Source organism: Loxodonta africana, chromosome 3, assembly GCF_030014295.1.
Source record: "Loxodonta africana isolate mLoxAfr1 chromosome 3, mLoxAfr1.hap2, whole genome shotgun sequence".
In the NCBI taxonomy this organism is placed as follows: Eukaryota; Metazoa; Chordata; class Mammalia; order Proboscidea; family Elephantidae; genus Loxodonta; species Loxodonta africana.
Window position 1 is genome coordinate 134,876,785 of NC_087344.1, and position 72,089 is coordinate 134,948,873.

A 72,089-nucleotide genomic window follows, 5' to 3' on the forward strand; every position below is an offset into this window, starting at 1 on the left:
ATGGGGCAGTTCTACTCTGTCCTATAGGGTCACTATGCATCGGAACCAACTTGACAGCAATGGGTTTGGTTTTTTGGTTTTGCTGCTGTTCTTATTATCACTGATTTTTGGCAGCTCCTAATAGTCTAAAGAAATTATCTCCATGTATGTGATATAAACTACATTTTCTTCATCTTTCCACTTGTGGTTTTGCTTTGCCTGTATCTTTTCTATGAACAATTTCATTATCTTCAACTTGTTTCCCATTTCTTAATTAATTAAATCAAAACTTAGTTTGAGGAACACAACCTTTGGTAATTGTCTTAGTCATCTAGTGCTGCTATAACAGAAATACCCCAAGTGGATGGTTTTAACAAGGAAAAGTTTATTCTCTCACAGTTGAGATGGCAACAAATCCAAATTCAGGACATCAGCTCCAGGGGAAGGCTTTCTCTCTTTGTCCTCTCTGGAAGAAAGTCATTGTGATGCATCAGTCTTTCCTTGGTCTGGGAGCATCTCCCCGCCGCAGGAACCTCAGGTCCAAAGGGTGTGCTCCGCTTCTGGCACAGCTTTATTGGTGGTATGAGGTCCCCAACTCTCTACTTGCTTCTCTTTCCTTTTATCTCTGGAGAGATAAAAGGTGCTACAGGCCACACTTCAGGGAAACTCCCTTTACATTGGATCAGGGATGTGACCTGCTAAGGGTGTTACAATCCCACCCTAATCTTCTTTAACATAACATTATAATCACAAAATGGAGGACAACCACAGAATAGTGGGAATCGTGGCCTAACCAAGTTAATACACACATTTTTGGGGGACACAATTCAATCCATGACAGTAATCTTTACTTTTAAACTTTTCTTGAATAAAACTAGGATGACATATTTTTTAAAAATGAGCCACTGGTATTAAGCTATTAAATCAAAAGAAACCTCATTTTATAATTTGTCTAACATGAATTCCAACCTATTTAATGTGTGAGCTGAGAAGCTTCACCCTTGCCCCACGTAGTTTACTAACATCAGGTAGTTCTACCGATACCATATTGCCAGCGTCATAAAGGAACTGTGAAAATCCTGAGCGTTTCTTTTTAGTCTTTTCAATCTCTTCTTTTAGCCGATTTATCTCTTCCTTTAGCCAATTTATCTCTTCTTTTAATTTCTCAGATTTCTTTTCAAATCCTTCTCTAAGCAGTTCTTCTTGGACCTATAAAGGCAAAAGAGGGTATCTTTTAAAAAAGACAATTATCAAGAATCACGGTTTTGCATTTAACAATTTCTCCAGCTGTGAGCATGTATATTTCTCCACCACCTTACAGAGCTCTTGGATGAGTTTTTCCAGTGTCTTCACATGTTTCCATGGTTGCAACATTCCTAAAATTCCATCACCACCAACTCACTGAGAGTGGGGAGCACTGTGGCTAGGTCACAATGCTTTCCAGCTGAAAGGATGCCCTTTGGAGGGAATGTACATTTGGTGCAAATTAATTCTCAGTTCCAACTGAGGGAGCATGGCCACACACATCTAACAAGTAATGGGAACTGCTGACCCTGTATAGGAAACTGCTTATCAAGATCCAGGTCAGGACAATGAATGCATTTCACTCCAGGATGCGTAGGTTGACTCCAGCAGATTTGGAAACAAATGCAGCGAGTATCAGAGATTTTGCACCCTTTATTTCATACCAGGCCAAGTCTAATCTTTCAAGGCCCGATGGATCTATTTCAGGTCTCTTCAATGTTGTACCAGGAAGCCTAAGACTATAGGTCTAAGGCCATATTCAACAAGGGCATAATGATACTACTGTATAATCACAACAAATGGCAGCCCATGCTCTGGGGGAATTTATTTGTCCTGTCCAGAGCCTAGCACTAAAGAAGGTACTGGAGTCTTGGAGATTTTAGGACTTCAGCAGGGTTCAGATGGATTTCAGATTTTAGTAAACCAAATGTTTCATGTGTTTCCTGCCAAGACCATGTTTTTGTTTCAAATTTTGACCCTTCCCTTCTTTAGGTACCATGGCATTCTCCCTCAGACACTGAGGACTCCCAGGGCACACTTACCTTCAGTTTATGCTCAAACATCATTTCCTGCTCTCTCAGAAGGTTTTCTCTTTCTCTGTCCATCTTCTCTTTTAATCGCTCCATGTTTTTCTTGAAGCTCCTCTCTTGAGCCTCCATCTTTTGTTGCTGCTCCTCCTGTTTCTGTTTCAGCAGCTCCTTTTCCTTCTCAGCTGCCTCCATCTTGGCCCGCTCCACTGTCCCACAAAGGTTGTAGAGAGGGAAGAAAACAACAGGTCAAGCCTGAGCTGTATCCTCTTGTGCCCGGAGATTAAAATGACTTTAAAAAAGGGAGAGTGCAACTCTCTGAATTATCCTTGTATCGACACCTTCAAAGATACTCTTCAGAATGCGATGGGATAGGCCCTAATTATCTAGTTGGACATACAACCACAACTCCCTCTGGTTCTTTTCAGACTCAACAGAGTGTGTGTTCCATAGAAGACAGGAAGCTCATTATTTCAGAAGATCTTCATCTTAGGTCCTCAGAGGGCTTTGCAGGAGCCTCTCTACCCCACTGTGGGCTGAGCCCTGCCCCTGTACCTGCTATGGCCTTCTCTCCATCTGTGAGTGCTCTGTCTGACTGCAGGATGGATTTCTCTATTGCCATCTGTAATTGCAGGAAGTTCTTGAGGACCTCAGTTGCCTGAGGAAACAAGAAGGATCAAAGACATGGCAGGCAGCAGAGATCTAGTCTCTTACTGGAGAATTACTGTTTCATAAAACCCCAAATCTGACCCTGAATAATTTAAAACCTGCTTAGGATTCCCCCAGAGCTTCCTTTCTTCTGTGACTACAGCATAAATTCCAAGCCCCTTTGGGGGACATGAAAACCTTCCATCACAGCTGTTTCCTTTGGTAACAGCCAACCAGCCTTGTGTGCAGTTCTACAAACACATATGTTGTTTCACATATTTGCACATTCTTTTTTTTTTCTACCTGGATGTTGTTCTATACTTTCTTAACTAGGATAACATCGATCAATACTTCAACTTTTATTGCCTATCATCTCTTGCAGGAAGATTTCCTTGAATGCATTCCTGGTTTGGAATAGATGCTAAGTACTCTGAGCTGCCCTACTAGCTCTACCACTCGCTTTCTGTGTGACACTGAGCAACTTATAAACCTCTCTGTGTATCATATTTCTCAACTGTATAATGTGGATAACAGTAGTAATGCTATAATAGCATTGTTGTTGTTGTTGTTAGGTGTCATTGAATTGATTCTGACTCATAGTGAGCCCATGTGACAGAGTAGAACTGCCCCACCATAATGTTTTATAGGCTGTAATCTTTACGGAAGCAGATCACCAAATCTTTATATATATAAAATGAGAATAATATTATTCTGAGGATTAAGTTATAATCCAACAAAAGTCTTAAGACCATGCCTGGTATAAGAAATAAGTGCTCAATATGTGCTAGCCACTATAATTATCATAGTCATCATCCTCATTACTATCTGTGCATAACATTATGATGACCCTTATCACACCATATCCAACTGACTATTTCTCTGTCTCAAAATGATCATGACCTTCCTAAGAACAAAGATTATTTCTTTAATATTGTATTTCCTGTACTTAGCATGGAGTCCCTGCATGGTGCAAACATTAAGTGCTCAACTACTAACCAAAAGGTTGGTGGTTTGAACCCACCCAGAGGTGCCTCAGGAGAAAGGCCTGGTGATCTAATTCTGAAAGATCACAGCCATTGAAAATCCTATGGAGCAGTTCTCCTCTGACACACATGGGATCACTATGAGTTGGAGTTGACTTGATGGCAGCTAGTTTGGCTTTTGGCATTAGCACAAAATGATCACATTGTTTGAAAAATGAAAGAAATGTTTTTTGTCATATGGATTTCTGATTCTAATTCCTTGCTTTGAAATAAATATTTGTGATTTCTTCAAGAGTTTCTAACCGTGGATATAAAACTAAAAATGTTGAGAACTCAGCATGCTATACTTTTTCCCCACTACTGGTGCTGTCGTCTTAGATTTTCAGTAGGACAAAGGCTCCCTGCCTCTACTCTGCTGACCTTCCCTCCTCTTCCCTTATTCCTCACCTTAACTCCTTTCCTGGGCACTTGCTCATAGCCCTGTTCAACTTTTTTCTTTGCTTCTAAGTAGAGACTGTGTCCTCCAGGAACAGAGAAAGTTCCTCTTGAAATACTTTCCATCAGGGGCTTTGAAAGTTGGTTAAGCTCAGTCTGGCAGTATTTCACAGATTCCTCTTCATTCTGCAGCATAAAGTCTTCCTTCTTTTTCTCTATGGTGCACTGCAGGGAAATGTCGAGAAATACAATAGAGAGAAGCTTTTAGAAAGGATGGTCCTCTTGGAAGAAGCCGGTTGATAGCCTCGGATTGGAGTCAGAAGACTTGTGTTAAACACTGGTCAAGTACAATGATATATATAATATATGAGTGGTAGGGGTGGACGACATGAACTCTATGGTTTCCCTAGCTGTACAGCATAATTAACAGTGATCCAACAATCGCAACGAGTAATAGAAAAGTGAATTTGGCTGGAAGGAGAGTTTCCTCAGAGAACCTGGGTTGCTATGGATGAAAATGTAAACATGAAAAAGCAACCAACACAGTAATGACTTAAATGCACTCTGAGAAGACTTTGGAACCCTTCATGAATTCTCTCAAATAGGATTTGAGTGTGAGTAAGAGTTTGGCTGCTAACCAAAAAGTCAGCAGTTCAAATCCACTCGCTGCTCCTTAGAAACCGTTTCCACCAGTTCTACTCTGTCCTTCAGGGTCCTTATGTGCCATAATCGATTCGATGGCAATGGTTCTTGATTTTTAAAAGTAGTGATTCCCAGCTGTTGGCAGAAGAGGAAGTCAGAGAGATTAAAGAGAAGGATTTGATGAATCCATTGTTGGCATGAAGATAAAGTGGTGTTCCCCAGAGCCTCCAGTTGAGAATAAAGCCCAGAAGACACCTCAATTTTAATTTGTGATACCCTGAGCAGACAACCCATACATGCTGTGCTGAACTTCTGAAATAAAAAACCATGAGCTGATAAGTGTGTGAATGCTAAGTTCATAATAATCTGTTGTACAGAAATAAAAAATGAAGTACACATCTTTTAGAAAAAACGTGAATGGCAACCCTGTAGATCCCTGTCACTCCCTACAATCCAAGCTCCTTCTACTACATGAAAGACATAAAGCATGGAGTCAAAAAGATGGACAGGAATCAGGAATGATAAGTGCTAAGACAAGTACCACGAGCTGTTTGTGGAACTCCCTCTTGTCGTCCTTGAAGGAGTGCTCCATGAAGAGTGCAATAGCTTCCCTCTCACAGGCCGCGTGCACGTCCAGCAGCTCCTGGAGCGTGGCTGTCAGGAGCCTCACACGCTGGGCCATTTGCTCTCTGTAGTGGTCAGCTGCCTTCTGCACAGCTGCCGAGTTCTCACGTTGGGCCAGAGTTGTTACCGCGTTCTCTAAACAAGGTACTGCTCCACTGTTGATGGCACCCACATAGGTCTCCACCAGAGTCCCCAGCCCTGAATGAGCCAGCAAATGAACAAATTTCGGGATAAATATCAAGTTCTCGCTTACTGTTTTAAAAACTTTTAGTGATCAGCATTCTAAATTTAACATGAACTTCTTTCCCTTCTTTTCTTTTTTGATGAATCCATTTCCTTAAAGTAACATCACTTTTTCCCCTATTTATTCTTTCTTTTGTGATCCTCCATTTCATTACTATATAAAATTGAATTATTGATCACAACCAATATCTTTTCCAGTGATTCCTGGAAAAATACATTTCTATTTAAATAAAATAAAGAATGTTTACTAGATAGTCAAAGTAATTACATAACTTATAGAGTCAGTTCCAAAAGAAATATAGGTTCTTTGTGGAAAAAGAAAGAAAAACAATTTCAAGATGACAACATAGAACATTAAACCAAGTATGGACCCATTTCAGCACGGACACCATACAACTGCACAGGTCATATGCTCATGAATATGGCCCTGTATGTAGATTATGTTTAACTTCCTTTTTCAAAATCTCAATGGGCTTGCAGGGACTCATGGCCTACTATGTATTTTCTGATTTGTGTAATTTTATGAACTATCTATTCTACCCTGAGAGGCACTTGTATCCCATAGGACTTCTCTACACAACACAGATCTTCTCTCCTTAACAGCAATTTGTGTCTGTATGATTAGTGGATTATTTTCTTAAGATATATTTGGCCTCAATAAACCCTCAGGTAGAGAGAAAATACTTAAGAAAAATGCATTACTATGTGCGGCATGAACGTCTGCTTCTGGACATTCATATACAAATGCAAACAGAATTACAGAGAAACCCACAGAACAATCACAGCTTCACCACACACTGATCCACAGAGAGACATGCTTGGGGCAAAGGTGACTCACGGTCCCCGGTGACAATGATGCCTTGTCTCAGAGTCTTGGTCTTTGAGTGGGTGAAGATATAGGAACAGAAGTTTTTTGCTTGCATCTGGAAATGACAATTCAGCTGCTCTTCTGGCAGCTCTTCAATATGGGCTAAGAGAGTTTTTTCATTTGTTGGCCGGTCAAAGACAAAGCACTTCCGTTTTGGGAAGAAATGCCTGATACACTCTCTAGCCAGGTTGGAATTTTGGATTTTGGGATTCCTACCTGCCAAATTAGAAAAAGAGCAATCATTGAAGGGGAAGCCTTCAGGAAAGGAATCTGTTGACTTTTATTTCCAGGGACCTGTGCATCAGTGTACTCTCTTGTCTTTAAATCTCCTTTTATCCAATTGTGCAAATCAGCCTTGAACCAATCTACCCAAAGCAAAAAAAAATTAAAAAATCCATTTGTGGACAGAACAAAGAGTCAAGGAGGCAGTTCTGGAGAGGAAATGGTAGCATCTATCCCAAGTAAACAAACTTACATTTGGTTTCCTTAATCTGTGTATGGAGTTCAGTAATCGTTTAATAAATGTTTATTGAATGACTGACACATAAAAAGAACTGATCAGAAGTACTTTTCTGATCTTACCGCCCTTGTGTCAGAAATAAAATGTGGTTTCAAAAACAAAGTAATGCTTGATATAAGGATAAGATGTTGCTGGAAAAATATTATGAGGAGAGGTGATACTCAGGTCAATAAAGAAAAATTTAAAATCAGAGCCCCAAAATACACACATCATAAATACTTTTAGAGATTCTTTCAGCAAAAGCCTTCAATGAGTAGGGTTAGCCCGAATGTAATTTGGAGACCTCACAACTTCCCTACGTCACATTATACAGGACTTGACCATGTCTTGCAGAGAGATACTGTGGCAGATATCAGCCGTTTAATAAGTGTTTGTTGAAGAAATGAATAAATGAAAATGGATATTCTTTCTAATGCTATCAGTTAGACACCCTCCTAAATGTAATCCATGTAATAAGTTCATAATATTAAAATGATAACTTATCACTTAAGGATGTAGAATGATGTATGTGACGTTAACAGAACAAAACAGGATTTGACAGTCTTTCTGAAAGGATATCTCAATTTTTTTTCTGACTTTAGTATGCAGCAAAGCCTGCAAAAGCCAGAACCTTTATAAGGTGCAAACCTGTGAGAAAAGTAAAACTCGAATATTTTCCACTAAAATGAGTGATAGCAAAGTAGTAAGACTGCACCCTGTCAAAGGCAGAAAACTCATAAGACTTGCAAAAACAAGGCAGTCCTGCCATGTTCCGGCTCTCACAGGTTTCACTCTCACAGATGTAACTCTCAAAGCTAGTAAAATATGTTGTTGTGTGCCATTGAGTTGATTTAGGCTCATACTGATCCCACGTGACAGAGTAGAACTGCCCCCTGAGCCACCAGGGATCATTTACTAAAATATGCTTCCTGAAATATATTTTGAAAACTATGCCATTTGATTTCACTGTGATTCTGTGTTTAACAACTTCCAATTTCTTGAACTCTTTTTCTCAAACCAGGAGGCACACTTAATAAGGAACACAGGTATGTGGACCTTAAGAAGTTATAGAAGTGATTGTAATTTGAAATTTTTTTTTTCATGGTACCAATGGCTCTGAAATCATTTGGTTCAACATTGGGCCTTAAATTTCCTCAGTGAGCTTAAACTCCAGCCACTGGATATTTTCAGGTAATAATAACCCACTAAAATCATGCCTTCCCCTCAATCACCATTTTCCTGGGCCTCTATCCAGTCTCAAATACATGTTGACTTCAAATGCTGAACGACAAGGCTCACTTGATATATATCACCCTCTACTGAACCTTCCACCCCCCAGAACATGCACTGATACCTGAAATCAACTTCAAGGCATTCTCCAGGTACTCATCTTCGGTGATAGGGCGTTCATCTAACTTCAGCTCCAGGCTGAAATCACGAACAGCCCAAACAAAGTCTGGAAAGAAACTCACAAACTCAGTGGAATCCTCTACCTCATCAGATCTGGAGGAGGATTTTGCCCTGATTAGCTCTGTTAGTTCAGTCACATAGCTGGGAGGTTAGCTAAGGAAGGAGTAGTATTCAACACCACAATTCCCAGATCTCACTTGGAAATAAATTTTATAAACATTCTAATTTGCCCCATGTTCCCTCTTCCTCATTCATGAAAACTGAATCACAAGAAAAAAGAAATAGTCTCAGTTTCCATTCCCATAAGCTCCACAAACATGGTGGTTGGGTTCCTGGAAGGATACTGTAGCTGCTCCAGAGCCTGGTGGTTGATGGTGGACAAGCTGTTGTAGACAAAGGTACTGCTCAGGAGCACAGCCAGTGCAAAGATCCACGAGTCATTCTTAGGGTCACCCTAGAAAGCACATTAGAGCAAGAGACATGGGAGTCTGCTCTTCATTTGTTTGTTCATTGATTTGATTTGTGCATTTACTACTTCAGCTGTTCTATAGCTGAATAGGGAAGATAGCATACCTTTTGAAAACAATGTTAAATTCAAACCTCATATTTTTACTTACATTGATCACTCTCAGGGCTTCAGGTTCTTTCTTTTTTTTAACTAAGTGAATGACACTGTCAATGTGTGTAAATGTTTAATACATAGTTTAGATCACAGTAGGTACTCAGTAAAAGGTGGACAATAACTTCGGCAATTTTTTTTTCTTGACTGAGGACTATATTAAGGATGAAATATTATTTCATTAAATTAAACAACTGTTCATTGGGCATCCATAAACTCTGGACACTTTGGTTGTATGAGTACAAAGTTCTATATGGTTGTTCCTAACCTCAAGAAGATGACTTTCCAGAAAGGTAGATAAACATGTGAACATATAATTGCAACCAAGACTATAATCTCTGCCAGGAGTGGCCCAATAGTTACAATGTAAAAGAAAAAGGGGTAATGCCAATAAATAGCAATAAGTACGCTGTGGATTCAGAGCAAGAAATGACTACACCCTCTCCTCATTTACTGACATGGTTAGGTTTCAAAGAGCAGGTCTTTAGGCAAAATTGGCATTATGCAGTAATGGAAGATGGCCACATCAGATCACAAAATGGACGATGACTACGTCATTACATAAGTGCCAAGCCACTGAGAATCACGGCCCAGCCAAGTCGACACATAACCTTAACCATCACAGTCAGCGTCACTCTCACCTTGCACCTCGGCATTCGTTACTGCCAGATGTACATCATTAATGCACAAAACAGTCACATAGTCGATTTTTTACTATTGTAGTAAATACGAAATGTCTGAAAATGAGTTAGTCAATAAGTGAGGAGAAGATGTACATCTGACTGGTATAGGATGTCAGGAGACTGAAAATAGCTAGTCTTTTAGGAATTCATAGAATATGAACTTGTATAGGAAAAGGGATCATACAGGTGTCTAAATCAACACAAATCACGTCAGAAATGTTAGAGAGTATGAGTCATTTAGAAGTATTCTAGAGTTATTCCATTTAAGTGAAGCATGGGGTAGGTGTGAAGGAGCAGAAGCTGAGCCTGGAAAAGAGATTCAGGGTAAAATCTCCCCAAATTTTTTGTTGTTATTTTTTTTTTGGCAGTAATGAACACCAAATATCTACTGCTGCTACTTTGAACTTAGACTCAATAAGGAAAAAGGAGAAATTAAATAAGGAGAAATGATTCATTGCATTTAATATTATAAAGACAAAATACCTAAAATTGTCCCATTTACAATGTTTTTTGTGGGTCAAGCTCATGGTTTTATAGAGAAGCTAGTGGAGAGTTAATCTCCAAAGCCCAGAGTCTTGAACCAAAATCTTTATGAATATTCCTCACGTAGATGAAGCTTTTCTGAAGGTTATTTAGATAGATTACTTCACTGAAACCCTAATCTCATGGTTTCTACCTCCAACCCCATCGGCTCCACATTCTTTAACTGGTAGCTCCCATTGATTCCATGAATCATAGTTCCCTCTAACCCATAGGTCTGGGTTAGGTGTTCACTTTCTTGCATTCACGACGACTGATGCTGATCACACTTTGTACATGTTGAGTCTTCAACTAGGCTCTGGGCCTTTGCCTTATTCACTCTTTACCTACAACACTTAGCACAGAGCCCTGAAATTCAACTGCTCAGAAAGCATTTATTAATATTTTTATTCATCCTAGTGTTAAACAAAAGAAGATCTATCCCTAATATACCAATAATATTTGAGCATACAAAGGAAATAAATTCAAGGAAATAAAATTTAACCTCATTATCCCTAATTTTATCATAACAACATGTCACAAAAGTTGGATTAACGTGGCAAATTAAAAGGTAAATGAGAGTCAAGAGCAAAGATGACTTCTCCATGACTCTCTGTCTTACCTTTTCCACATCGCCCAGGCCCTCGGTGTCCAGAAGGACCAGGGTGTGCCTGCGTTTGGAGGGGTGAGGTACACACCACATCCAGATGCCCTTGGTTTCAGACCTCACCGTGGAGCCCAGACGGAAGCCTATAGGGAAGAAAGTAAAGCAACATCAGTGATAGCAGATAGTCCAGGCTGCTCAGGAGCTGCAAAGGTTAATTAAAATTGTAGTATGGCAAGTGCCTAGCATGGAGAGGAGTTTCTTCCATTTAAGCAAGAAAAGCCAATCAAACTGTTATATATATTAAGTCCCTTCTCAAGAAACACTTTGTATCCCCTGCTCACCTTATTCCTTTAAAGAGTCAAACTATATCATGTTACAGAATTAATGCAAACTTTATTAAACTGTAGAAACTCTGCTGGTGTAGTGGTTAAGTGCTATGGCTGCTAACCAAGAGGCTGGCAGTTCGAATCCACGAGGCACTCCTTGGAAACTCTATCGGGCAGTTCTACTCTGTCCTGTAGGGTCACTATGAGTCAGCATCGACTCGACAGCAGTGGGTTGGGTTTGGTTTTTTAGCAAACTCTGAGGAGCTCTGGTAGCGCAGTTGTTAAGCACTATCTGTTGACTGCTAGGTTGAAGGTTTGAACCCACCAGCTACTCCACAGGAGAAAGATGTGGCAGTTGGCTTTCCTAAAGATTACAGCCTTGTAACCCCTATGGAGTAGTTCTCCTCTGTCCTGTAGGGTTGCTATGAGTCAGAATCAACTTGCAGCAAAGGGTTTGATTTGTTTCTATTTTTATCTGATGCGCAAGAGGAAAGAAAAAGCATGAAATGTATAGTGGGATTAGAGAGAGAGCTGAGAAGACAGCTCTGTTTCTGGATTACCATTATGCAGAGCTTCCTTTTCCTTATTTGGTCTCATGTTAAGAGAAAACCACCTAACTGGAGGAGACCTTGACATGGGAAGAGAAAGGAGTGAACAGTTTCTAGAGTCCAGTTCTGCTGAAACAGGCTTCCAGTACAGAGTAGTGAGAATTGAGCCTGAAATGTAGTTGAGAAATAGGTGATTCGGGGGTCTGAATGCACAATTAAGGAGATATGACTGGTTAGACAATGGAAATTAATTAATTGTTTGAGATGGATGACAAAAAATCAAGAAGAATTTAGGAAAATCAGTGTGGTATTAAAATGCCTAAGTAAGTAGGAATTTAGATCCTGGAACCATTAGGAGGTTTCAAGAATTTTAGAGCTGGGAAAAAGTGAAGTGATCATTTTGTCCAACTCGCTCATTTTCTGAATGATGAGACTGAAACCCAGAAACTGTCACTGGTTGGCACAGCTACTTAGACATATAGCCTAAACTTAACACAGGCCCCCTGACTCCCAGCCTGTTTCCCCGTGGGCTACATTATATCAACAGTCTGATATAATGATGTGGCCAACTAGGGTGAAAGTAGTAGAAAAATGATTAAAAGGATTTGATAAATCTAGAGAAGAAAAGGATGGGACAGGAAGTGAAGTGGGGGGAGTCAAAGCATGCCAAGGTTTCATAACTTGGTAAGGAAGTCTTCATAATTTTCAGCTTGGCAGATAAAATTCTGATATACTAGTTGTCTTTGTCCACCTCCTTTTCCCATCAGATTAACCCTTCCTGCTCTACACCCTGACCTGTGCCCAAGGACATAGACCTTTATGTCCTCTATCACGAAGGCTCCCTTGGCCTCTGGCTTCTGGTAGAATTCAACCAGTGGGAGGTACCCAGGAGAGCAGAAAGAAGACACTCGCTCCCTCACCTCCACCCTGCTAGGCCACAATATTCAGTGCCTCTGTTCCTCTATATCAGGTCACAACTCCTTTCACTCAGCCTCACCCAATAACTCTAATCCTGCCACATTCTGCTATTCACTCTTTGCTTGCCTCTTCAGGCCTAGAGATGATAATGGCTACACTGCTACTGTTATTACCACTGTCTAGGTGTTTCACCATCCCTCGTTGGTTCACATTGCCCTGTCTTTATCCTTGTAAATGGTCTCTCCATTAAATACTTTCATTACCCCTCGAGTGGGTTATCTGTTGGATTTGCTTCTCCCCATTGTTCCTGTGTTGTTTTTTTTTTTCCTCTCTCCTCTTCCAGAAAAATGTTCATTGCTTCAAGAGGGGGATACAATAGAGGAGAAAGCAGTAAAGACCCTTGAAGCTTGCTGGATTTTCTTTCCAATGGCTTAAACCCACAGTGAGATAAGATCTGATGGTTATGTCCAGGAATCTGTGGATAATATATCCTGTTAAAGAGTCCAAGATTTTGAGCATCTGCCATGTGCAGTGCTTTCCTCAACTGAGACTAGAGGTGGTAAGGAAACTTCTAGGGGAACGTGGTTCAGCATGGCTCAGGCCATTCATTTTACCCCCCTAGCCTATGTTTTCTCCAAGGAGTGAATATAAAAGCATGGGTTGGTCTGCACTCTTCTAAACCCATTGCCCATTCTTGAGTGAATTCCTACTCAAAACAACCCTATAAGAAAGAGTAGAACTGCCCCATAAATCTTTACAGAAGCTGATTGCCACATCTTTCTCCTATGGAATGGCTGGTGGGTACAAAGCACCCACTTTTCACTTAGCAGCAGAGTTTTTAACCACTGCACCACCAGGGCTCCTTTGTACTCTTCTACATCATGATAATTTTTGATGTTTGCTAAATAATATAGAGCAAGCCTAACTTCAGGGCCCCAATGTGGAAGGGCAAGGTGTAATTGAAGGTCATAAATCTTAGTCATCAGAGGTATAAAAAAAACAAAGCAACAGAAATAGCGACCTGGTCTTGCTCATGGACCATGACTGGAAGTGAATCTTTTTCTTTCTGTTCTTCCTGTGATACAGGTGGGGTGGTAGAGACACAAGTCAGAAATTTTAAAACATCTTGAGGTCAGGGACTTCCTCAGCAGAGTGCTGGGAAATCGCCTGGTTATTACTTGATCTTATCTTGAGTAGAAAATAAAGGACATTGTTGAAATCTGTCTCCTGAGGTTCTGAACCACAATCCATCAAAAAATATCCTTATGAATTTATTTGGACCAGGCAAGGAAAAGTGTCCCCCCTTCCTTCTTGATGATCAAGAACTCCCCTAAAATAAAAATAAAGACAAAATGCTTGCTTAGAAGCCAAGGGGGAAATTGGGAAACAAGAAGGGGAAATGGAGAAAGGAAAGCAGACAGAGTAAATGAGAAGAAAAAAGAGTGATAAGGAGAAAGGGAGGGAGTGAGGGACGAAGACAGAAACAGAGACAAAGACAGAGACAGTGAGATAAGCACGGTGGCCCTGAGAGTTTAGTGGACTAAATTTTAATCCTTAGCGGTGCTAAGAGGAAGCGAGGGGAAAAAAAATGGCTACAAGGTCTTCACTGACAGACTATGGGCAATTCCCTGAAAACCAATAACAATCAAAGAAAACAATCCAGTAGGAAAAAAAGATTTCACAAAAAGGAAATAGTGGGAAATACGTATTTGAAAGGGTGTTCAACCTCCCTTATAGTGAGGCAAACTGGCGCAAACAGGTAAGTGCTAGGCTGCTAACCAGAACATTGGTGGTTTGACTCCACCCAGAGGCACCCTGAAAGAACAAATTGGCAACTTACTTCCACAAGGTCAGCCATTGAAAACCCAGTCGAGCACAATTGTACTCTGGCACACAACTCATTGCCGTGAGTTGGTACTTCCCGGAGGGCAACTGCTTTAGTTTTTGGTTTTATATAGTAACCAGATCAGCAAATTTTTGTAATGTTGTGGAAAATTCTCGATTACTGCTAATAAGCATTTAAATTGCCCTAAACTTTGAGAATGTGTTTGATATTATCTGTAACAACTGAAGACACAGATATCCTGTGATCCAGCAAATCCAGTTCCAGGAATTTGTACACAAGTGGTTTGTGTACATGAGCAACAGTTATAAGTAGAAAAAAAATCCATGACAACCTTGTTCATAAAAGATAAAAGCTGAATATAATACAAATGTTGATCCACAATGAATGGATAAAGAAATTCTGGTATCTTCATACAACAGCATACTATAATTTAGTACAAATAGATAAATTACAGATACATATAATAAACTAAGTAAGTCTTATAATTTCTTGATGAGCCAAAACGCAAGACACAAAAGAATGCATACCATATAAATCCATTTAAATAAAGTTTACAAACAAGTCAAACTAAATTGCTTTTTTGGAAATGTATGCATAGGTTGTAAAACCATCTTTAAAAATCAAGAGAAATGCCAGGAAAACTAAAATATCGGTGATTACGTGTGAGGGTGTGACAAGGGTATAAGATTTGGGCTTTTGCATATTGGGAATATTTTATTTCTTGAACTCAGCATTGGTTACACAGGTGTTCATTCATGTCTATTAGTTTTATTGTGTATTTATGCGTGCTGCACTTTTATGTATGTGTTATATTTTACATTTTAGAAAAGACTAAATAGAGAAAGAGGGTACAATTTCTCAAAGTTGCTATGAACTGGAGAAAAAAAATCAGATGGTATCTCTGTTGAGATATTAGATATACAGAGATTCTGCTTCTCTTTATCCTGTATCACATGCACAAATGATGTAGGAGAAAGAAAGAGAATCATTGCCAGAGGTGGAGGGATCCAGAGAACATGTGGGGTGGATCTTTGCATAGGGTTGAAAGAGCTCTTCTTTGTTAATGGAGAAAAGAGCTCTTCTTTGCTACAGATTTTGTGGATACGTAAGTTTGAAGTTATAAATTTGGTGATGAGCATCAGAATTTTTTTTTGTTCTGTTTTGTTTTTTTCTAGTGGGAAGAAGCCAGCTCTTCCTTAATATGACCTAGAGGAGACTGTGTTATCACTGGTTCCAAACTAACGGCCCTTCCCCCAGGACAACACTCACCATGGTTCTGTCCTGCCAGGCGGTTCATCAGGTAGGATTTTCCTGTACGATACAGCCCTACAATGGCCACTACCACCACAGGCTGAGAAATTTCGTTAAGAATCTTTAATGCTTTTGGATTCACCGTCAGCTGCTCTTTCTGATTTTCCACCAAACAAATGGGGGCCGTCATGATGGATGTGGAAGCCATGGTAACCTGCAATCCAGAAGAGACACTCAGTAGAATGCAAGGACCTAATGTCATCTCTAATGGTTATTCAAGGTACGTGTATATCAGCTTTCTGTTTGTGGAATGTATATATCAGCTTCCTATGTTTTGTAAGCAAAGTATGTAGCCTTCTGTTATGGATTGAACTGTGTCCCTCAAAAATGTGTGTCAACTTGGCTATGCCATGATTTTCCACAATTTCGTAATCTGATATGATTTTCCTGCATGTTGTAAATCCTGTCTCTATGAAGTTGATGAAGTGGGATTAACAACAATTATGTTAACGAGGTAGGATTCAATCTACAAGATTAGATTATGATTTAAGTCACTCTCTTTTGAGATATAAAAGAAAGAAGCAAGCAGAGAGACTTGGGGACCTCATGTCAAAAAGAAAGTTATCCCAGGAGAAGAGTGTGTTCTTTGGACCTAGGGTCCCTGCACTGAGAAGCTCCTAGTCTAGGGGAAGATAGAAGACAAGGACCGTCCTCCAGAGCTGACAGAGAGAGAAAGCCTTCCCCTGGAGCTGATGCTCTGAATTTGGACTTGTAGCCTACTAGCTTGTGACAGAATAAATTTCTCTTCGTTAAAGCCATCCACTTGTGATATTTCTGTTATAGCAGCACTAGACAACCAAGACACCTTCCATTTCAAAGTCTTATATAGATGCCTTATACACATTACCTTATTGATCCCTGCAAGAGCTCTCAAAGAACCTTTCCTGTGTGATGCATAAAATGAATAGAAAAGGAAAGAAAAGGACAGATGAGTCCCTGAGAACATTAATAATTGGTGGGTAAGTAGAGGCAGAGTGGGACTTAATGGAGAGGAGAAGGAGGGGTCAGAAAAGGTTCTAGGAGCTCCCTATATATTGACTACCGACCCTGTGCAGGGCACTGTTCAGGATTCAACTGTGAACAAGGTGGATACAAATTCCTGCCTCATGTGAGCTCTATTCTAGTGGAGAAGACAGATAATAAATTTAAAAAATTGCACAAAAATATATATGCATGTAAATGCTTTGGAGAAATACAAGCAGGGGATAGGGAGTGTTGGGGTTGTATTTATATGTGGGGTGATCAGGCAAGGCCTCCCTGAGAAAGAGACAAATGGAGATGATCACTGACCTTGATGAGGATAGGTTTAGTGAACTGAGGGAAGCAAGAGGCAGATTGGAGGGAGGAATGACCTTGAGAGAAGGAAGGAGAGAAAAAGAATGTCGCTGTCTCTCAAAATGAAAAGGAAAGCTCTTTACAGTGTGTAGACAAAGATACTGGTCCAGGAATTAGTTTATGTAACAGAAAGAAAAGGATATTTCTTGTTTATAGGCTGACAGAGAAGAGGGCCAGTAGCCAGGGTATTTGAGAATCTGCCCAGATCTGACAGGCTTTTCACATCTGGGTGAGACCTCTCTTTGTTTTCCTCAAAAGCAGTGGAGAGTTTCTGACTCCAAGAGACTGAGACCAAGGAGTTTTGCTGTCCCTTTATTCTGTTATCTAAGACATCAATAGCTAACATTCCCATGTTCCTACACTTTAGTAACTGTGTGACCATAGAAAGATACTTAATTTTCTGTGTCTTAGTTTCTCCTCTTATAAAATGGAGAGACTAATATTAACTATCTCCTAGAGCAGATTCCAAATACCTCATATTATTTATAATGCACTTAAAATCTTGCCTGGTACATAGTAAATGCTATATAAAAATTGCTTAAACATTTTGAGTGTCTAAGAAGATAAGATTTAAGTGTCTATGAAGGTGAGGATTGGGTATGGACAGAAGCAGTAGCAGTTCTTTCCCATGCAAGCCAGCAGAGGATGTGTCCCCTGAAGAGAATAAGCAGGCCAGAGTGGACACAGTGGGAGGGCTGACAGGGAGAGCACCTTGGAGGAAGAGTCAGGCAAGAAGAACCCAAAGAAGTCCTAAGGGCTAGAGCAGAGATTCTGGAGTCAGGCTGCCTGGGTTCAAATCCTACCCTAATTATTGCCTGTGAGACCTTTAGAGAGGAATTTACCTCTCCAAAATCCCTGGTGGCATAGTAGTTGAGTTCAGCTACGAACCAAAAGGTCAGCAGTTTGAATTCACCAGACGCTCCTTGGAAACCCTATGGGGCAGTTCTACTTTGCCCTATAGGTCTCTATTGAGTCGGAATCAACTGGATGGCAATGAGTTTGGTTTGGGTTTTTTGGTAAGACTCGCTTATCAGCATTATGGATAAAACAATAATTCCTGCCTGATTCATTGCTGTCCAAGCTAACAGCATATAGGCTCTCAAACTATTTTTCACTTTTCAGGATTAAAGTACCGTTTATACAATGAGGAAGTTAAGCCTTGCAGTAAAATGTATCAATATGTTATGTAATTTGCAAATTACCAAGAAATACTAAGGTAACTGGATCATTTTCATCAGAAATATCAACAATTTCATTCTGAACAGACTTCCACCATATGATGTCTTTTCTTTTTTCTATAAATGGTGGGGAACAGAGTTGGTCAAGTAAAATTTGAGCCTTTTACTGTTGTGTTATACTACTACTACTACTAGTCGGTGCTGTCCAGTCGATTTGGACTCACAGTGACCGCATGGGACAGAGTAGAACTGCCCCATAGGGTTTCCAGGGAGCGCCTGGTAGATTCAAACTGCTGACCTTTTGGTTAACAGCTGTAACCACCGTGCCACCAGGGTTGTGTTATAAGCAGGAGAAATGTATAGTTTATTCCTTAGATTTAATATTTTAAAATTCTGGGGGAAGATTACATGAGCTTACAAAGTACTTTTTTATTTTTATGCAAAACACAGATATCTAAGCCAAGAAGCTTTTAATTCCAAATTAAACAAATAGAATGAGATAGTTCAATGAGACTGGGTAGACCATTAATGGTTTCCAAGTTACTGTTCATAAGAATCATATGCAGTAATAGTTAAAAATGCCCAAGAGCCGTATTTTCAGTAAGGATCACAGGTTATCTGATGCCGTGAATGAACGGACTAGAAGCTTTTAGAAACAGTGCCTGATTAACAGGCTTAGACCTCATAGCTATTTTTAATAGTCGGCGAGAGAGAGTGAGGATGAATTATCCCATAAAAATACAGCTTTGCAGAATCAATGGAACATTAAGTGTGCTCAATACCAAAATAAGCAAGAAACAATCTTTTGAGATTTAAAGTGTCTGTCAGATAAAAAAAAAAAAAGTAAGATAAGGACCCTGTTTTTTCTTTGTTTCTCCAATGCAGGAGAGAGGGTACTCAGCCAAAGTCCGAGGGAGGGAGGTGAGAGACAGGAGGAAGCCATCCCACCGCAGAGTCTCTGCGAGGGGGATGGAATTTCCTCCCTCATCTGAGAAAGGACGTCAGTCCCCCTTTCCAAAGATGAGGGTAGGATGCACTCCTCCATCTGCCATCTAGGAGCCCTGGCAGGATGTCGGAGGGGGAGCAGCGCATCCTGGGAACATGGTGCCCGAGCTGTCGCCAAATAGCGGCCTCTGGTCCAAACTGAGAAGCTGAGTTGCCCGTAGCAAAGCTCCTTTGGGCCAGACATCATCCAGCCACCGCGCCTCCTCCCGCTGCCAGGGCATTTCGGAATGTGTGTTGCTATTGCTGTTTTTAGTAGGTAACAGAAATGTACATGGAAGACTCTGTTTTTGGAAAGAACTTACCTGGCGCGGTAGCTGTGAGCCAGAGAACGATATTTCAGGGGCCTCTCCTCCTGCAAGTGACTCCTTCGGAAAGGGGATTGCTCCTTTTAGAAGCTGAAAAGCAAGCTGGATATTACAGCTATCACTTTAAGACTCAGGATGGAAACCGAAAATACATGCCCTTTTGTGCAGCTAACAGTTTTTATCGAGTCAAGAGGCTAGACACCGGGTGTGGCCGGTGTAAAGTCCGCGTTTCTCTAAACCCAGCTTCAGAAACCCAGGCTCCTTCCTCTTTCACAGTTGGCTTAGGTGTCCTTGGTCCCCACAGTAAATACAGGGCACCAGGTGTGAATGTTAACAAAGTAACAGGAGGATGAGAATATTTCAAAAACCTGTATCTTAGGAGTAATTTGTCAGGGAAGAGGGTTTTTTTTTTTTTTTTAACTTTTTATGTCCTCATTTTTCTCTTCTCTTTCCAAAGTATATTTTTCATTAACCATAAAAATACGTGTGTGTGTGATATTAAAAAAAAAAAAAAACTACCATTGCTGTGAAATTGATTCCAACACAAGGCGAGCTCATGTGTTACAGAAAAGAACTGTGCTATATATAATCTTTGCAGAAAATCTCCAGGCCTTTCTTCCACTGAACAGCTGGGTGAGTTTGAACTGCCAACCTTTAGGTGAGTGGTCGAGTACAAACCATTTGTATCACCCAGGGACCTAGTGTAAAATATAAAATGCCCAATATTATAGTCCACAGATATAATGGAGGAATAGTGGAACGTGAATACCAAGAATCTGCCAGTGTAGCAAGCTCACTGAAGAGGAGATTGAAAGATCATTTGGGATCTGGGTCATGGACTCTACTCCACAATCATGTAGAGACTTTAAAGATCATTAGGCACGCTCAGAGCTGTGCTTGGGTTCCATCCATCCTATGGCAGCAGGAGAAGGAGAATAAACTGAGGATACTGGAGACAAAGATCATGTAAGAGGCTGTTACTACGGCTTAGAAGATATGTTACAGTCCTACCACTCTAGGCTTGTGTGGAAGCATTCCTGCCCCGGGCCATTAAGATATTCGGGCTCTTTTCCAGTTGATGTTCTGTACCCACTAATGCATTGTACTCATCTGCAAGGTCAAAGCTGCTGCCACATCTAGGATCCAAAGAATGGGAAGGAAAAGAGGGACCAGTGGAGTGCAGGCTCAAATTTATCTGGCCAAGACCCACAAGTGGGATATATACCCTTCTGTTCATATTCGATGTGCAAACTTAATCACACGGCCACACCTAGCTAAAAATATGATCTCCAACTGGGTTGCCAATAGGTCACCTCTAAAACATTTAAAGCTGAAAGTTCTATTGTAAATCAAAAAGTATATGCCAGATTTTTCCATGTCCTAGAATTAAACTTGGCAATTTCAAGAGTTAAACCCAAGCTGGGGTAAGTATAGCGGTCCTGTACTTCCTGAGCCACAGAGATTGATGTTGGAGGAATGGTGGGCACACCACCCAAGCCTGAATAAACAATATCATTCTTAGCTTACTGGATCCAAGAAGTTTCTCTCTCTCATTTGTTTTTGTGTTTGCTTTTGTTGATGAAGCTGTAAAGGTGTGAGAGAGTCTAGTGATGAAGAATCTAAGACTAGTTATTTCTTTTGGGCTCTAAAGCAATATTTTTAATATCACTTAGAAATGGAAGAAAACGATTTCGAGTCTTTCTTCCAGCATCAGCTTTCTTCTTATAATTGATTCAAGGAAAAGTATCTTTTAAAATTAGGTTCTATAAGTCTAAGTCACAAGCAAACAATAGTGGTAAAAGAAGAATTGTTAAAACGATTTCATAAACTGATAAGTTAATGAGGCTTATTCTCATTACCTGACATGAAGTTTCTCTTTTTTTTTTTTTTCTTTTCATTTTTTTTTTTATTATGTCAACCCTAGAAAAGATGGTCTAGCATCTTGTTTTAGAAAGTGTGCTTATTTGGCACCTAGTGTTCTCAGCTTTGGTGCCTAGTGTAAAGTCTCAAGCAGGAAAAGTGTCATTTTAACATCCTGTTTCACAAGCTGTGGTGAGAGACCACAAGGCTAAGGATATAACAGTCCTTCCAGGGAAGCACAAACTTATTTTCAGTTCATAAATCCATTGAGTGAAATTTTTCAGCTAAGAAAAATGTGGGTACGAAGGGATAATGGTTCTTTAGGGAAATTCTAGAATGAGAAAGAGTTGCCACCATGAGAAAACAGTAAAAATAACAGCAAAATTAAAAACACCTTGGGTATTACTGGATATAGAAAATACAGGTTTAAGAATAAGGATTCAAGACTACACAAAACAGAAGGCAATGTTGCTGTTGTTGTTAGCTGCCATTGAGTTGATTCAGAACCAGATTGCCAGACGTGGGTAGGTTCCAGCCACCAACCCTTAGGCTAGTAGTAGAGCACTTAACTATTTCGGCCGCCCTGGGACTCCTATAATGTAAAAAAAACCTTGCTTGGTGTGTTAGTATAATAATCACATTACCTACATCTGGTTGCCATGAGTCAGAGCTGACTTGACAGCAACAAGAACCCTCAAGCTGGAGAGAAGGTTACATCACTATAGGAAAATTTCAGCCTCAATTCAGTGATAGTTTATTTGGAACATGGGGCATACGGAGAAAACTGAAATTACAGGGGCTTTTAATTTGTAGGATAGCTATTTAAAAGAAAAAAGCACCTCCAGTAAGACCTGGACACTGGAATGCTAGTATTACATATTTATGAGGTTACAAAAGTGTCTCTCATGCCATTCTCTGAGAGACCCTGTTTGGTCCTCTGTGTCCCTCTTCACAAAAGTTCAGCCCATGGTGCCTACCTCCACTCATCCACCCTTAAATGAGGTAAAACTTAGCCTTGTGCTGTATTACTGATAGGCACTGTCTGGGCTACAGCCCTGACTCCTAGCCATTCTTCCTTCAGGAAGGCCCTTCATTGACTCAGGCTGCTCTGACGTCCCTGAGGAATAGGTTACAAATGAGCCCAGTGGAAAAAATCATCTCACCCTTCTTCAGGAGAGCTGATCTGGAAATTACCATAAGAGTCAGGTGCTTTGACCCTCTTCATAGCCATAGCATCTGGTCTGGTGTGATGAGAGACAAAAAGTATCCCCTTTACAAATTTTCAATAGTTCTCAGGGATGGGCCATTTGAAGTTGAGAAATTTTAAAATTTGTGACTTGGGTGTCAGATCTCTTTGTTAATCAGACAGTGCTCACTCTGAACCCTCTTCTGTTCCCATTTAAAAGGAAAAAAAGCAGTTACTGGCTTGATGTTTCTTGGCTGTCAGAACATTCACAAAATCCAAAGTCAAAAGACTTTAAGAGTTGGGGCCAGGGTTGGGAGTTTGTCCATAAACACTACACCAGAAGAGAAAGCAGGATCTAACACACAATATGAGCATCCACGTGCCTGTGTACTGATCCTTGTAAAGGGCTGACACAGTAAAAAAAAAAATAGTATAAGTTTCCTTCTGTGCCGTGGGTTCCTTGAAGCCTCTTGTATCTAGATAACTACCTCACCAGTGGTTACCTTCTCACTCACCTCTACTACCCTTTTAGGACGCTGGAGTCTAAAAACCACATTACAAATGTAGGAATAGAGTAGAACACTTAGTCCTGCAATGGGAAGTGACTCAGATGCCTGCCAACTAAACCCCATCCTCGTTTGTCTTTGTTCCTATATTTAGTAGAGTGTGAGGGAAATGGAAACTGCAGCCATAGCCTGACATGTACCTATTCTGTTTAGACAGAAAAAGATCAATCTGCGGGTTCTGGACCTTTTAGCCTGTTTTTAACTCTTTTTTTTCCCCCCCTCACGCTACCAGCTCCTCAATATAATCAGCTGATTTTTTCTCCCTGTTCTGTTCCCTCAGCCTATGCTCTTCAGTAACAGTGAAATGAGTTTAAGGGAAAGTTCAACTTGCTAGGGCAGCCAATCTCGAAGCAAAATGCGTGAACCTGGTGATACAGCTCTTAGCTATTTGGGTAACTCCTTTTCTGCGCTGGCTGATAGGACCATGGCATGACACAGACACCTCTCTCCCAAGGTATGCTTCTTCTCAATTCTTGGGGAAGAGCCTGGAGTGTGATTCTTCTTCCTTGATCACATACCAAATACAGAATGAGTTTACACCAAAAAAAAAAAAAAGGACTTGTATTGGAAAGAAGTTTTCTACCCCCGGAGGAAACAGGGGTTCAAGAACTAAGCTCATTTAAATAATGGAAAAGTAGTTGCAATTTCTCTTTCTGTAAAATGGAATTCCTGTTCAATGCTGTTTGGTACAAGTTCTCATCATTCTGCCTCAGGAGACTGGGAATTTGTGTGTACTAATTTTTTTTTAATATTTAAAATCTGGATTTGCATAAATATCTTGTTTTTCTTAGACTCTGATATTTTAGCTAAAGCTATCCTGGCCATGGTTCTAAAATGCTGCCTACTACATGTTGGCAGTAGAGCTTCCTGTAAAGCTTCAGTTCTCAATAGGAACAAAAATTAACTCCTCAATGTATATGTCTTAGTGATGAGGGCAACTTTCCCAGTCAGTAGGGAAGGGTTTTGCCTCTGTGCCAGGTTCTGACTTTTAGAGTAGCCACTGTTTGTTCTTCTTCAAGGAATGAGGCTGCGATTTTTAAAAAGGCAGAGACCTGCTCTTGGGTCAGTTCTCAGTGTGCCCTATGGAGAGCATTAGTGTAATAACCCAGTGTTAAATGTCATTAGAAACACTGTTATTGGCATATCCATTCCTAAACTGCACATGTTCCATGATTCTGTTATCCCCTCAACTCAATCATAGCTAGTAGGTATCCATACTCTTAAGCCAGCATAGGTTGACCTCCATCCCTTTGCTCTAGCCTTCTAACATTTTCGTGTTTATCTTAAATGATACTAACGAAAGAAGAGCAATATACTTTAGTCTAGAGATAATACTACGCTTATGATATAAGCAAGGTTACACCCAGGCTCACCAGCTAATAGGATACGTAATCAGCTACAATATGTAATGGGTTATCATTAACTGTATTAGAATGGCATTAACTGTTTGATATGCTGGCTAGGTCTAGTCCCCCCTATGGAATATTTTATTATTCAACATATATTCACTATTCCTGCCTTGCTCTTGTGGAAACGTTATATTTCCCCACTTTATTTAGTGTGTCGTTTCTAAGCAGAGTTTTAAAAAGACATTACAGGTTCCTAGTAGCTCCGTTGTGCCCCACCTGCACTCCACATGAGGACAGCAGGCCCCAGGCAGGACTTGCTTCTCAAGGTCAATCACAAATGAAAAGGACACGTGAAATAGACTTGAAGGTAACTAGTAGGCTGGAAGTAACTTCAGTGGCCAATTTGAGTTACGTGAGGAAGATATTAATATTTATTTTCATAAACCGTTCACATTTTGGGGGATTCTGTTATGTAGCATTATTGTGGTAAAACCTGACTAGGAAAACTTCCTGCCTCTCCCCCAAATACACGTGCAGGTTGCCTCACCAACGCAATGCTGCTAGGCAACTAGATTCTCGTTCCTATTTTCTAAAAACTACGGTTTTATGCCACATTAACCTGGTCATGAAAGCAGATTTTCCATTTCTTCTATTTGAACTTGATTACACTAATCCATTTGCAAATCTGCACTGCTTCAACACCTCACTGAAACCCTCACAAAGCTTGAGGTCACTCTGGTTCTGGGCACTCTCCAAAAACTGTTTCATCTCATAGCGGCAAGGGCCAAACTGCTGTTGCTGGTATGCTGGTTAGGCTCTCTGAGGCTCCTGGCAAGTGATGTCAGGCCTTGAGGGCTCAGCATTATTTACTCCACTGAAGCCTCCAGTGATGGCATGGCCCAGTGACAGAAGAGCCCACGATGACATGGGCAGTAGGGGTTGCCATCTGGGCCACCAAACCTGACTGCTGGGGTGCAACAGCAGATAAGCCAATAGCAGATGTCGGGGCTGACCTGGGCATGGCTCTCCTCTGATGAACCTGGCTGGCAGGAGGGCCCCTGTGGGAAGTGAGACTCTGGCTTCCAAGTGGCATAGTAACTAGGAGGTGGACCAGCTTCTAAATGTGAGAAATGCTGAGGAGAGAGTCTCCAATCTCAAAAAACTTGATAACAGGTTTTTAGTTACATGAAAAAAAAAAAAAAGCTGTGGATTCAATTCTTACAGACATTTAAGAACAAGCAGGTACAAAATAGTCATACAACTTGTTTGTAACCTATGGAGGTCTCTCCTCTGAAGCAACATACACTCCAAGGTGAAGGTGCTGAGGTTCTGTGCCTGGCCTTGAATTCAGGCCATATGTGAAATCCTCTGGGCAGTGAAGTTAAGCAGGGCAATGGTTCGCAGTCTGGAACCTGCACAACTGGCATAGGCCTCAGGCTTACCAAGAGTCTTGTTTTATAGTAGTATAAACCGAGAAGAACACGTTCTTTTGTGGTTATGGGGGGGGGAGGGAGGGAGGGTGGGAGAAGGTTATTTACTGATTAGTTAGTAGATAAGAACTACTTTAGGTAAAGGGAAGGACAATACTCAATACAGGGAAGGTCAGCTCAACTGGAGTGGACCAAAAGCAAAGAAGTTTCCGGGATAAACTGAATGCTTTGAAGGTCAGCGGAGCAAGGGTGGGGGTTTGGGGACTATGGCTTAAGGGGACTTATAGGTCAATTGGCAAAATAAATTCTATTAAGAAAACATTCTGCATCCCACTTTGAAGTGTGGCGTCTGGGGTCTTAAACGCCAACAGGGGCCATCTAAGATGCATCAATTGGTCTCAACTCACCTGGATCAAAGGAGAATGAAGAACACCAAGGTCACATGATAACTATGAGCCCAAGAGACAGAAAGGGCCACATGAACTAGAGACTTACACCATCCTGAGACCAGAAGAACTAGATGGTGCCCGGCCACAACCGATGACTGCCCTGACAGGGAGCACAACAGAGAACTCCTGAGGGAGCAGGAGAACAGTGGGATGCAGACCCCAAACTCTCATAAAAAGATCAGACTTAATGGTCTGACTGAGACTAGAAGAATCCCGGCGGTCATGGTCCCCAAACCTTCTGTTGGCCCAGGACAGGAACCATTCCTGAAGACAACTCATCAGACACGGAAGGGACTGGACAATGGGTTGGAGAGAGATACTGATGAAGAGTGAGCTACTTGTATCAGGTGGACACTTGAGACTGTGTTGGCATCTCCTGTCTGGAGGGGAGATGGAAGGGTAGAGAGGGTTAGAAACTGGCAAAACGGTCACAAAAGGAGAGACTGGAAGGAGAGAGTGAGCTGACTCATTATGGAGAGAGTAAATGAGAGTATGTAGTAAGGTGTATATAAGTTTATATGTGAGAGACTGACTTGATTTGTAAACTTTCACTTAAAGCAAAATAAAAATTATTTAAAAAAAATTTATAGTGAAATGATTAGCTGGAGTTTTTTTCTAACTAAATCAGGGACTTCTTTCTCTCTTTTTTTTTTAAATCAGGGACTTCAGCTCCTTGAAAACATGGACCCAAATGCTGATCCCTTAGCTAACACTGACAGGCAGATTCAGGAAGCAGTGAAATGTTACCATGAAACATATGAAGAAAAAAAGAAAAGGACCATATAGACAACTCTAACTAATTTTCTGAATAGAAACACTGTCTCCATTCCCAGGCATAATCCAGATGATCCAGAACCTTCTACAAGTGAAGTTATTACCACAACTGACAAAATGCCAATGCCGTCCAGTTCTTCTTCATCATTGGAGTAAATTTTTATTTGTGTATTTTCATGTATGTATGTATTAAAATATATCCATAAGTTTATATGTAATACTTCCAGCCCCCAAAGACAAAGACATGATTTATAAAGATACTGATAATAAAAAGCAATAATAGGTGGCAGGACCAAGATGGCTGACCAGGCAGAAGCTTACGCTGAACGCTCTTGCAATAAAGACTTGAAAAAACAAGTGAATCGATTACATACATGACAATCTACAAACCCTGACCATCAAACACAGAACTAAGGAATCAACCTGAGTGACAGGGGATTGAGAGACCATGCTGAAGCAGTGACGAGTTCCGGAGCCTGGCGCACTGCGCCCCAGTCCTGAGCCCTTGGTGCGGCACATTGGTGATAGTGCAACGGGGCCAATGGTGGCTTCCTGAGACAAGGCAAGCATGGGATGCAGCCCTAACTGCCTGGGACAACCTCAGCAGGGACCCAGACAGCACACACAGGCTACACACCAACCTGACTCACAGGGGAACGAGAGACCACGCAGAAGTGGCGACTAGTTCTGGAGCCTGGCGTATGCAGCACCCCAGCTCAGATCCCTTGGTGCTGGGCTTTGGAGCGAGTGCGGCAGGGCTGATGGTGGCTTCCTGAGACAAAGTAAGCACGGGACGCAGCTCTAACCCCCAGGGGAAATCGCCATGGGGACCCAGCCAGGGCACAGAAGCTACAAACCAATCTGAGTGACAGGGGGATGAGATGAGAGGCCACACAGAAAGAGTGCCCCAGCCCTAATCCCTTGGTGCTGGGCTTTGGAGCAAGTGCGGCGGGGCTGATGGTGGATTCCTGAAAGGCAAGCACAGGACACAGCCCTAACCCCTGGAGCAATCTCATGAGACCCCAACCAGCACACACAGGCTACACACCCCTCTGGAATCTCAGATAAAACATCCCTCACCATACAAGATAAGTGATTTTGTCTATTCTACCATGCTACTCTCTCCTCTCTCCTATCTGATCCCTCCCCTCCCTGCCCCAGTCGGCTTCATTAACATCCAAATTCCTTGGGCCAGACAGAGGGGTTTTTTCCTAACCCATTCTCCTGGCCTGGGAAAAGCAGCAATTAACAATCGGAGGAAAAATCCTTTCCTGACTTCCCTAAACTGGAAGATCGGAACAGAAGCAGCTCCATCCAGGCATGAGAGATCCACAGTCTTTGGCTTTCACCTCTACATGGAACCAGGTGGCTATTATAATGCAAAGGCAATTCTGTTAGAGGTCTGACTGTATTTGTTTCAGCAGAGCATTGGAGAGGCAGGTTTTGGAGGTCTGATACTTCTCTGCCTATTAAATAGAGCCCCCACTGACCCACAGCAGGAACTGAGGGCTGAGGCTCCATCCACACCACCCAGCCACCTCCTAAAGGGGTCCGAGGATAGTGATGTCTACCAGTCTTCAGAGATACAAGCATTAGGTGCCTAAGGTTCAGCTGCAGAGACCACCCACCAGAGTGCTCTAGAGAACAGAGATGCTACTTCCTCACTGGCACTTGGGGGAAGGCTGTCAGCACTCTGCCCTCCTCAGAGTGTGACCCCCTGAGGCTACTAGAAACTGGCGCATACAAACATCACCACTACTCCTCTAAGATAGTAGATGAGAGCCTAGACAACACTCTAGGTGACCCACTATCAGGACTCCTGAGCTGATTCTATTCAATAATACTGAGTGGACTCTTAGGTTCATATACCTGCTAACACCTCTAAACATCTGATAACAGGACATAAGTGATTCAAAGGCTCCAACAATCAAGTTAGAGCATTCTAGTAGTCCATCCTGGTGTACTGAAACAAAACAAAACAAGAAGATAAGGCATATTGAGCAAATATAAAATAAATCATTATAATAACTTATAGATGGCTCAGGGACAGCAGTCGATATCAAATCACATAAAGAAGCAGACCATGATTACTTCTACAAATCCCCAAATCAGAGGATGAAGACCTTTCCCAAGATGAAGATATATTCCTGGAATTGCCAGATGTAGAATGTGAAACACTAAGATACAGAACACTTCAAGACATCAGGGATGACATCAGAAATGAAATAAGGAAATATACAGAAAAAGCCAAGGAACACACAGATAAAACAGTTGAAGAAACCAAAAAGATTATTCAAGAACATAGTGAAAAATTTAATAAGCTGCAAGAATCCATAGAAAGACAGCATTCAGAAATTCAAAAGATTTAACAATAAAATTGCAGAATTAGACAACTCAATAGGAAGTCGGGGGAGCAGAATTGAGGAATTGAAATGCAGAATTGGGGAGATGGAGGATAAGGCAATTCGCACCAATATATTTGAAGAAAAATCAGATAAAAGAATTAAAAAAAATGAAGAAAACCTAAGAATCATGTGGGACTATATCAAGAAGAAGAACTTGCATGTGATTGGAATTCCAGAGCAGGGAGGAATAGCAGAAAATACACAGAGAATTGTTGAACATCTGTGGGCAGAAAACTTCCCTGACATCATGAAAGATGAAAAGATATCTATCCAAGATGCTCATTGAACCCCATACAAGGCAGATCCAAAAAGAAAATCACCAAGACATATTATCGTCAAACTTGCCAAAGCCAAAGATAAGGAGAAAATTTTAAAAGCAGCCAGGGATAAACAAAATGTCACCTACAAGGGAGAATCAATAAGAATAATTAGGACTACTCGGAAGAAACCATGCAGGCAAGAAGGCAGTGGGATGACATATATAGCACTGAAGAAGAAAAATTGCCAGCCAAGACTCATATATCCAGCAAAACTCTCAAATATGAAGGTGAAATTAAGTCATTTACAGATAAACGCAAGCTTAGAGAATTTGCAAAAACCAAACCAAAGCTACAAGAATTACTAAAGGAAATTCTTTGGTCAGAAAATCAACAATATCAGATATCAACACAGCACAAGGAAACAGAACAGAACATCCTGATATCAACTCAAATAGGGAAATCACAAAAACGAAATAAAAAAAAAAGAGCTCAGGACAAGGAATCATTGACATCATTATGTAAAAGATGACGATAATCAATAAAGAGGGACTAACTAAACGAGGCATAGATCTTCCATATGGAGAGGAAATCAAGGCAATATAGGGAGATACAAGTGAAGATTTTAATTAGAAAATTAGGGGTAAATACTAAGGTAACCACAATGAGGAAAAGCAACTCCATACTTCAAAATAAAAACCAAGATAAACACAAGGACTCAACAAAAATAAATTCAACTGCAATGAAAAAGCGGAACACACAAATTACAAAAAAAAAAAAAAAACCTCAGCACAAAAAAGTAATTGGAAAAATGAAATTGTCAACAACACACAAAAAAAGACATCAAAATGATGGCACTAAACTCATACCTATCTATAATTACACTGACTATAAATGAACCAAATGCACCAATAAAGAGACACAGAATGGCAGATTGGATAAAAAAACGTAATACAGCTATATGCTGCCTACAAGAAACACACCATAGAATTAGAGATATAAACAAATTAAAATTCAAAGGAATGAAAAAAATATATCAAACAAACAACAATCAAAAAAGAGAAGGAGTGGCAATGTTAATTTCCAACAAAATAGACTTTAAAGTCAATTCCACCACAAAGGATAAGGAAGGACAGTATATAATTATTAAAGAGACAATTTACCAGGAAGATATAACCATATTAAATATTTATGCACCCAATGACAGGGCTGCAAGATACAAAAAACAAAGTCTAACAGCATTGAAAAGTCAGATAGACACCTCCACAATTATAGTAGGAGACTTCAACACACCACTCTCGGTGAAGGACAGGACATGCAGTAAGAAGCTCAATAAAGTCATGGAAGATCTAATTGTCACAATCAATGAACTTGACCTCGTAGACATATACAGAACACTCCACCCAACAGCTGCAAAGTATGCTTTCTTTTCTAGTGCACATGGAACATTCACTAGAATAGACCACATATTAGGTCATAAAGCAAGCCTTTGCAGAATCCAGAACATCGAACTATTACAAGGTATCTTCTCAGGCCATAAGGCCATAAAAGTGCAAATCAATAACAGAAAAACCGTGGAAAAGAAATCAAATACTTGGAAACTGAACAATACCCTCCTCAAAAAAGACTGGGTTATAGAAGACATTAAGGAGGGAATAAAGAAATTCAGAGAATCCAGTGAGAATGAAAACACTTCCTATCAGAACCTTTGGGACACAGCGAAAGCAGTGCTCAGAGGTCAATTTATGTAAAAAAAATGCACACATTCTAAAAGAAGAAAGGGCCAAAATCAAAGAACTGTCCTTTCAACTTGAACAAACAAAGAGCAACAAAAGAAACTGTCAGGCACCAGAAGAAAAAAAAAAAAATTAGAGCTGAACTAAATGAATTAGAGAACAGAAAAACAATTGAAAGAATTAACAAGGCCAAAAGCTGGTACTTTGAAAAAAATAACAAAATTGATAAACCATTTGCCAGACTGACTAAAGAAATACAGGAAACAACCCAAATAAGAAATGAGATGGCCCATATCACAACAGACCCAAAAGAAATTAAAAGAATCATTTCAGATTACTGCAAAAAACTGTACTCTAACAGATTTCAAAACCTGGAAGAAATGGATGAATTCCTAGAAACACACTACCTACCTAAACTAACACAAATAGAAGTAGAAAAACTAAATAGGCACATAACAAAAATAGAGATTGAAAAGGTAATCAAAAAACTTCCAGCAAAAAAAAAAAGCCCAGGCCCTGATGGCTTCACTGCAGAGTTCTACCAAACTTTCAGAGAAGAGTTAAACACCACTACTAAAAGGTATTTCAAAGCATAGAAAAAGATGGAATACTCCCAAACTCATTCTATGAAGGCAGCATATCCCTGATACCAAAAACAGGTAAAGACACCACAAAAAAAAGAAAATTACAGACCTATGTCCTCATGAACTTAGATGCAAAAATCCTCAACAAAATTCTAGCCAATAGAATTCAACAACATATCAAAAAAACAATTCACCAAGACCAAGTGGGATTTATACCAGGAATGCAGGGATGGTTCAACATTAGAAAAACAATTAATGTAATCCACCATATAAATAAAACAAAAGACAAGAGCCACATGATATTATCAATTGATGCTGAAAAGGCATTTGACAAAGTACAACACCCATTCATGGTAAAAATTCTCCGCAAAATATGAATAGAAGGAAAATTCCTGAACATAATACAGGGCATTTATACAAACCAACAGCCAACATCATCCTAAATGGGGACATTCTGAAAGCATTCCTCTTGAGAATGGGACCCAGACAAGGATGCCCCTTATCACCACTCTTATTCAACATTGTGCTGGAAGTTCTAGCCAGAGCAATTAGGCTAGACAAAGAAATAAAGGGCATCCAGATAGGTAAGGAAGAAGTAAAAGTATCTCTATTTGCAGATGACATGATCTTATACACAGAAAACCCTAAAGAATCCTCAAGAAAACTACTGAAACGAATATTCAGCAGAGTATTGATATAAGATAAACATACAAAAATCAGTTGGATTCCTCTATACCAACAAAAAGAACATTGAAGAGGAAATCACCAAATCAATACCATTTACAGGAGCCCCCAAGAAGATAAAATACTTAGGAATAAATCTAACCAGAGATGTAAAAGACCTATACAAAGTAAACCACAAGGCACTACTGCAAGACACCAAAAGAGACCTAGATAAGTGGAAAAACATGCCTTGCTCATGGATAGGAAGACATAACATTATAAAAGTGTCTATTCTACCAAAAGCCATATATACACACAATGCAATTCCAATTCAAATTCCAACTACATTTTTTAATGAATTGGAGAAAAAAATCACCAACTTCATATGGAAGGGAAAGAGGCCTCGGAGAAGAAAAGCATTACTCAAAAAGAAGAACAAAGTGGGAGGCCTCACTCTACCTGATTTTAGAAGCTATTATACAGCCACAGTAGTCAGAACAACCTGGTACTGGTACAACAACAGATACATAGAACAATGGAACGGAATTGAGAATCCAGACATGAATCCTGCACATACAGGAAGCTGGTATTTTACAAAGGCCCAATCTCACTTAAATGGGGAAAAGATAGTCTTTTTAAGAAATGGTGCTGGCATAACTAGATATCCATCTGCAAAAAAATGAAACAAGACCCATACCTCACACCTTGCACTAAAACTAACTCAAAATGGGTCAAAGACCTAAATATAAAGTCTAAAACGATCAAGATCATGGAACAAAAATTAGGGACAATGCTGTTGTTCTCGTTGTTAGGTGCCATCGAGTCAGTTCCGACTCATAGCGACCCTATGCACAATAGAACTTAACACTGCCCAGTCCTGTGTCATCCTTACAATCATTGTGATGCTTGAGCTCATTGTTGCAGCCACTGTGTCAATCCACCTCGTTGAGGGTCTTCCTCTTTTCCACTGACCCTGTACTCTGCCAAGCAGGATGTCCTTCTCCAGGGACTCATCCCTCCTGACAACATGTCCAAAGTATGTAAGACGCTATCTCGCCATCTTTGCCTCTAAGGAGCATTCTGGCCACACTTCTTCCAAGACAGATTTGTTCTTTCTTTTGGCAGTCCATGGTATATTCAATATTCTTTGCTAACACCACAATTCAAAGGCGTCAACTCTTCTTTGGTCTTCCTTATTCATTGTCCAGCTTTCACATGCATATGATGTGATCGAAAATACCATGGCTTGGGTCAGACGCACCTTAGTCTTCAGGGTGACATCTTTGCTCTTCAACACTTTAAAGAGGTCCTTTGCAGCAGATTTGCCCAATGCAATGCGTCTTTTGATTTCTTGACTGCTGATTCCATGGCTGTTGATTGTGGATCCAAGTAAAATGAACTCCTTGACAACTTCAATCTTTTCTCCGTTTATCACGATGTTGCTCATTGGTCCAGTTGTGAGGATTTTTGTTTTCTTTATGTTGAGGTGCAGTCCATACTGAAGGCTGTGGTCTTTGATCTTCATTAGTAAGTGCTTCAGGTCCTCTTCACTTTCAGCAAACAAGGTTGCGTCTCCTGCATAATGCAGGTTGTTAATGAGTCTTCCTCCAATCCTGATGCCCTGTTCTTCTTCATATAGTCCAGCTTCTCGGATTATTTGCTCAGCATATAGATTGAATAGGTATGGTGAAAGAATACAACCCTGGCACACACCTTTTCCGACTCTAAACCAATCAGTATCCCCTTGTTCTGTCCAAGCAACTGCCTCTTGATCTATGTAAAGGTTCCTCATGAGCACAATTAAGTGTTCGGGAATTCCCATTCTTCGCAGTGTTATCCATAGTTTGTTATGATCCACACAGTCGAATGCCTTTGCATAGTCAATAAAACACAGGTAAACATCCTTCTGGTATTCTCTGCTTTCAGCCAGGATCCATCTGACGTCAGCAATGATATCCCTGGTTCCACGTCCTCTTCTGAATCTGGCCTGAATTTCTGGCAGTTCTCTGTCGTTATACTGCTGTAGCTGTTTTTGAATGATCTTCAGGAAAATTTTGGTTGCATATGATATTAATGATATTGTTCTATAATTTCCACATTCAGTTGCATCACCTTTCTTGGGAATAGGCATAAATATGGATCTCTTCCAGTCAGTTGGCCAGGAAGCTGTCTCCCATATTTCTTGGCATAGACAAGTGAGCACCTCCAGCGCTGGATCTGTTTGTTGAAATATCTCAGTTGAGATTCCATCAATTCCTGGAGCCTTGTTTTTCGCCAGTGCCTTCAGAGCAACTTGGATTTCTTCCTTCAGTACCATCGGTTCGTGATCATATGCCGCCTCTCGAAATGGTTGAACATCGACTAATTCTTTTTGGTATAATGACTCTGTGTATTCCTTCCATCTTCTTTTGATGCTCTCTGCATCATTTAATATTTTCCCCATGGAATCCTTCACTATTGCAACTCGAGGCTTGAATTTTTTCTTCAGTTCTCTCAGCTTGAGAAATGCCAGGTGTGTTCTTCCCTTTTGGTTTTCCATCTCCAGCTCTTTGCACATGTCATTATAATACTTTACTTTGTCTTCTCGAGAGGCCCTTTGAAATCTTCTGTTCAGTTCTTTTACTTCATCAATTCTTCCTTTTGCTTTAGCTGCTCGACACTCAAGAGCAAGTTTCAGAGTCTCCTCTGACATCCATCTTGGTCTTTTTTTCTTTTCTGTCTTTTCAGTGACCTCTTGCTTTCTTCATGGATGATGTCCTTGATGTCATTCCACAACTCATCTGGTTCTTCTCTTTTGTTTTATTTATATGATGGATTATGTATTAATTGTTTTCCTGATGTTGAACCATCCCTGCATACCTGGTATGAATTCCACTAGATCATGGTGAGTTTTTTTTTTTTTCATTTTGTTATGTTCTTGAATTCTACTGGCTAGAATTTTGTTGAGGATTTTTGCATCTAAGTTCATGGGGGATATATGTCTATAATTTTCTTTTTTTGTGGTGTCTTTATCTGGTTTTGGTATCAGGGATATGCTGGATTCATAGAATGAGTTTGAGAGTATTCCGTCCTTTTCTATGCTCTGAAATACCTTTAGTAGTAGTGGCATTAACTCGCCTGTGAAAGTCTGGTACAACTCTGCAGTGAAGCCATCCAGGCCAGGGCTTTTTTTTGTTGAGAGTTTTTTGGTTACCTTTTCAATGTCTTCTTTTCTTATGGGTTTGTTTAGTTGTTCTACCTCTGTTTGTGTTAGTTTAGGTAGGTAGTGTGTTTCTAGGAATTCAGCCATTTCTTCTAGGTTTTCAAATTTGTTAGAGTACAATTTTTTGTAGTAATCTGAAATGATTCTTTTAATTTCAGTTGGGTCTGTTGTAATATCATCCATCTGATTTCTTATTTGGGTTATTTCCTTCCTTTCCTGTTTTTATTTTGTCAGTTTCGCCAATGGTTTATCAATTTTTTTGATTTTTTCAAAGAACCAGGTTTTAGTCTTCTTAATTCTTTGAGTTGTTTTTCTGTTTTCTATTTCATTTAATTCTGCTCTAATTTTTATTATTTGCTTTCTTCTGGTGTCTGAGGGTTTCTTTAGTTGCTCTATTTGTTCAAGTTGTAGGGATAATTTTTTGATTTGGCCCTTTCTTCTTTTTGAATGTGTGCGTTTATTAATATAAATTGACCTCTGAGCACTGCATTTGCTGTGTCCCAAAGGTTCTGATAGGTAGTGTTTTCATTCTCATCGGATTCTATGGATTTCTTTAGTCCATCCTTCATGTTTTCTGTAACCCAGTTGTTTTTGAACAGGGTATTGTTCCATTTCCAAGTGTTGGTTTCTTTTCCCTGCTTTTTCTGCTATTGCTATCTACCTTTGTGGACTTATCGTCAGCGAAGATGTTTTGTAATATTTCGATGTTTTGGATTCTGCTAATGCTTGCTTTATGACCTAATATGTGGTCTATTCTAGAGAATGTTTCATGTGCACTGGAAAAGGAAGTATACTTGGCTGCTGTTGGGGGACGTATTCTGTATATATATATGAGGTCAAGTTGGTTGATTGTGGCGTTTAGATCTTCCGTGTCCTTATTGAGCTTCTTTTTGGATGTTCTTTCCTTCACCGAAAGTGGTGTGAAGTCTCCTACTGTAATTGTGGAGCTGTCTGTCTCACTTTTCAATGCTGTTAGAGTTTGTTTTATGTATCTTGCAGCCCTGTCACTGGGTGCATAAATATTTAATACAGTGATAGCCTCCTGATATATTGTCCCTTTAATCATTATATAGTGTCCTTCCTTATCCTTTGTGGTGGATTTAGCTTTAAAATCTATTTTGTCAGAAATTAATATTGCCACTCCTGCTCTTTTTTGATTGTTGTTTGCTTGGTATATTTTCTTCCATCCTTTGAGTTTTAGTTTGTTTGTGTCTCTAAGTCTAAGATGTGTCTCTTTTATGCAGCATATAGATGGATCATGTTTTCTTATCCATTCTGCCACTTTCTGCCTCTTTATTGGTGCATTTAGTCCATTTACATTCAGCGTAATTATGGATAGATAGTGCTGTCATTTGGATGTCTTTTTTGTGTGTTATTGGTAGTTTCTTTATTCCACTTAATTTTTTGCACTGAGTAGTTTATCTTCATATGTTGTCTTTTCCTCTTATACGTTGTCATTGATTTTGTTTCTGCTGAGTCTCTATTTCTTTCTTGTATTTTATTTTGATGAGTAGAATTGTTAGTCTCCTTTGTGGTTACCTTAATATTTACCCTATTTTTCTAAATTTAAACCTTTTATTTCTTTGTATTGCCTTATCTTCCTCTCCATATGAAAGATCTGTGACTACATTTCTGAATCCCTCTTTATTGTTTTAATGTTGTCTTCTTTTACGTAATGACATTGCTGTTTCCCTGTTTTGAGCATTTTTATCTTGATTTATTGTTGTGATTTTGCTAACCGGGTTGACATCTGATTGTTCTGTCCAGGAGTCTAGTCTTGGGTTGATATCTGGTATTAATTTTCTAACCAAAGAACTCCCTTTAGTATTTCTTGTAGTTTTAGTTTGATTTTTACAAATTTCCTAAACTCTGTTTGTCTTGAAATGTCCTAATTTCACCTTCAAATTTGAGAGACAGTTTTGCTAGATATATGATTCTCGGTTGGCAATTTTTTTCTTCATTGCTTTATATAAGTCATCCCATTGTCTTCTTGCCTGCATGGTTTCTGCAAAATAGTCCGAGCTTGTTCTTATTCACTCTCCTTTGTAGGTGACTTTTATCCCTAGCAGCTCTTAAAATTCTCTGTTTATCTTTGGTTTTGGAAAGTTTGATTATAATATGTCTTGGTGATTTTCTTTTAAGATCTACCTTACGTGGAGTTCGATGAGCATCTTGGATTGATATCTTCTCATCTTTCATGATATCAGAGAATTTTTCTGCCAACAAGTCTTCAACAATTCTCTCTGTGTGTTCTGTTACCCCTCCCTGTTCAATCACTTGTAGGTTGTTTCTCTTGATAGAGTCCCACATGGTTCTTAGGGTTTCTTCATTTTTTTAAATTATTTTAGCTGATTTTTCTTCAAATATATTAGTGCCATGTGCTTTATCCTCAGTCTCACCAATTCTGCCTTCCACTTGCTCAATTCTGCTCCTCTTACTTTCTATTGAGTTGTCTACTTCTGTAATTTTATTACTAATCTTCTGAATTTCTGATTGCTGTCTCTCTAGGTATTCTTGCAGCTTATTAAATTTTTTATTATGTTCTTGAAGAACCTTTTTAATTTCTTCAATTGTTTTATCTGTGTGTTCCTTGGCTTGTTCTACGTATTGCCTGATCTCCTTCCTTATGTCTTAAAGAATTCTGTATATTAATCTTTTGAATTCTGCACCTGGTAGTTCCAGGAAGACACCTTCATCCAGAAGATCCTTTGATTCTCTGTTTTGAGAGCTTGTTGAAGCGATCATAATCTATTTCTTTATGTGGTTTGATATTGACTATTGTCTCTGAGACATCTATAAGTTATTGTATTAGTTTATTTTCTGTTTGCTTACTGTATCCTAGTTTCTTTGTTTTGTTTTGATATTCCCAGATGGGTTGCTTGAGTGAGCTAGCTTGATTATTTTCACCTTTTGGGCTCTGATGTCCTGTCACCAGAAGACTAGAGCTGTTATCAGGTATATGAGCTTATGAGTCCATTCTCTTTTCCTGTGTGGATTCAGCTCAGCTGTCCAGGTAGTGTGGTACAGACTCTGTCCTACAGTCTTAGAGGGGTTGGGATGTTTGATATAGGTACCAGTATCTGGTTGCAGCAGGGGGTCACGTTCTGAAAAAGGCAGGGGGTTGAGAACCATTCCCTGAGTGTCTCTGAGGAAAGCACATCCCTCTTCCCTGGAGCGTACAGGTGTGTGGGTTCTGCAGTTGGACCATGGGCACCCAATGCTTTTGGTTGTAAGGACTGGAAGGTACCAGTTATCCTTGGACCCCTGTCATGGGTGGCTGGGTGACCTGAGTGGAGCCACCAGTCCTTGGGCCCCTGATGTTCGTAGGTGAGGTGCTGTTTAATATGCAAAGCCATGTCAGATATCAAACACCTACCTCTGCACTTCACAGCTTAAACAATAGCAGTCTACCAGCAAGGGCCTATTCTCCTGAAATAGCCACAAAGAAACTAAAACTCAAAGGATGGAAAAAAATGTATCAAGCAAACAACAATCAAAAAAGGACAGGAGTGGTAATATTAATTTCTGATAAAATAGACTTTACAGTAAAATCCACCACAAAGGATAAGGAAAGACACTATATAATGATTGAAAGGTCAATACACCAGGAAGCCATAACCATAATAAATATTTATGCACCCAATGACAGGGCTTCCAAATGCATGAAACAAACTTTAACAACACTGAAAAGAGAGATAGACATCTCTACAATAATAGACACCATGTCGGTGAAGGACAGAACGTCCAAAAGTAGCTCAATAAAGGCACGGAAGATCTAAATGCCACAATCAACCAACTTGACCTCAAAGACATATACAGAACACTCAACCCAACAGCAGCCAAGTATACTTTCTTTTCCAAAGCACATGGAACATTCTCCAGAATAGACCACATATTAGGCCATAAAGCCAGGCTTAACAGAATTCAAATCACTGAACCATTACAAAGCATCTTCTCTGACCATAAAGCCACAAAAGTAGAGATCAATTACAGAAAAAGCAAGGAAAAAAAATCAAACACATGGAAACTGAACAACACCTTGCTCAAAAATGACTGGGTAATAGAAGAAACTAAGGACAGAATAAATAAATTCACAGAATCAAATGTGAATGAAAACACATCCCACCAGAACCTTTGGGACACAGCAAAAGCAGTGTTCAGAAGTCAATTTATATCAATAAATGCACACATTCAAAAAGAAGAAAGGGCCAAAAAAAAAAATTAACCCTACTACTCGAACAAATAGAAAGAGAGCAGCGAAAGAAGCCTTCAGGCACCAGAAGATAGCAAATAATAAAAATTAGAGCAGCATTAAATGAAATAGAGAACAGAAAAACAATTGAAAGAGTTAACAAGGCCAAAATCTGGTCCTTTGAAAAGATCAACAAAATCAATAAACCATTGGCCAAACTGACAAAAGAAAAACAGGAGAGGAAGCAAATGACCTGAATAAGAAATGATATGGGCGATATCACAATAGAACCAAGTGAAATTAAAAGAATCATAACGAATACAAAGAAAAATCATACTCTAACAAAATTGAAAACCTAGAAGAAATGGACCAATTTCTAGAAACACACTACTTACCTAACCTAACACAAACAGAGGTAGAACAATGAAATAAACCTGTAATAAAAGAAGAGATTGAAAAGGTAATTAAAAAAAACTCCCAGCAACAACAAAGCCCTGGCCCTGATAGTCTCCCTGAAGAATTCTGCCAAACTGTCAGAGAAGAGTTAACACCACTACTACTATAGGTATTACAGAGCATAGAAATGGATGGAATACCCCCAGACTCATTCTATGAAGCCAGCATAACCTTGATACCAAAACCAGATAAAGACACTACAAAAAAAGAAAATTACAGACCTATATCTCTCATGAACGTAGATGCAAAAATCCTCCACAATTCTAGCCAGTAGAAATCAACATATTAAGAAAATAACTCACCATGACCAAATGGGACTCATACCAGGTAGGCAGGGATGGCTCAACATTAGAAAAACAATCAATGTAATCCATCACTTAAATGAAGCAAAAAATAAGAAGCATGTGATCTTATCAACTGATACAGAAAAGGCATTTGACAAAGTCCAAAAGCCATTCATGATTTTAAAAACTCTCAAAAAATAGGAATAGAAGGAAAATTCCTCAACATAATAAAGGGCATTTATACAAAGCCAACAGCCAACATCATCCTAAATGGAGAGAGTCTGGAAACACTCCCCTTGAGAACAGGACCCAGACAAGGATGCCGTTTATCACCATTCTTATTTAACATGGTGCTAGAGGTCCTAGCCAGAGCAATTAGGCTAGCAAAAGAAATAAAGGGCTTCCAAATTGGTAAGAAAGAAGTAAAAGTATCTCTATTTGCAGACCATATGATCTTCTACACAGAAAACCCCAAAGATCCACAAGAAAGATACTGGAATTAATAGAAGATTTCAGTAAAGATTCAGGATACAAAATAAACGGACAAAATTCAGTTGGATTCCTCTACACCAACAAAGAGAACTTCCGAGAGGAAATCACCAAATCAATACCATTTACAATAGCTCCCGAGAAGATAAAATACTGAAGAATAAATCTAACCAGAGACATAAAAGATCTGTACAAATAAAAATACAAGACACTACTGCAAGAAATCAAAAGAGACCTACATAAATGGAAAAACATACCTTGCTCATGGATTGGAAGACTCAATATTGTGAAAATACCAATTCTACCCAAAGCAATTTACAAATACGATGCAATCCCAATCCAAATTCCAATGGCATTTTTTAGGGAGATGGAGAGAGAAATCACCAACTTCATGCGGAAGGGAAAGAGGGCCTGGATAAGAATTACTGAAGAAGAACAAAGTGGGAGTCCTCACGCTGAATTTAGAACCTATTGTACTGCCAGGGTAGTCAAAACAGCATGGTACTGGTACAATAGATACGTAGACCAATGGAACAGAATTGAGAATGTAAAAGTAAATTCATCCATCTATGAGCAGCTGATATTTGACAAAGGTCCAAAGTCTGTTAATTGGGGAAAAGACAGTCTCTTTAACAAATGGTGCTGGCATAACTAGATATTCATCTGTAAAAAAATGAAAAAAGACCCATACCTCACACCATGCACAAAAACTAACTCAAAGTGGGTCAAAGACCTAAATATAAATTTTAAAACAATAAAGATCATGGAAGAAGAGATAAGGGCAACGCTCACCCAAAGACTTCACCAAAAGTGTAAAAAAGACTACCTATAGACTGGGAAAAAAAAATTTGGCTATGACAAATCCGATCAGGCTCTCATCTCTAAAATCTACAAGATACTGCAAAACCTCAACAACAAAAACACAAATAACCCAATTAAAAAATGGGCAAAGGAAATGAACAGGCACTTCACCAGAGAAGGTATTCAGGCGGCTAACGGATACATGAGGAAATGCTCATGATCATTAGCCATTAGAGAAATGCAAATCTAAACTACAATGAGATACCATCTCACTCCAACAAGGCTGGCATTAACCAAAAAACACAAAATAATAAATGTTGGAAAGGTTGTGGAGAGACTAGAAGACTTATACACTGCTGGTGGCAATGTAAATGGTACAACCACTTTGGAAATTGATTTGTTGCTTCTTTAAAAAGCTAAAAATAGAAGTACCATACAATCCAGCAATCCCAATCCTTGGAATATGTCTTAGAAAAATAAGAGCCCTCACACGAATAGATAGATGCACTCCCATGTTCATTGCAGCACTGTTCACAATTACAAAAAGATGGAAACAACCTAGGAGCCCAGCAACAGACAAATGGACAAACTCTGGTATATTCACACGATGGAGTACTATGCAATGATAAAGAAGATGAAACTGTGAAATATCTCATTAACATGGAGAAATCTGGAAGGCATTAACGCTGAGTGAAATTAGTCGCAAAAAGACAAATCTTGTATGAGACCACTATTATAAGAACTGAAGAAAAGGCTTAAACAGAAGAAAACATTTTTTGTTGGTTACGGGGAGGGGAGGGAGGAAGGGGGAGGAGTATTCACTAATTAGGTAGCAGATAAGAATTATTTTAGGTGAAGGGAGTGACAACACACAATACAGGGGAAGTCAGCACAACTGGACTAAACCAAAAGCTAAGAAGTTTTCTGAATTCAACAAAACACTTCGAGGGATAAAGCAGCAGGGGCAGGGGTCTGGGGACCATGGTTTCAGGAGACATCTAGGTCAATTGACATAACAAAGTTTATTAAGAAAATGTTCTGCATCCCATTTTTGTGAGTGGCATCTGGGATCTTAAAAGCTACCAAGTGGTCATCTAAGATGCATCAATTTGTCCCAACCCACCTGGAGCAAAGGAGAATAACAAACACCAAAGACACAAGGAAAATATTAGCCCAAGAGACAGAAAAGGCCACATAAGCCAGAGACTCCATCAGCCTGAGACTGGAAAAACTAGATGGTGCCTGGCTATCACCAATGGCTGCCCTGACAGAGAACACAACAGAGTCCCTGATGTAGCAGGAGAAAAGTGGAGTGCAGAACACAAATTCTAGTAAAAAGACCAGACTTAATGGTCTGACTGAGACTGGAGGGACCCTGGAAAATATGGCCCCCAGACCCTGTTAGCCCAGAACTGAAACCATTCCCGAAGCCAGCACTTCAGACAAAGATTAGAGTGGGCTACGACATAAAATGATACTCCTGAAGAGAGTGCTTCTTAGCGCCAGTAGATACTTGAGACTAAATGGGCAGCTCCTGTCTGGTGGAGAAATGAGAAGGCAAAAAGGGACAGGAGCTGGTTGAATGGACACGGGAAATCCGGGGTGGAAAGGAAGAGTGTGCTGTCACATTACAGGAAGAGCAAGGAGGGTCATATAACCATGTGTGTATAAATTTTTGTATGAGAAAATAATGTGAACTATAAACTTTCACTTAAAGCACACACGCACACACACACAAAAAAAACCTTCAAAAAACCCATTGCCACTGAGTGAATTCTGACTCACAGTGATACTATAGGACAGAGTAGAACTGCCCCATAGGGCTTCCAAGGTTATAAATCTTTATGGAAGTAGACTGCCATAACTTCCTCCCATGGAGTGGCTGGTGGGTTCCAACTGCAGAACTTTCGGTTAGTGACCAAGCACTAAGCCCCTGTTCCACTGTTGTTGTAGTTGTTAGGTGTCGTCAAATTGGTTCCGACTCATAGTGACTCTGTGTACCACAGAAGGAAACATTGCCTGGTCCTGCACCATCCTAACAATCCTTGTTATGCTTGATCCCATTGTTTCAGCCACTGTGTCAGTCCATCTTGTTGAGGGTCTTCCTCTTTTCCACTGACTCTCTACTTTACCAAGCATCATGTCCTTCTCCAGGGACTGATCCCTCCTGACAACATATCCAAAGTATACAAGGCGCAGTCTCGCCCTCCTTTCTTCTAAGGAGCATTCTGGTTGTATTTCTTCCAAGACAGATTTGTTCATTCTTTCGGCAGTCCATGGTATATTCAATGTTCTTTGCCAACGACACAATTCAAAGGCGTGAATTCTTTTTCGGTCTTCCTTATTCATTGTCCAGCTTTCACATGCATATGATGCAATTGAAAATACCATGGCTTGGGTCAGGGACAACTCAGTTTTCAAGGTGACATCTTTGCTTTTCAACACTTTAAAGAGGTCCTTTGCAGCAGATTTGCCCAATGCAATGAATCTTTTGATTTCTTGACTGCTGCTTCCATGGCTGTTGATTGTGGATACAAGTAAAATGAAATTTTTGACAACTTCAATCTTTTCTCCGTTTATCATGCTGTGGCTTATTGGTCCATTTGTGAGGATTTTTGTTTTCTTTATGTTGAGGTGCAGTCCATACTGAAGGCTGTGGTCTTTGATCTTCATTGGTAACTGCTTCAAACCCTCTTCACTTTCAGCAAGCAAGGTTGTACCATTTGCCTAATGCAGGTTGTTAATGAGACTTCCTCCAATCCTGAAGCCCTGTTCTTCTTCATAGAGTCCAGCTTCTCAGATTATTTGCTCAGCATACAGGTTGAATAGGTATGCTGAAAAGTACAGCCCTGACACACACCTTTTCTGACTTTAAACCACTCAGTTGTCAGAACAATTGCTTCTTAATCTAGGTACAGACTCCTCATGAGCACAATTAAGTGTTCTCAAATTCCCATTCTTTGCAACGTTATCCACAATTTGTTATGATCCACGCAGTAGAATGCCTTTGCTTAGTCAATAAAACATAGGTAAACATCCTTCTGGTATTCTCTGCTTTCAGCCAGAATCCATCTGACATCAGCAATGATATCCTTGGTTCCACATCCTCTTCTGAATCTGGCCTGCATTTCTGGCAGTTCCCTGTTGATACACTGCCTCGGCCACTTGTGAATGATCTTCAGCAATATTCTGCTTGCATGAGATATTAATGATATTGTTCGATAATTTCTGCATTTGGTTGGATCACCTTTCTTGGCAATAGGCATAAATATGGATCTCTTTCAGTCAGTTGGCCTGGTAGCTATCTTCCATATTTCTTGGCATAGACGAGTGAGCACTTCCAGCACTGCATCCGTTCGTTGAAACATCTCAATTGATATTCCATCAATTCCTGGAGCCTTGTTTTCGCCAATGCCTTCAGAGCAGCTTGGACTTCTTCCTTCACTACCATCAGTTCCTGATCATATGCTACTGCTTAAAATGTTTGTATATCAACTAATTCTTTTTGGCGTAATGACTCTGTGTATTCCTTCCATCTTCTTTTGATGCTTCCGGAGTCACTTAATATTTTCCCCATAGAATCCTTCAGTATTACAACTTGAGGCTTGAATTTTTTCTTCCATTCATCCAGCTTGAAAAATGACAAGAATGTTCTTCCCTTTTGGTTGCCTATCTCCAGCTCTTTGCACATGTCTTTATAATACTTTGTCTTCTCAATCCGTCCTTTGAAATCACCTGTTCAGTTCTTTCACTTCACCATTTCTTCCTTTTGCTTTAGCTGCTCAATGTTCAAGAACAAGTTTCAGAGTCTCCTCTGACATCCATCTTCGTCTTTTATTTCTTTCCTATCTTTTCAATGACCTTTTGCTTTCTTCGTGGATGATGCCCTTGTATGTCATTCCACAACACATCTGGTCTTCAGTCATTAATGTTCAACGAGTCAAATCTATTCTTGAGATGGTCTCTAAATTCAGGTGGAATATACTCAAGGTCATATTTTGGCTCTCGTGGACTTGCTCTGATTTTTTTCAGTTTCAACTTGAACTTGCATATGAACAATTGATGGTCTGTTCCACAGTTATCCCCTGGCCTTGTTCTGACTGATAATATTGAGATTTCCACCGTCTTTTTCCACAGATGTTAGATCAGATCACACAGTTGATCTGCTTCCTGTGTATTCCATGTGTATAGTCACCATTTATGCTGATGAAAAAAGTATTTGCAATGAAGAAGTCGTTGGTCTTACAAAATTCTGTCATTCGATCTCCAGCATTGTTTCTATCACCAAGGCCATATTTTCCAACTACTAATCCTTCTTTGCTTCCAACTTTCACATTCCAATTTCCAGTAATTATCACTGCATTCTGATTGCATGTTCGATCAACTTCAGACTGCAGAAGCTGATAAAAATCTTCAATTTCTTCATCTTTGGCCTTACTGGTTGGTGTGTAAATCTGAATAATAGTCTTCTTAACTTGTCTTTCTTGTAGGTGTATGGATATTATCCTGTCACTGACAGCATTGTACCTCAGGATAGATCATGAAATGTTTTTTTTGACGATGAATGCAACACCATTCCTCAAGTTGTCATTCCCAGCATAGTAGACTATGGCTGTCCTATTCAAAATGGCCAATACCAGCCTATTTCAGCTCACTGACACCAAGGGTATGGATGTTTATGCATTTTAGTTCACTTTTGATGATTTCCAATTTTCCTGGATTTATACTTCATACATTCCATGTTCTAATTATTAATTCATATTGGCAGCTGTTTCTTCTCATTTTGAGTCATGCCACATCAGCAAATGAAGGTCCTGAAAGGTTTACTCCACCCACATTATTAAGGTCAACTCTACTTTGAGAAGGCAGCTCTTCCACAGTCGTCTTTTGAGTGCCTTCCAACCTGGTGGGCTCATCTTCCAGCATTGTACTAGACAATGTTCTGCTGCTATTCACAGGTCCCCACATGTCTGTCATTTTGTTCTACTGTGGGGGCTTGTGTGTTGCTGTGATGCTGGAAACTATGCCACCAGTATTCAGATACCAGCAGGGTCATCCATGGAAGACAGGCTTCAGCTGAGCTTCCAGATTAAGACAGACTAGGAAGAAGGACCCAGCAGTCTGTGCCTCTAGAGCTCCTTAAAGACTGTTAGGAGAATAAAAAGACAAGTCACAGACTGGGAGAAACTATTTGCAAAAAATATATCTAATAAAGGAGTTGTATCCAAAAGAACTCTTAAAAGTCGATGATAAGAAAAACAACCTATTTACAAAATGGGAAAAAAGCTGGACAGAAACCTCACCAAAGACAATATACAGATTGCAAATAAACATATGAGATGATGCTGAACATCATACGTTATTAAAACAAAACCAAACCCACCCCCGTCAAGTTAATTCCAACTCATAGTGACCTGATGGAACAGAAAAGAACTTTCCCATATGGTTCCCAAGGCTCGAAATCTTCATGGAAGCAGACTGCCACATCTTTCTCCCACAAAGCAGCTGGTGGGTTCAAACTTCCAGCCTTTTGGTTAGCAGCCAAGTGCTTTAACCACTGCACCATCAGGGCTCCTCATATGTCATTGTTGTCAGATGCCATCGTGTAGGTTCTGACTCATAGCAACCCTATAGGGCAGAGTAGAACCACCCCATGGAGTTTCCAAGGAGCAGCTGGTGGATTTGAACTGCTGACCTTTTGGTTAGCAGCAGAGCTCTTAGCCACTACACCACCAGGGCTCCCATATGTCATTAGGGAACGGCAAATTAAAACAACGATGAAATACTACCATGTATCTGTTCCAAACCCATTGCCGTCGAGCCAATTCAAACTCATAGTGACCCTATAGAACAGAGTAGAATTGTCCCATAGGGTTTCCAAGGAGGATCTGGTGGATTCCAGCTCTTACTTTTTGGTTAGCAACCTATCTGTTAACCACTGAACCACACACCTGTTAGAATGACTAAAATATAAAACATAAACAACACCAAATGTTGGTGAGGATGTAGAGTAACAGGAACTCTCATTTACTGAGTTTGAAATGCAAAATTGTTCAGCCACTTTGGAGACAATCTATCAGTTTCTTACAAAGCTACATAGGCCTCTAGGTATTAACCCAAATGCATTGAAGATATGTACCCACATAAAAATCCACACACAAATGTTTATAGCAGCTTTATTCATAATTGCCAAAAATTGGAAGCAACTAAGATGTCTTTCAGTAGGGGAATGAATACACAAACTATAACACATTCATACAGTAGAATATCTGTCAGTGATGAAATGAGCTATCAAGCTACGAAAAGACACAAGAAACCTTAAATGCGTATTGCTAAGTGAAAGAAGCTAGTTTGAAAAAGGCAGTCTGAAAAAATTACAAGTACTTGAAATTCTTGGAAACGAAAAACTGTAGAAAAACTGTAGAGCAAATAAGTTTAGCAGTTGCCAGGTGTTCAGGAGGAGCGAGAGCGGGATGAATAGGTGGAGCACAGGATATTTCTAGGGCATTGAAACTATTGTGTATGATGCTGTAATCATGGACATATGATGTTATTCATTTTTTCAAACCCATAGGACTGTACAACACAAACAGTAAACCCTAAGGTGAACTATGAATTTTAGTTAATAATAATATATAAATATTTTTTCATTAATTATAACTAAGGTACCATACCAATGCAAGATGTTAATAATAGGAGAAGCAGCACACAGGTAGGGAGAAGGGGAATAAGGTAGCTATACATTCTGCACAATTTTTCTGTAAACCTCATACTGCTCTAAAAAATAGTGTATATTATAAAAAAGAAAAACAAATAGACTAGACAAGCAAATTCAGTTACAAAAATGAGATCAACTACATAATTTGTGAGGCCCAGTTCCAAATGAAAATATGGGGACCTTGTAAAATAATTTTCAAGGATTTCGGCAAGGGATTTCAAGACTGCAACAAAGAGCATCAAACAAAGCTGGGGCCCATCTCAGCACTGGGCACTTCAAAACTGCATAGGTCAAGTGCTCATGAAGCCCACCCTGTACATAAGATTATGTTTAATTTTGTTTCTGAAACTCTCAATGACTTTACAGAGATTCATGGCCTGCTATTTATTTTTGACTGGTGTAAATTTACAATATATCTTTCCTACCCTCACAGAGAAGGTCTTGCCCCACAGGACTTTTCCTCATAACACAGATATTCTCTCATAGCCACAGTTTGGGTTTATATGGCTCATGGATTATTTTCTTGAGATATACTCAGCCTCGATAAACTCTCATGTAAGGAGAAAATAATTAAGAAACCTGCACTTCTGTGTTTGGCATAAACATCTGCTTCTCCATATTCATGTACAAATGCAAAATTACTGACAAACCCTGAGAATAATCACAGCTTTACTACCCACGCTTTCTCACAGAGAGACATATTTTGGAACAAAGGTGACTCACGGTTTCTAGTGACAAGGTTCCCTCTCTTTGCATGGGTAAAGAAATAATTACAGAAGTTCTTTGCTTGTACCTGGAAATTACAATCCAACCTATCTTCTGGCATTTCTTCAATATGATCTAAGAGATTTTTGTCAGTTGTAGGCTGGTCAAAGACAAAGAACTTCCATTTTGGGAAGAAATGCCTAATACATTCTCCAGACAGGTTGGAATTTCAAATTTTGGGATTCCTGCCTACAGAAGTGAAAAAAGAGCAATCATTGAAGAGACATCCTCAGGCAAGAGTCTGTCAATTTTTATTTCTAGGGATCTTTGCATTATTGCAGTTCCTGTGCCTATAAACCTCCTTTTACCCAATCATGTGTTACCTCTTGGCAAATCAGTAGTGTGCCTGCCTATGAAAGAGACAGAAAATCTGCACAGAGAGACAAGGAAGTACTTTTGGAGAGGAAATGGAAGCATCCATCCCAAGTAAAGAAACATACGTTTGGTTTCCTCAGTATATGCATGGGGTTCAATGAAGTAAGTATTTAAACATGTTTATTTAATGATTGAAGCCCTGGTGGTGTAGTGGTTAAGAGCTCAGTTGGTAACCAAAAGGTCAGCAGCTCAAATCCACCAGCCACTCCTTGGAAACCCTACATGGTAGTTCTATAATGTCCTATGAGTCAGTTGCTATAAATTGGAATTGACTTGACCTCAATGGGTTTGGTTTTTTGGGTTTTACTGAATGATTGATTCATAAAAACAAATTGCTTTTCTGATCTTACTGTCCTCATATCAGAAAGAAAATGTGGGTTCAAAAATAGAGTGATGCCAGATATAAGGATAAGATGTTGCTAGGGAAATATATCTGGAAGAGGACAGATGATACCCAGGTTAGTAAAGAAACACTTCTACATATCTGGGCAAAAAAAAAAAAAAAATACACACGACTTTAATATATTTAGGAATTCCTTTAGCAGAAATATCCAAAGAGTAAGATTACTGTAAATGCAATTTGAAGACCTTACCACACCCCTATATCAGACCGTATCAGACTTGACAGTGCCTTACAGAGTAATTGTGTAGCATAAATCAGGTGTTCAATAAATGTCATTAAAAGAATTAATAAATCAATGAATAAATAAATACAGATATTCCTTCTAGGTTCCATTTTAATCATCCACTCTACTAAATAAAATACATAAAAAAACATAAAAAAGGTAACATATTGTTTAAGGCTGTGGAATAAAGAGGGTGATGTTATGAGAAAGGCAAAACAAGCATTTGATAGTCTTCCTGGAAGGATATGTTAATGTTTTATCTGGACCATTTAGTATATAAATATCTTTTGTATGAAATATGTAACTATCGAGTTGAGTAAAATCTACTGCTTTAAATATATGTTAAAGATTAAGTCATTTGATTCCATTTTGATGCTGTGTCTGCCAGCTTCGAATCTGATGAGCTCTTTTTCTGGAAATAGAATAGGTGGAGAACTTAATTAAGAACACAAATATGTGGGCCTTAGGAAGTTGTAGCACTGGTTATAATATGGACTTTTTTCTCTCTCTCTCACAGTACTAATTGTCCTAAATCATTTGGTCCAAAATTTGGCCTGCCTCATAGCAGGCATAGAGTAGAACTGCCCCATATAGTTTCCAAGGAGCATTTGGTGGTTTCAGACTGCCAGCGTTTTGGGTTGCAGCCAAGCTCTTGACCATTATGCCACCAGGGCTCCTAAATTTCCTCCGTGAGCTTAAACTCCAGCCACTGAAGTGTTTCAAGTAATAATAGCCAATTACTATGAAAAACCTTTGGAAATGACAGGGAGGATGATTGCACAACATGGTGAATGTAATTAATGTCAGTGAACTAAACAATTAAAAAATTGTTTAAAAAGTATTAATGTTGGGCGGGGCCAAGATGGCGGACTAGGTGGACGCTACCGCGGATCCCTCTTGCAACAAAGACTCGGAAAAACAAGTGAATCGATCACATACATAACAATCTACGAACTCTGAATAACAAGCACAGACTTAGAGACGGAAAACGAACAAATATGGGCAGACAGCGACCATTTTCAGAACTAGGAGCCAGCGTACCAGGCAGGTGACTTTCGGAGCCCGATCTGGGGCAGAGCCCAGGGGGGCAGAAGGCACAGACAAGGGGCCCAACCCTACCCCCCCGAACCCATCCAGGGAGGGAGTCTAGCTGGTTGGTGCGGGCAGCGTAGTGGTGCAGCCGGAGGGAGAAGCACCCGGGAGGCAGTGACTGATCTTGGAGTGGGGAGAGCAGCGTCCCAGCCGGGGAGCCGTCCCGCCGGGAGTTTGGCAGGAAGCGGGTGGGGCGCGAGGGGGGGGTCAGCTATATTTCCCTAAAGCGACACCGGGGCGGGGCCCACACGTTCATACGGGGGGATGCCTACCCAGATCCCGCTTGTGGCGCTGCGCACCGGAGGGAGAAGTCCCCGGGAGGAAGTGACTGGTCTTGGAGCGGGGAGAGCAGCGTCCCAGCTGGGGAGCCGTCCCACTGGGATTTTGGCGAAAGCGGGAGGGGCGTGAGCGTGGGGTCCAATTATATTCCCCTGAATTGACCCAGGGGGCGGGCCCACCTGTTCGTGCGGGTGACACCCACCCAGTTCACGCGGGGGGTGCTGCGCACAGGAGGGAGAAGTCCCCAGGAGGAAGTGACTGGTCTCGGAGCAGGGAGTGTAGCATCCCAACCAGGGAGCTGTCCCGCCTGGATTTTGGCAGACGGGGGTGGAGCGTGAACACGGGGATCAGCTCTATATTCTGTGGTGCTACACTCCTAGCTCTCTGATCCCTCCCCCACCCTCCCCAGGCGGCTCCATTAACATCCAAATACCCGGAGCCAGAGGGAGAATTCAGATAGAGATCTGACTGCATTTTTTTTTAGCTGATTACCTGGAAAATCTAGTTTCCCAGTGATGGCTTGGAGACAGCAGTCCATATCAAACCACATAAAGAAACAGACCATGACAGCTTCACCAACCCCCCAAACAAAAGAATCAAAATCTTTCCCAAATGAAGATACAATCCTGGAATTATCAGATACAGAATATAAAAAACTAATTTACAGAATGCTTAAAGATATCACAAATGAAATTAGGATAAATGCAGAAAAAGCCAAGGAACACACTGATAAAACTGTTGAAGAACTCAAAAAGATTATTCAAGAACATAGTGGAGAAATTAATAAGTTGCAAGAATCCATAGAGAGACAACATGTAGAAATCCAAAAGATTAACAATAAAATTACAGAATTTGACAATGCAATAGAAAGTCAGAGGAGCAGACTCGAGCAATTAGAATGTAGACTGGGACTTCTGGAGGACCAGGGAATCAACACCAACATAGCTGGAAAAAAAATCAGATAAAAGAATTTAAAAAAATGAAGAAACCCTAAGAATCATGTGGGACTCTATCAAGAAGGATAACTTGCGAGTGATTGGAGTCCCAGAACAGGGAGGGGGGACAGAAAACACAGAGAAAATAGTTGAAGAACTCCTGACACAAAACTTCCCTGACATCATGAAAGACGAAAGGATATCTATCCAAGATGCTCATCGAACCCCATTTAAGATTGATCCAAAAAGAAAAACACCAAGACATATTATCATCAAACTTGCCAAAACCAAAGACAAACAGAAAATTTTAAAAGCAGCCAGGGAGAAAAGAAAGGTTTCCTTCAAGGGAGAATCAATAAGAATAAGTTCAGACTACTCAGCAGAAACCATGCAGGCAAGAAGGGAATGGGACGACATGTACAGAGCACTGAACGAGAAAAACTGCCAACCAAGGATCATATATCCAGCAAAACTCTCTCTGAAATATGAAGGAGAAATTAAGATATTTACAGATAAACACAAGTTTAGAGAATTTGCAAAAACTAAACCAAGACTGCAAGAAATGCTAAGGGAGATTGTTTGGCCTGATGACCAATAATATCAGGTACCAGCACAATACAAGGTCACAAAACAGAACACCCTGATATCAACGCAACTCAAATAGGGAAAGCACAAAAACAAACAAATTAAGATTAATTCTAAAAAATACATAAATAAACAAAATAATACACATAACAGGAAATCATGGAAATCAATAGATAAATGCTCAGAATAATCAAAAAGAGGGACTAAATATAGGAGGCATTGAACTGCCAGATGGAGAGTGATACAAGGCGATATAGAAGGATGCAAGTTAGGTTTTTACTTAGAAAAATAGGGGTAAATAATAAGGTAACCACAAAAAGGAATATCAATTCCATAACTCAAGAAAAAAGCCAAGAAAAACGTAACGACTCAACAAACACAAAGTTAACCATTATGAAAATGAGGATCTCACAAGCTACTAAGAAAAACATCTCAGCACAAAAAAGCATGTGGAAAAATGAAATGGCCAACAACACACATGAAAAGGCATTAAAATGACAGCACTAAAAACTTATATATCTATAATTACACTGAATGTAAATGGACTAAATGCACCAATAAAGAGACATAGAGTCACGGACTGGATAAAGAAACACGATCCATCTATATGCTGCCTACAAGAGACACACCTTAGACTTAGAGACACAAACAAACTAAAACTCAAAGGATGGAAAAAAATATATCAAGCAAATAATAAGCAAAAAAGAAGAGGAGTAGCAATATTAATTTCTGACACAATAGACTTTAGACTTAAATCTGCCACAAAGGATAAAGAAGGACACTATATAACGATAAAAGGGACAATTGATCAGGAAGACATAACCATATTAAATATTTATGCACCCAATGACAGGGCTGCAAGATACATAAAGCAAATTTTAACAGAATTGAAAAGTGAGACAGACACCTCCACATTTATAGTAGGAGACTTCAACACACCACTTTCGGAGAAGGACAGGACATCCAGTAAGAAGCTCAATAGAGACACGGAAGACCTACTTACAACAATCAACTAACTTGACCTCATTGACTTATACAGAACTCTCCACCCACCTGCTGCAAAATATACTTTTTTTTCTAGTGCACATGGAACATTCTCTAGAATAGACCACATATTAGGTCATAAAACAAATCTTTGCAGAATCCAAAACATCGAAATATTACAAAGCATCTTCTCAGACCACAAGGCAATGAAGCTAGAAATCAATAACAGAAAAACTAGGGAAAAGAAATCAAATACTTGGAAAATGAACAATACCCTCCTGAAAAAAGACTGGGTTGTAGAAGACATCAAGGAGGGAATAAGGAAATTCTTAGAAAGCAACGAGAATGAAAATACTTCCTATCAAAACCTCTGGGACACAGCAAAAGCAGTGCTCAGAGGCCAATTTATATCGATAAATGCACACATACAAAAAGAAGAAAGAGCCCAAATCAGAGAACTGTCCCAACAACTTGAACAAATAGAAAGTGAGCAACAAAAGAACCCATCAGGCACCAGAAGAAAACAAATAATAAAAATTAGAGCTGAACTAAATGAATTAGAGAACAGAAAAACAATTGAAAGAATTAACAAAGCCAAAAGCTGGTTCTTTGAAAAAATTAACAAAATTGATAAACCATTGGCTAGACTGACTAAAGAAATACAGGAAAGGAAACAAATAACCCGAATAAGAAACGAGAAGGACCACATGACAACAGAGCCAAATGAAATTAAAAGAATCATTTCAGATTGCTACGTAAAACTGTACTCTAACAAATTTGAAAACCTAGAAGAAATGGATAAATTCTTGGAAAAATACTAGCTACCTAAACTAACACATTCAGAAGTAGAACAACTAAATAGACCCATAACAAAAAAAAAAAGAGATTGAAACGGTAATCAAAAAACTTCCAACAAAAAAAAGTCCTGGCCCAGACGGCTTCCCTGCAGAGTTCTACCAAACCTTCAGAGAAAACTTAACACCATTACTACTGAAGGTATTTCAAAGCATAGAAAAAGACGGAATACTACCCAACTCATTCTATGAAGCTACCATCTCCCTGATAACAGAACCAGGTAAAGACATTACAAAAAAAGAAAATTTTAGACCTATATCCCTCATGAACATAGTTGCAAAAATCCGCAACAAAATTCTAGCCAATAGAATCCAACAACACATCAAAAAAATAATTCACCCTGATCAAGTGGGATTTATACCAGGTATGCAAGGCTGGTTTAATATCAGAAAAACCATTAAAGTAATCCATCACATAAATAAAACAAAAGATAAAAACCACATGATCTTATCAATAGATGCAGAAAAGGCCTTTGACAAAGTTCAACACCCATTTATAATAAAAACTCTTACCAAAATATGAATTGAAGGAAAATTCCTCAACATAATAAAGGGCATCTATGCAAAGCCAACAGCCAATATCACTCTAAATGGAGAGAACCTGAAAGCATTTCCCTTGAGAACGGGAACCAGACAAGGATGCCCTTTATCACCACTCTTATTCAACATCGTACTTGAAGTCCTAGCCAGGGCAATTAGGCTAGACAAAGAAATAAAGGGTATCCAGATTGGCAAGGAGGAAGTAAAGCTATCACTATTTGCAGATGACATGATCGTATACATGGAAAACCCTAAGGAATCCTCCAGAAAACTACTGAAACTAATAGAAGAGTTTGGAAGAGTCTCAGGTTATAAGATAAACATACAAAAATCACTTGGATTCCTCTACATCAACAAAAAGAACACCGAAGAGGAAATAACCAAATCAATACCATTCACAGTAGCCCCCAAGAAGATAAAATACTTAGGAATAAATCTCACCAAGGATGTAAAAGACCTATACAAAGAAAACTATAAAACTCTGCTACAAGAAATTCAAAAGGACATACTTAAGTGGAAAAACATACCCTGCTCATGAATAGGAAGACTTAACATAGTAAAAATGTCTATTCTACCAAAAGCCATCTGTACATACAACGCACTTCCAATCCAAATACCAATGTCATATTTTAAGGGGATAGAGAAACAAATCACTAATTTCATATGGAAGGGAAAGAACCCCCGGATAAGCAAAGCATTACTGAAAAAGAAGAAGAAAGTGAGAGGCCTCACTCTACCTGATTTCAGAACCTATTATACAGCTACAGTAGTCAAAACAGCCTGGTTCTGGTACAACAACAGGCACATAGACCAATGGAACAGAATTGAGAACCCAGATATAAATCCATCCATGTATGAGCAGCTGATATTTGACAAAGGACCAGTGTCAGTCAATTGGGGAAATGATAGTCTTTTTAACAAATGGTGCTGGCATAACTGGATATCCATCTGCAAAAGAATGAAACAAGACCCATACCTCACACCATGCACAAAAACAAACTCCAAGTGGATCAAAGACCTAAACATAAAGACTAAAACGATAAAGATCATGGAAGAAAAAATAGGATCAACCCTAGGAGCCCTAATACAGGGCATAAACAGAATACAAAACATTACCAAAAATGACGAAGACAAACCAGATAACTGGGAGCTCCTAAAAATCAAACACCTATGCTCATCTAAAGACTTCATCAAAAGAGTAAAAAGACCACCTACAGATTGGGAAAGAATATTCAGCTATGACATCTCCGACCAGCGCCTGATCTCTAAAACCTACATGATTCTGTCAAAACTCAACCACAAAAAGACAAGCAACCCAATCAAGAAGTGGGCAAAGGATATGAACACACATTTCACTAAAGAAGATATTCAGGCAGCCAACAGATACATGAGAAAATGCTCCCGATCATTAGCCATTAGAGAAATGCAAATTAAAACTACGATGAGATTCCATCTCACACCGGCAAGGCTGGCATTAATCCAAAAAACACAAAATAATAAATGTTGGAGAGGCTGCGGAGAGATTGGAACTCTCATACACTGCTGGTGGGATTGTAAAATGGTAGAACCACTTTGGAAATCCATCTGGTGTTATCTTAAACAGTTAGAAATAGAACTACCATACAACCCAGAAATCCCACTCCTCGGAATATACCCTAGAGATACAAGAGCCTTCATACAAACAGATATATGCACACCCATGTTTATTGCAGCTCTGTTTACAATAGCAAAAAGCTGGAAGCAGCCAAGATGCCCGTCAACGGATGAATGGGTAAATAAATTGTGGTATATTCACACAATGGAATACTACGCATCGATAAAGAACAGTGACGAATCTCTGAAACATTTCCTAACATGGAGGAATCTGGAAGGCATTATGCTGAGCGAAATGAGTCAGTTGCAAAAGGACAAATATTGTATAAGACCACTATTATAAGATCTTGAGAAATAGAAAAAACGGAGAAGAACACATACTTTTGTGGTTACAAAGGGGGGAGGGAGGGAGGGAGGGAGAGGGCTTTTTATTGATCAATCAGTAGATAAGAACTGCTTTGGGTGAAGGGAAAGACAACACTCAATACAAGGAAGGTCAGCCTAATTGGACTGGACTAAAAGCAAAGAGGTTTCCGGGATAAAATGAAAGCTTCAAAGGTCAGCGGAGCAGGGGCTGGGGTCTGGGGAACTTGGTTTGAGGGGACTTCTAAGTCAATGGGCAAAATAATTCTATTATGAAATCATTCTGCATCCCACTTTGAATTGTGGTGCCTGGGGTCCTAAATGCCAACAAGCAGCCATCTAAGATACATCAATTGGTCTCAACCCACCTGGAGCAAAGGCAAAGGAAGAACACCAAGGTCACACGACAACTAAGAACCCAAGAGACAGAAAGGGCCACATGAACCAGAGACCTACATTATCCTGAGACCAGAAGAACTAGTTGGTGCCTGGCCACAATCGATGTCTGCCCTGTCAGGGAGCACAACAGACAACTCCTGAGGGAGCAGGAGACCAATGGGATACAGACCCCAAATTCTCATGAAAAGACCATACCTAATGGTATGACTGCGACTAGAGGAATCCCAGAGACAGTGCTCCCCAGAACTTCTGATGGCACAGGACAGGAACCATCCCCGAAGACAACTCATCAGGCATGAAAAGGACTGGTCAGTGGGGGGGAGAGAGATGCTGATGAAGAGTGAGCTAATTAAATCAGGTGGACACTGGAGAGTGTGTTGGCAACTCTTGACTGGAGGGGGGATGGGAAGATAGAGAGAGAGGGAGGATGGCAAAATTGGCAGGAAACGAGAGACTGAAAGGGCTGACTCAATAGGGGGAGAGCAAGTGGGAGAAGGGAGTAAGATGTATGTAAACCTACATGTGACAGACTGATTGGAATGGTAAATGTTCACTTGAAGCTTAATAAAAATTAATTTAAAAAAATTATTAATGTTTTGTTATATATACTCTACCATACACACACCAAAAAAAAAAAAATTCACTAATTACTTTTCATCATTAACATGGGCCTCAATCCAATTGCAAAAATTGACATCCAGGGCTAAGTGGCAGGTTCAGTTGATCCCACTCCCTAACGAATTTTCTACTACTGAGCCCATGCTCTGATATTTGGAATCAGTTTCAAGGCATCTCCCAAGTACTTATCTTCAATAATGGGACATCCATCTATCTTCAGCTCCAAGATAAAATTCTGTACTGTTCAAATAAAGTCTGGAAAGAAACCTACAAACTGGGTGGAGTTTTCTATGTCATCAGGTTCTGAGGCAGAGTTTCTTGATTAGCTCTGTCAGTTCAGTCACATGGGAGCTTAGTTAAAGAAGTGCTCTACACCACAACTTCCAGTCCCCACTTAGAAACAAGCTGTATAAACACTCCCTTTTGCCCTGTGTTCCCGCCTCCTAACTCGTAACAATTGACTCACAAGAAAAAAAGAAATAGTCTTAGTTGCCATTCCCATAAGATCAATAAAGCAGGTTGGTTCAATTCCTGGAAGGCTACTGGAGCTGCTCCAGGGCCTAGTGCGTGATGGCGCACATGCTATTATAGACAAAGGCACTACTCAGAAGCAAGGCGGGTGCAAAGATCCATGAGTCATTCTTAGAGTCAGCCTAGATGCCCATAAGAGAAAGGGACTTAGTAGGCTGCTTTTCATTTATTCATTGCTATAATATAAATATAAATGATATAGTTGAATGGTAGAGCACAACGTATAAGTTTTGAGGATACTCCTAAGTTCAAACCTCACTTTTGGTATTAACGTTGAGCTCCCTCAGGGCATCAGGGCCTTGATTTCTTTCAGCAATTAAAAGAAGCTAATGACACCATCAATATGTGTAAAATGTTTAGCACTGTGCCTAACACGTAGTAGGTGTGCAGTAACAAGTGAGCAATTATTCCTTTAGACAAATTTTCTCAATCATAAGCTATTTGAGGGACTCAAATGATATTCATTTAAATTTAACAAGTATTCATTAGGCATTTATGAAATGCCAGACACTTCTTTTGGTTGTCTGGATGCAAAGTCCCACATGACTGTCCCTGCCCTCATGAATATGACTTTCCTGAGGGGCAAATACACATGAAAACATGCAAATGCAACCAAGATAATAACCTCCACCAAGGATGGAACCAAATGTCATAATATGAAGGAAAATGGGTCATTTCAGAAAAGAAGACACTAAATCTGACTGGAAAATGATGGAAGTAGGTTGAAAATGTCTGGACTTTTAAGAATTGACAGAATGAGGACCTGAAAGGAAGCAGGGCCAAAATGCGGGAATAGACAGATGCTTCCGTGAGCCCTCTTAAAACAAAGACCAGAAAAAAACAAGTGAAACGAGTATATTTATGACAAGCTAAGATCCCTGAACATCAAAGGCAAGGTTAGAAAACGAACTGAGGGGCAGGGAGAGGAAGAGGCAGTTCAGAAGCGGAGAGGAGTTACAGCTCCTGAATCACTGGGAGCCCTCAGGCACCATTCCCAGAGTGGTGGTGATGGGCTGGTACTAGAGTTCTGCCGCAGCTTCCTCAGGGAGAAGCAGTCAGCCACACAGCCTACTCACACCTCCAGAACCAGAGAAGAATGGTGCTCCTGGCCAAAGCTAAGTACTTGCATATATTTTACCACGCCCCCCCACCCCCAAGTCAGCTACAGCGGCTGACTTCCCTGGGCCTGAGATAGGCCTTGTTGAGCATCTAGAGCCATTCTCCAGGTCTTGGAGAAGGAATAAATTTGCAACTGGGGGAAAAGATAATTTGCCAGCTCCACCAACTGGGGGAGCTCAGGACAGAAGCAGCTCCTGTCCAGGCATAAATGGTGCATGGACTTTGAGTACTTTCCCCTCTGCATGGGCCTATTTCAGGAGAATAGGCCCTTGTTGACAGACTCCAACCGTTTCAGCTGTGTGGTGGAGAGGTGGCTGTTTGATACTTGACATTGCTTTGCAAATTAAACAGCATTCTCACCTACGAACATCAGGGGCCTATGGACTGGTGGCTCCACTCAGGACAACCAGCCCCCTGCGACAGGGGTCCAAGGATAACTGGTACCTCCCAGTCCTTAAAACCAAAAACATTGGGTGCCCATGGTCCATCTGCAGAAACCACCCACCTGTATGCTCTAGGGAACAGGGACATGCTTTCCTCACAGACACTTGGGGGACAATTCTCAGCCCCCTGCCTTGTTCAGAGCATAACACCCTGCTGCAACCAGATACTGGTACCTACACCAATCATCCCTACCCCTCTAAGACATAGGACACAGCCCATACCATACACTTGTTGATCAGCCACCTGGACACCTGAGCTGAATTCATACAAGAAAACTGAATGGATTCCTAGACTGATATATCTGATAACAGCTCTAGCCATCTGAGGACAGGACATTAGAGCTCCAAAGGCAAAAATAATCAAGCTAGCTCACTCAAGCAACCCATTTGGGCATATCAAAACAAAACAAAGCAAGAAGCTATGACACAGTAATCAAACATAAAATAAACTAATACAATAACTTGTAGATGGCTCAGAGACAACAGTCAATACCAAGTCACATAAATAAACAGATCATGATCACCTCAGCAAGCTCTCAAAACAAAGAACCCAGGGATCTTCTAGATAAAAGCTCATTACTGGAATTACCAGAGGCAGAATACAAAACATTAATACACAGAACCCTTCAAGATATCAGGAAGGAAAAGAGGAAATACACAGAACAAGCCAAGGAGCACATAGATAAAGCAATGGAAGAAATTAAAAAGATTAATCAGAATCATAATGAAAAATTTAATAAGCTGGAAAAATCCATAGACACGCAGAAATCAGAAATTCAGAATAACAATAAAATTACAGAAGTAGACAACTGTTTAAAGTCAGAGAAGCAGATTTGAGCAAGTGGAAGGCAGAATTTCTGAACTTGAAGATAAAGCACTTGGCACTAATATATTTGAATAAAAATCAGATAAAAGAATTTTAAAAAGTGAAGAATTATAGGGGACTCTATCAACAGAAATAACCTATAAGTGATTGGAGTATGAGAACAGGGAGGGATCACAGAAAATACACAGAGAATTGTTGAAGATTTGTTGGTAGAAAACTTCCCTGATATCATCACAGATGAGAAGATACCTATCCAAGATTCTCATCAAACTACACATAAGGTACATCTTAAAAGAAAGTCACCAAGACATATTATAATCAAACTTGCCAAAACCAAAGACAGAGAATTTTAAGAGCAGCTAGGGATAAAAAAAAAGTCACCTACAGAGGAGAGTCAGTAAGAATAAGCTTGGACTACTCAGCAGAAACCATGCAGGCAAGAAGACAATGGGATGACTTATATAAAAAATTGAAGGAAAAAAAACTGCCAGCCAAGAGTCATATATCCAGCAAAACTGTCTCTTAAATATGAAGGCGAAATTAGGACATTTCCAGACAAACAGAATTTAGGAAATTTATAAAAAAACAAACCAAAACCACAAGAAATACTAAAGGGAGTTCTTTGGTTAGAAAATCAATAATATCAGGTATCAACCCAAGCTAGAACACTGGGCAGAGCAATCAGGAGTCAACCCAGACAGGGAAATCACAAAAATAAATCAAGATTAAAAAAACACTCAAAACAGTGTAACAGCAATGTCATTATGTAAAAGAAGCCAACATTAAAACAATAAAGACGGACTAAGAAGGAAATGTAGTCATAGATCTTCCATTTGGAGACAAAGATAAGGCACTAAAAAGAAAAAAAAGTCAGGTTTAAATTTAGAAAAATCGGGGTAAGTTATAATAAAGCAACCACAAAAGAGACAAACTATCCTACTCATCGAAGTAAAATACAAGAAAAAAATAGAAACTCAGCAGAAACAAAATCAACAATGAATATGAGGAAAAGACAATATATAAAGATAATCTACTCAGTACATAAAATTAAGTGGGAAAAAGAAACTGTCAACAATATACAAAAAAAGACATCAAAATGATAGCATAAATTCATACCTATCCATAATTACTCTGAATGTAAGTGGACTAAATGCACCAATAAAGAGACAGAGAGTGGCAGAATGGATTGAAAAATACCACCCATCTATATGCTGCCTACAAGGGACACACCTTAGACTTAGAGACACAAACTAAAACTCAAAGTATGGAAAAAAACATATCAAGCAAACAACAATCAAAAAAGAGCAAGAGTGGCAATACTAATTTCTAACAAGATAGGCTTTAAAGTTAAATCCATCAAAAGGATAAGGAAGGACGCTATATAAAAAGGGACAATATACCAAGAAGATATAACCATATTAAATATTTATGCACCCAATAACAGGGCTGCAAAATACATAAAACAAGCTCCATCAACATTGAAAAGTGAGATACAGCTCCACAATAATAGTAAGAGACTTCAACACACCACTTTCGGAGGACAAGACATCCAGAAAGAAGCTCAATAAAGACACAGAAGATCTAAATGCCACAAGCAACCAACTTGACCACATAGACATATAAAGAACACTCCACCCAACACCAACCAAGTATACTTTCTTTTCTAGTGCACATGGAACATTCTCTAGAATAGACCGCATATTAGGTCATAAAGCAAGCCTTAAAAAAAAATAAAAAATTATTATTATTATTTTTTTTTTTAGTAGAACCCAAAACACTGAAATATTACAAAGCATCTTCTCTGACCATAAGGCCATAAAAGTAGAAATCAATAACAGAAAAAGCAGGGAAAAGAAATCAAACACTTGAAAGCTGAACAATATGAACAATAAAAAAAAAAAAAAAAAATTTTTTTTTTTAACCCTGCTCAAAAAAGACTGAGTTACAGAAGACATTAAGGAGGGAAGAAAGAAATTCATAGAATCCAATGAGAATGAAAACACTTCTGATAAGAATCTTTGGGACACAGCAAAAGCAGTTCTCAGAGGTCAATTTATATCCATAAACACACACATACGAAAAGATAAAAGGGCCCAAATCAAAGAATTATCACTACAACTTGAACAAATAGAGATCAAGAAAAGAAACCCTCTGGCACCTGAAGAAAACAAATAATAAAAATTAGAGCAGAATTAAATGAAATAGAAAATGGAAAAACAATTGAAAGAATTAAGAAGACTAAAAGCTGGTTCTTTGAAAAAATCAACAAAATTGAAAAACCATTGGCCAAATTGACAAAAGAAAAACAGGAGAGGAAGCAAATAACCCAAATAAGAAATGAGATGGTCAATATTACAACAGACCCAACTGAAATTAAAAAAGAATCATATTGGATTACTATGAAAAATTGTACTCTAACAAATTTGAAAACCTAGAAGAAATGGATGAACTCCTGGAAACACTCCACCTACCTAAACTAACACAAACAGAGGTAGAACAATTAGATAGACCCATAAGAAAAGAAGAGATTGAAAACGTAATCAAAACACTGCCAAAAAAAAAAAAAAAGCCCAGGCCCAGACGGCTTCACCGCAGAGTTCTACCAAACTTTCAGAGAAGAGTTAACACCAAACTCATTCTTTGAAGCCACGATATCCCTGATACCAAAACCAGGTAAAGACACCACACAAAAAAGAAAATTACAGACCTGTATCCCTCGTGAACACAGACGCAAAAATCCTCAACAAAATTCTAGCCAATAGAATTCAACAACATATCAAAAAAAAAAAAAAATTCACCATGACCAAGTGGGATTCATAACAGCTATCCAGGGGTGGTTCAATATTAGAAAAACAACAGGGATGGTTCAACATTAAAAAACAATTAATGTAATCCATCATATATAAAAGACGAGAATCACATGATTTTATCAATTGATGCAGAAAAGGCGTTTGACAAAGTTCAACACCCATTCATGAAAAAAACCCTCAGCAAAATAGGAATAGAAGGAAAATTCCTCAACCTAATAAAGGGCCTTTATACAAAGCCAATAACCAACATCTTCCTAAATGGAGAGATTCTGAAAGCACTCCCCTTGAGATCGGAAACCAGACAAGGATGCCCTTTATCACCGCTCTTATTCAACATTGTGCTGGAGGCCCTAGCCAGAGCAATTAGGAAAGATAAAGAAATAAAGAGCATCCAGATTGGCAAAGAAGAAGTAAAAGTATCTCTATTTGCAGATAACATGACCTTATACACAGAAAACCGTAAGGAATCCTCAAGAAAACTACCGAAACTAATAGTAGTTCGGGAGAGTATCAGGATACAAGATAAACATACAAAAATCAGTTGGATTCCTCTGCACCAATAAAAAGAACATCGAAGAGGAAATCACCAAATCAATACCATTTACAGTAGCCCCCAAGAAGATAAAATACTTAGAAATAAAGCTAACCAGAGATGTAAAAGATCTATACAAAGTAAACCACAAGGCACTACTGCAAGACACAAAAAGAGACCTAGATAAGTGCAAAAACATGCCTTGCTCATGGATAGAAAGACATAACATTATAAAAATGTCTATTCTACCAAATGTGATCCAAAGATTTAATGCAATCCCAATCCAAAATTTCAATGACATTCTTTAATGAGATGGAGAAACAAATCACCAACTTCATATGGAAGGGAAAGAGGCCCCGAAGAAGAAAGGCATTACTGAAAAAGAAGAACAAAGTGGGAGGCCTCACTCTACCTGATTTTACAACCTATTATACTGCCACAACGGTCAAAACAGCCTGGTTCTGGTACAACAACAGACACATAGGCCAGTGGAACAGAACTGAGAATCCAGACATAAATCCATCCACATACGAGAAGCTGATATTTGACAATTGCCCAATCTCAGTTAATTGGGGAAAAGATAGTCTTTTTAAGAAATGGTGCTGGCATAACTAGATATCCATCTGCAAAAAAAAAGAAACAAGATCCAAACCTCACCCCATGCACAAAAAGGAACTCAAAATGGATCAAATACCTAAATATGAAATCTAAAAGGATAAAGATCAAAGAAGAAAAAATAGGGACATCATTAGGAGACCTAATACATGGCATAAACAGTATACAGAACATTACTAACAATGCTGAAGAAAAACTAGATAACTGCGAGCTCCTAAAAATCAGACACCTATGCTCATCCAAAGACTTCACCAAAAGAGTAAAAAGATTACCTACAGACAGGGAAAAAGTTTTTAGGTATGACATTTCAGATCAGCACCTGATCTCTAAAATCTGCATGATACTGCAAAAGCTCAACTACAAAAAGACAAATAACCCAATTAGAAAATGGGCAAAAGATATACACAGACACATCACTAAGGAAGACATTCAGGTGGCTAACAGATACATGAGGCAAAGCTCAGGATCATTAGCCATTAGAGAAATGCAAATCAAAACTACAATGAGATTCCATCTCACTCCAACAAGCCTGGCATTAATCTAAAAAACAAAATAATAAATGTTGGAGAGGTTGTGGAGAGACTGGAACCCTTATACACTGCTGTTGGGAATACAAATGGAAATGGATTTGGCGCTTCTTTTAAAAGCTAGAAATAGAAATACCATATAATCCAGCAATCCCACTCCTTGAAATACATCCTAGAGAAATAAGAGCATATATCTGTGCACACCCATGTTCATTGCAGCACGGTTTACAATAGCAAAAAGATGGAAGCATCCAAAGTGCCCATCAACAGATGAATGGATAAATAAATTATGGTATATTCACACAATGGAATACTACACATTGATAGAGAACAGTGATGAATCTGTGAAACATTTCATAAGATGGAGAAATCCGGAAGGCATTATGCTGAGTGAAATTAATCAGTTGCAAAAGGAGGAATATTGCATAAGACCACTATTATAAGAACTTGAAAAATAGTTTAAACAGAGAAGAAAATATTCTTTGATGGTTATGAGAGGGGCGGGAGAGTGGGAGGGTGGGAGAGGAGTATTCACTAATTAGATAGTAGATAAGAACTACTTTAGGTGAAAGGAAAGAGAACACACAATACAGGTGAGATCAGTACAACTGGACTAAACCGAAAGCAGTTTCCTGAATAAACTGAATGCTTCGAAGCCCAGCGTAACAGGGGCAGGGGTTTGGGGACCATGGTTTCAGGGGACATCTAAGTCAATCGGCATAATAAAATCTATTAAGAAAACATTCTGCATCCCACTTGAGAGAGTGGTGGCATCTGGCGTCTTAAACGCTAGCAAGCGGCCATCTAAGATGCATCAATTGATCTCAATCCACCTGGAGCAAAGGAGAATGAAGGACACCAAGGACATGAGGTAATTAATTATGACCCCAAGAGACAGAAAGAGCCACATAAACCAGAGACTACATCAGCCTGAGACCAGAAGAACTAGAGGGTGACCGGCTACAACCGATGACTGCCCTGACAGGGAACCCCTGAGAGAGCAGGAGAGCAGTGGGATGCAGACCCCAAACTCTCGTAAAAAGACCAGACTTAATGGTCTGACTGAGATTAGAAGGACCCCTGTGGTCATGGCTCCCAGACCTTCTGTTGACCCAGGACAGGAATCTTTCCCAAAGCCAACTCTTCAGTCAGGGTTAGACTGGACGATGGGATAGAGAGGGACAATGGTGAGGAGTGATCTTCTTGGATCAGGTGGACACTTGAGACTATGTTGGCATCTCCTGTCTGGACGGGAGATGAGAGGGTAGAGGGGATTAGAAGCTGGCAGAATGGACACAAAAAGAGAGTGGAGGGAGGGAGCGGGCAGTCTCATTAGGGGGAGGGCTGGGAGTATGTAACAAGGTATATATAAGTTTTTGTGTGAGAGACTGACTTGATTTGTAAACTTTCACTTAAAGCACAATAAAAAAAAAAAAAGAATGTGGACCTGAGATTTGAAGGGATCATGTAGGTGGAAAGACCAACACAAGCCAATTAAGAAATATTAGAAAATGCGGTCTTAAAAAGGTATTACAGTTACTGCATGTGACTGAAATGGTGGATAGGAGTGTGGGAGTGGAAGATGAGGCTGGAAACAAGATTCAGGGCAAGAAGAAACAAGAAACAAGTAAAGCCATGAAGGCCAGACAAATAGAATTAGACACCACACAAGTCAAGCCACAATTCTAGAGTCAGTGAGGAGTTCTGCCAGTAGGTATGATTTAGTCCATGTACAAATGCAGCATATGGATTTCATGCTTTCTAGACCGGAACTGGAAGATTGGAAAACCTTTTTGTATTGTTAGGGAGGAAACATGTTTTCCCAAACCTTTATTATATTATCCCTAAAAGTTCCTGATTTAGACAAAAAGAAGCAACATTTAGGCCAAACAACAATCTATTTCAAAATCAAGAATTTATCTTTATTTAATATTGATGTAGTTATTGAGAACATTAAAACTGAGCACAGAATTTCCAAATCCTTTTTTTTTTTTTTTGTCAGTAATGGAAGCCAAAGACCTACTGTTGCTTCTTTCATTTAGACCCAGAGTAGTGTAAAAGAAGAACTGACTGATTGCATCTAACACTGTAAAGACAAAATACTTCGAAATATCCCATTCACAATGTTTTTGTTGGGTCACGGTCATGCTTTTATTGAACTAAGAAAAGAGGTAATCTTCAAAGCCCAGAGACTTGGCAAAATCTTTTTGAATATGCCTGGTGTAGCTGAGCTTTTCTGAAGACTCTTTAAGTAGTTACTTCCCAAAATCCTTTTTTCATGGCTCCAATTTTCAACCACATCATTCCCTCATACTTAAACTGGTAGCTCCTGTTGATACCATGGTTTACAGTTTAGAAGTCATTTCCTCCAGGAAGCTTCTCTAACCCAGATGACTGGGTTAGGTGCTCACATCTGTGCATCCATGACACCTTATGCTGACCACACTGCATGCCTGTTGTCTCTCCAGTTGGGCTCTAGGACTTTACACTGCTTACTGCTGTATCTCTATTACTCAGTGCAGAGTATGGGGGTTTAACTGCTCATTAAGCATTTGTCAAATTGTATCATTCACCCAAGTGTTAAAATAAGGAAAACTTTCCCAACTATACCAAAACATTTGAGCATACCAGTTCAAGGAAACCAATTTTGGCTTAATCATCCATAATTGGATTTGCAGTTTGTAGGAATAGGTTACATAAGGTGAATTAATGCAGAAAATTAAGAATAGAAAATCAAGGGCAAAGAAAATTTCACCGTGACTCTCTGCTTTATGTTTTCGACATTGCCTAGGACCTCAGTGTCCAGAAGGACCAGTGTGTGCTTGGACTAGGAGGGGTGAGGTATACAACACATTCAGGTGCTCTTGATTTCAGACCTCACGGTGGAGTCCAGACAGAAACCTGCAAGGGAAGATGGGAAAGCAACATGGGTGTGTGGCAATCCTGAGAATTTAGTGGACTGTGGTTCAATCTCTAGTGGTGCTGAGCCAGAGAAGAGGTCAGACATTAGAAAAATCATGCCTGTCTGTTCTACGTAGATGGAAAGGATGAATGGAACCATGGAATAAAGTGACAGCCCAATTGAAAGAAGGACTTGAACAGTAACTTCACGAAGTGAGAAATTCAAATGGCAAATAAATATGTGATAAGGTGCTCAACCTCGTTTATTACGAGGCATACTATATACAACTAAATAGTCACCACATCAGCAAAAGTTATAAAGTTTGACATGACTGAATTCTCAATTACTACTAATATTCAAATAACCATGTATATGGCACAAAAAATTTTAAAGTTGTTTGAAATTATCTTTAAATCCTGAATATCCACAGAACCTGTAACCTAATAATTAAGCTTCTGGATATATTATAAACGGAAGTTTGTGTACATGTGTACCAGGATAAAAGTACACAAATATTCATGGCAGCCCTGTGAATAAAAGACAAAATTGTAAACAATACAAATGTTTATCAATAATAAATAGATACATGAATTGTGTCATCTTCATGCAATGGCTTACTATAAAGCAGTGAAAAAAAGACACTATAGCTATACCCTACAGACTGAATCTTATAAATGTCTTCTTGAGCAAAAGAAGCAAGACACCAAAGAATACATACAATGTTGTTCCATTTATATAAAATTTAAAGGTAGATAAAACTAAACTGCTTTTTAGAAATGCATAAATAGATTCTAAAACCATTAAAAAAAAAAAGAGGAATGTTGTGAAAATCAAAATATTGATGAGCACTAACGAGGGGTGAGAGGGTGTGATTTGGGTCTTGGGTGTAGGCAAATTTTATTTCTTTACCCAGTCAGTAATTACATAGATGTTCACTTGGTATTTATTAACTTTATTGTACATTGTGTTTAATGTACTCTTCTGTGGGTATTACAGCCGTCATATTTGAAAAGCCTAAAAAAAAAGTGAAACGAGATTATAATTTATCAAAAATTTTCTATGACGACAAGCAGAAAAATCAGGTGGTAGCTCTACTGAGATATAGGATAAAGGGGAATCCTGTCTTCCCTTCTTGCATTTTTGAAAACAGGGCATATTAAACTACATTTGTATGCTGGAATGATCCTATGGTTTGAGCAAAAGTGATGCAGGAGAAAGAAAGAGAATAACCTCGGGAGCTGACCTCCTGAGCAAGTGAGAGTGGATAGCATTCAGATGAGTAGTGGGTGAATCTTTTGATAAGGTTGGGAGAACACTTCTTTATTACCAGAAAAAAAAAATGAGATTTTGTGGACAAATGGGGTTGAGGTTGTAAACCTGGTGGTAAACATTAGTTTTCTTTATTGGGAGGAGTTGGGTTCTTCCCCAGGGTGACCCTCAAAGAGGCATGATCAACTTGCTTTATCACTCCTTTCAAGGTAATGGCCCCTGCCCCTAAACAACACTCACCATGGTTCTGTCCAGCCAGGTGGTTCACCAGGTAAGATTTTCCTGTATGGTGGTACAACTCAACAATGGCCAGGACCAGTACAGGCTGAGATATCTTGTCAAGGATCTTTAATGCTTTCGGGTTTACCATCAGCTGCTCATTCTTGTAGTCTATCAAACAAATGGGGGCCACCATGGCGGGTCCAGAATCCATGGCAACCCGCAACCCAGAAGAGCCAGTCAGTAGAATACAAGACCCAATGTCATGTCTAACAGTTATTCAAGGCACGTGCACATCAGATATCTGCTTATGGGGCATGTATATCAGCTTTCTACTCTTTATACTTTTCTAAGGGAAAAGTATGCAGCCTTGCACTGGCAAATCATAGATCTCTTTCTCCATCATGCCCATAATCTCTGGTGATATTGATGCTGACACTTAGGGTTAACTTGTCTCCAATGATTCATTTCTCTGAAGATAATATTCTAGTTAATGAAACCTTTTGCATGAAAAGCCCTGCTACAGATGTCTTATTGACTCTTAAAGGACTGTAAAAGTTAAAAAATCTTATCCCTTCTTACTAGGTGAAGTAAGACAGGGTACCTAAGCTGAATGATTGGTTAGAGGTTTCACAGCTAGGGGCAGAAGAAAGAATTGAACAGCGATGTATTTGAGTGAGAGTGAGTGAGTGAGAAGGAGAAAAAGAGAGAGAGATTGAGATTGACTGAAGATCTTGGAAAGACAAGCATGAGCTAAAGAAAGGCAACAAGGTTTATTTTGTTTGGAAACTGACTGCCTTTGTTCAAATACTAGAAACATTCTTTACTAGCTGTGTGACCACTGCAAAGATACTTAATCTGTCTGTGCCCAGTTTCTTCCTCTGTAAAATGAGAACATTGAAATGGGAATACAAATAGTTACTACATCATAGGGTTATTCCACGACCACCATCACCAGTTACCATCAAGTTGACTCCAGTTTATGGCAACCCCATGTGTATCAGAGTAGAACTGTGTTCCACAGGGTTTTCAGTGGCTGATTTTTTGGAAGTAGATCACCAGACCCTTCTTCCAAGCTACCTCTGAATGGACTTGAACATCCACCCTTAACATTTGCACCACCCAGGTCATTAACCAATAAAACGCATTACCATCAAGTCAATTCCAACTCATAGCAACCCAATAGGACAGAGTAGAACTGCCTCATATGGTTTCTAAGGAGCACCTGCTGAATTAGAACTGCTGACCTTTTGCTTAGCAGCCGTAGCTCTTAACCACTACGCCCCCAGGGTTTCCAACCAGGTC

The 72,089-nt window shown here is 39.6% G+C and overlaps 1 protein-coding gene and 1 pseudogene across 1 annotated transcript; both read right to left on the reverse strand.

The window, feature by feature from the left end:
• Positions 1 to 344: 344 nt before the first annotated feature.
• LOC135230747 (guanylate-binding protein 3-like) lies at positions 345 to 19,737 on the reverse strand. Its single transcript, XM_064282202.1, has 11 exons — positions 19,580 to 19,737; positions 15,718 to 15,913; positions 10,826 to 10,953; positions 8,727 to 8,836; positions 8,327 to 8,523; positions 6,444 to 6,689; positions 5,280 to 5,560; positions 4,109 to 4,321; positions 2,586 to 2,688; positions 2,046 to 2,239; positions 345 to 1,188 (listed from the first exon to the last, which is right to left on the reverse strand). Exons 2-11 carry the CDS (start codon positions 15,905 to 15,907, stop codon positions 949 to 951), a joined length of 1,902 nt encoding a protein of 633 aa, XP_064138272.1. The 5' UTR covers positions 15,908 to 15,913; positions 19,580 to 19,737; the 3' UTR covers positions 345 to 948.
• Positions 19,738 to 23,869: 4,132 nt separating this feature from the next.
• Positions 23,870 to 25,650, reverse strand: LOC135230746 (coiled-coil-helix-coiled-coil-helix domain-containing protein 2-like; annotated as a pseudogene).
• Positions 25,651 to 72,089: the final 46,439 nt, after the last annotated feature.

Bases quoted from the DNA above. Each gene is read 5' to 3' on its own strand.
- LOC135230747 (XM_064282202.1), bottom strand. From the start codon at position 15,907: ATGGCTTCCACATCCATCATGACGGCCCCCATTTGTTTGGTGGAAAAT. The intron at 10,954-15,717 runs GTGAGTGTTGTC...TCTTCCCTATAG, and splicing joins CCTGGCAGGACAGAACCATG to GCTTCCGTCTGGGCTCCACG. The intron at 8,524-8,726 runs GTATCCTTCCAG...CTAACCTCCCAG, and splicing joins CAGGCTCTGGAGCAGCTACA to CTATGTGACTGAACTAACAG.